General features: G+C 35.6%; 3 protein-coding genes and 1 pseudogene across 6 annotated transcripts; 1 reads left to right on the top strand and 3 right to left on the bottom strand.

Annotated features, from left to right (window-relative positions):
- Positions 1 to 9,967: 9,967 nt before the first annotated feature.
- Positions 9,968 to 13,424, bottom strand: LOC127802543 (transcription factor ABORTED MICROSPORES). 2 transcript variants are annotated; one of them, XM_052338393.1, is made up of 9 exons: positions 13,278 to 13,424; positions 12,964 to 13,066; positions 12,678 to 12,863; positions 12,471 to 12,546; positions 12,046 to 12,114; positions 11,277 to 11,909; positions 10,859 to 11,164; positions 10,577 to 10,753; positions 9,968 to 10,426 (listed from the first exon to the last, which is right to left on the bottom strand). In XM_052338393.1, exons 2-9 carry the CDS (start codon positions 13,059 to 13,061, stop codon positions 10,214 to 10,216), a joined length of 1,758 nt encoding a protein of 585 aa, XP_052194353.1. In that variant the 5' UTR covers positions 13,062 to 13,066; positions 13,278 to 13,424; the 3' UTR covers positions 9,968 to 10,213. The 2 variants fall into 2 exon arrangements, with proteins under 2 accessions (XP_052194353.1, XP_052194354.1); XM_052338394.1 differs by having other exon boundaries at positions 13,287 to 13,410.
- Positions 13,425 to 14,760: 1,336 nt separating this feature from the next.
- Positions 14,761 to 24,628, top strand: LOC127802492 (uncharacterized). Its single transcript, XM_052338326.1, has 5 exons — positions 14,761 to 14,922; positions 15,022 to 15,118; positions 21,455 to 21,533; positions 21,632 to 21,713; positions 24,275 to 24,628. Exons 1-5 carry the CDS (start codon positions 14,890 to 14,892, stop codon positions 24,413 to 24,415), a joined length of 432 nt encoding a protein of 143 aa, XP_052194286.1. The 5' UTR covers positions 14,761 to 14,889; the 3' UTR covers positions 24,416 to 24,628.
- An 881-nt stretch (positions 24,629 to 25,509) lies between these two features.
- LOC127802224 (U4/U6 small nuclear ribonucleoprotein PRP4-like protein) lies at positions 25,510 to 31,177 on the bottom strand (annotated as a pseudogene).
- Positions 31,178 to 36,218: 5,041 nt separating this feature from the next.
- LOC127802420 (probable 26S proteasome non-ATPase regulatory subunit 3) lies at positions 36,219 to 48,281 on the bottom strand. 3 transcript variants are annotated; one of them, XM_052338216.1, is made up of 10 exons: positions 48,263 to 48,281; positions 48,037 to 48,133; positions 47,805 to 47,896; positions 47,536 to 47,726; positions 39,491 to 39,628; positions 39,278 to 39,414; positions 38,944 to 38,998; positions 38,715 to 38,825; positions 37,742 to 37,981; positions 36,219 to 37,129 (listed from the first exon to the last, which is right to left on the bottom strand). In XM_052338216.1, the coding sequence occupies exons 3-10, from the start codon at positions 47,881 to 47,883 to the stop codon at positions 36,617 to 36,619; spliced, it is 1,464 nt and encodes a 487-aa protein (XP_052194176.1). In that variant the 5' UTR covers positions 47,884 to 47,896; positions 48,037 to 48,133; positions 48,263 to 48,281; the 3' UTR covers positions 36,219 to 36,616. The 3 variants fall into 3 exon arrangements, with proteins under 3 accessions (XP_052194176.1, XP_052194175.1, XP_052194174.1); XM_052338215.1 differs by lacking the exon at positions 48,263 to 48,281 and adding an exon at positions 48,228 to 48,246; XM_052338214.1 differs by lacking the exon at positions 48,263 to 48,281 and adding an exon at positions 48,207 to 48,226.
- Positions 48,282 to 59,637: the final 11,356 nt, after the last annotated feature.

Below are 59,637 nucleotides of genomic sequence, written 5' to 3'. Positions count from 1 at the left end.
AAAATACATAGAAATTGATTGTCACCTTATTCAAGAAAAAAGTTCAAACTGGGGTTGTTAAGACTTACCATATATCAACATCAAATCAACTAATTGACATTTTCACTAAATCATTGAGTGTGTCACAATTTTCAAATCTTGTTAGTAAGTTAGGTATGATTAACTTTTGTTGCGTCATAGGTTAGGCTAAAAAAAAGAAGAAGTCCAAAAGCCCAGAAATCTTTTTGGGCTAAAAGGGATAAATTTTCCATATGTGGGGGGTCCCACACAAAGCGCACAAACACGATAAGTCCGACATTTAAAAATTCTTTTGAATATTCCAAGAAAATGATAGATAATTATCCATAGTGAATTGTAATTCTAAAATGATTATGAAATATTTGAATAAACATCATCTCTAAGAAATTTTATCCCTAAAAAGGGTAAGATAAATATCATCTATAAAAGATACAAGTTATTTGTATCTTAATAGGTTTTAAAATACTAAGATAGATGTTATCTACAACTATCCTAGTACTAATCAGATTAGGATCAATCAAGATAAGCGTTATCTACAAGAATCCTAATTCTGTTACACTTTAAATCACTCCATATTTCTCTATAAATAAGGAGGCATTCATTCTTGAAAATGGACGATATCTCTGATACTAATTTCAATACAATTTCTTTCATCATATTTAGTGTCTAACTTAAGCGCTAGAGTGTTTGCACGGGGACCTCCCTGTGTCTTCTGACTGTTTTCTTATTTTTGCAAGATCAGATAGCTTGAAGACGACGTTTCTATCCTACAAATTTATTGTTGTATCCATGCAACAATAATTGACGCTGTCTGTGCGAAACGTCAAAAAAGCCTATAAATACTAGACGGCTCTCACACGATTTCAAGTCGCATGAAGTCAAATCAAATCAATTGAGAAAGAATGAATTATACGTTTGTGATAATTTCATTAATGGTATGCTCATTCATTTAATATTCTTGCGTTTCCCATAGTTTCATTTCTCAATTATTGTTTTATGTGAAAAAAAAATTGAAGAAAATGGTAGGAGACATTATATGTATCAATCATTAATTTATGTGTGCAATCACCAATTTATGTATATATAGCTTCTCATGGAAGCTGAAACAGCAGGCATTGTATAGATGATATATATATTATATCGTAAAGCTTCTCATGGAAGTTGGGGAGGGAAAAAAATTATTATTAAGCATATCTTATGCATATTGTATTATATCATATCATGAGGAGCTCCTGGAGAAGCTTCGATAAAAAGGGGGAAAGACCCAGGAGCCCAACAGCAGAGGCGCAACAGCGACCATGGATGAGCCAAACGATGGCCGCAACAAGCGGTGAATGCGACAGAGGATTGAGGCAAGACTGGCGGCAAAGCACGGCCATGGAAGGCCGACCATTGTGGAGCACGACCACAATAGAACCAAATGACGGAAGTCGCGGGTGACAACACATAGGCTGCGGGCAAGCAAGAGTAGCAATGGTGCACAGGCCGCGAGTCGGCAGGAGCAGTGACGATGTAAAGGCTGGTGAAGGTGGTCGTGCTTTGGCGAAGGTCGTGGGTCGTGAGCTGTAGGTCGGGCGAGTGGCTGACGTGGCTGACAGTGAATCCGTTGGAAGTAGAATCCGTCATACTTTGGCTTCATCTCCTCCCACTCTTGTTCCTTATAACAGTTTCAAGACTCTTTGGGTATGGCAAAATATATATATGTATTTTTTTTCTTGTTGTTGGGTTTATTTCGCAGATTGCAGAAGTTGAAAGCCTTGAAGAGGGGACTCGACACCTCGCAATTGAGTTTGTCATTACCCTTGCTAAGGCCAGAGAAAGAGCACCTGGTATGATGAGGAAGTTTCCCCAGTTTATCAGTCAGTTATTTTCCATATTGATGAATATGCTATTAGACATTGAGGACGATCTTGCTTAGCATAGTGCGGACACTGAGCACGAGGATGCAGGGGATACCAGTAACTATAGTGTTGGGCAGTAACGCTTGGATCGGCGTTGTCTATGGCATTGGGTTGACATACAATTGTGCATGTTGCATCAGCACAGTTACTGGTGTATTTGGCAGTTCTCGAGTGGCTGAAGCATCATGCTGCCCGATAGTAGTTGCCCAATTGTAGAGGGTTACCGGCTTCATGCTGGAATGCTTCCTCATTTTATATGGAAATCTTTGGCTCAACGGATATTAAGGACTGGGAAGCCCATAAATTTCCTCCGGGTATGCTGTGAGGATTGTGGTTGGGCTAACATTGCAACAAAAGCTACGACAGCTACATGAACCATAACAGGAGGGGGCCTTTGATATGGTGAAGCTGATGCGCTTGAATTCGTGGTCACTAAAAATATATAGGTATATGGATATTATTTAATTGCAGATGTAGGCTTCATGCTGAATCTTAAAAATAAAATATTGTTATTGTTTAATTGCAGACGTAAGCATTATGCCAAACTGTAAAAACAAAATTCATTTTGATTGTGGATGTAAGCATTACGTCGAACCCAAAAAATAAAATATTAATATTGTTACAAACAAACAGAGATAAAAAATCTCCACACACACACACAGTTAATAATCGGCACTGATGAAATTAAAGACATAAACGAAACAGGAGGCAAAAGATTTATAGTGGTTCACCCCAAACAGGGGCTACGTCCACTTGAGCTCTGGTGAGAAGAGCTCACTCCACTAAATATATTCAATCCGATTACAATGAAATCGAAACCCAAAACAACCCTGGTTTTCTATAAATAAGGCTCAGAATCACTAACAGATTAAGAGCTTACCTTCGATCAAAAACAAAACCAGAGAACACAAAAAGGGGAAGACGAACTGTACAACATTTACAGAGAGAGAGAGAGAGAGAGAGAGAGAGAGAGAGAGAGAGAGAGAGAAGAAACCCTAAAATGACAACTCTCTCGGCACCCATTTTTTCTTTCGTCTTCCACACCCCTGGAATCATCAATCTCGAGGTGCGATAAATAATGTGACTGAACGGCTGAGATTGCACACAATAAAGCAGCACAGATGACCTGGATGAGATCGTGCAAAAGGGGCGGCTGCAGGCTATGAGACAAAAGCCAAAAGCCATTTGGGTTGGGCTGGCCCAAAGGCGGCTGCAAAATTTGGCCCTCCAGTGGGCGCCCAAAAGGAACAGCCCACGGTTGCCGAAAATGGTCCCCCTGCCTTTAGGCCTCATTTGAAGTTTCACAAAAAATATAACAAACTCCACCTTGAAACATCAAATGACTAAGTAATCAGATATGAAATATAAGTACAGCATGCTACAATTCTCACCTTCACAGCTCTGGATGACTAAAATGATTTAGCCATCGTCAATATGCAACAAATTCAAGCAATGCTTGAATTTAGTTGCAGTTAATACCTTGGTGCCCATGTCAGCGGGATTGTTGGCTGAAGAAACTTTCTGGATGCCCATAGTTCCGTTAGCTATCATTTCCCTTACATAATGATACTTCATATCCACGTGTTTGGTCCGATCATGATACACTGGATTTTTGGACAGGTGGATGGCACTTTGGCTATCCGAGAAAACCATCACTTTGCTTTGAAGCAAGTGGATTTCCTTGAGAATACCTTGGAGCCATATGGCTTCCTTAAAGGCATCTGTTACAGCCACATACTCTGCCTCAGTAGAGGACAGAGCTACAAGTGGCTGTAACTGAGACTTCTAGCTGATACAGTTTCCACCCAAGGTAAAATAGTAGGCAGTGGTGGATTTTCTGGAGTCTCTATCCCCTGCAAAATCTGAGTCAACATACCCAACAAGATCAAGTGTATCAAATATTTTCTTAAAATTTAAACCAATGCATACAGTACTATTTATGTACCTAAGCAAATGTTTTAAGGCATCCCAATGAGTTTTCCCAGGGTTAGACATATATCGACTAAGTAATGAAATTGAATATGCAAGGTCTGGCCTAATACTTATCATTGAATACATAATTGTTTCAATTACATTTGCATAAGGGACATTTTCCATTTCTATTAATTCAGAATTGGATGTGGGACACTGTAATTTAGATAGAATAAAGTGTTTAGCCAATGGGACCATAACAATTTTACAGTTTTCCATTCCAAATTTATGAACAGCTTTTACCAAATAATCATGCTGATGTATCTTAAGGCTATTGTTGCTTCTATTTCTCTCAATTTTCATTCCTAATATTTTCTTAGCATGGCCCAAGTCTTTCATATCAAAGGCTGTATTTAACATAGATTTTAACTCCTTAATTTTTGACTTAGACTTGCTAATAAGTAGGATATCATCTACATACATCAGTAGATAAACAGGAATATCAGTGAGCATAAAATAGAAGCAATTTTCATATTGACTTTTAACAAAACCAGCCCTTAGAACAAAATTATCAAATTTTTTGTACCATTGTCTTGGGGCCTGTTTTAAGCCATACAAAGATTTTTTCAGCAAATAGACATGATTGGGTTTTTCAGACACAACATAACCATTGGGCTGAACCATGTAAATGTGTTCATCAAGGTCTCCATGTAAAAATGCAGTTTTAACATCTAACTGTTCAAGTTCTAAATCAAATTGAACTACAACTGCAAGCATCATGCGGATTGTCTTAAATTTAACCACATGAGAGAAAATTTCAGTATAATCTATCCCTTCCCTCTGTGTAAACCCCTTAACTACTAGTCTTGCTTTATATCTAATAGGGTCATTAGAAGACATATCTTCCTTCAATTTGAACAGCCACTTACATTGGAGCAGTTTCTGATTTTCTGGATGAGGGATAAGAACCCAAGTTTTGTTGGCCATCAGAGAGGCCATTTCTTTGTCCATGGCTTGCTGCCATTTTTTACTTTCCTTTGAGCTGACAGCCTCCTCATATGAGGAAGGCTCACTGCTCCTCATTTCAATACCTTCCACTAGGGCACAAAACACTAAATCTGAGAAAGCATACCTAGCAGGTGGTCTTATAGATCTCCTACTTCTATCTCGGGCAAGTTGATAGTTACCAAGATCTTGTTGAGGTGAGTCATGATGCTCCACCTCAATCTCACTTTCACCATTTTGTTCCTCATGATCAGATTCATGATCAGAGGTCTGGTCTAAGTTTGATATAGGTGATGGATCACTTTCAGGTTGAGGTTCTGGTATAACTGGAGCATTAGGAGGGTTATCGTCTATAACTTGGTGTTCCACCTCTATTTGGATTCCTCTTGAGTTGATAAAATTATCTGTGTCACTATGTTGATTGGATTCATCAATTTTAGATAATTTGCAAGGGAAGACTACTTTATTAAATATAACATCTTCGCTGATGATAATTTTTACACCCTTAGATTGTCTTTCCCATAGCCTATATCCCTTAGTTCCTTCCTGATACCCAATAAAAACACACTTTATGGATCTTGGTTCCAGTTTTCCTTCTGACTGGTGAGCACAGGCTTCACAGCCAAAAGTTCTTAAGTAGTTGAAGTTTAATTTCCTTCCAGTCCACTTTTCTTCAGGGCATTTAAAATTAAGGGCAATTGAAGGACTTCTATTTACTAGATGTGAAGCTGTTGCTAAGGCCTCTCCCCAAAAAGATTTAGGCAAACCAGATGTGAACAAAAGGCACCTCACTTTTTCAAGGAGGGTTCGGTTCATCCTTTCAGCCACCCCATTTTGTTGGGGTGTGTTCCTAACAGTCTTATGCCTATTTATTCATTGGGAGTTACAATATTCATCAAACTCTTTATTACAGAATTCTAACCCATTGTCTGTTCTAAGAGTTTTGATTTTCCTATTAGCTTGGTTTTCTATTAAGATTTTCCATGTTTTGAACTTCTCTAAAGTTTGATCTTTAGTTTTTAACAGAAAAACCCACACCTTCCTAGTAAAATCATCAATGATAGAGAGAAAATACCTGTTGCCACCATGGGTGGGAACCTGGGAAGGTCCCCAGAGATCTGCATGTAAGTACTCAAGGCATGCCTTCGCCAGGTGAGTTCCCTTATGAAAACTCATGCTGTGTTGCTTGCCTAGCACACATGGTTCACAGAAACCGAGGGTCTCAGCAAACACTGGACCAAGGTATCCTTGGTTTGACAGTGCCTGCAAACCTTTCAGGCTCATGTGACCAAGCCTCAAGTGCCATAGTTCTGTCTTATCAGTGTTAACATAGCATGCAGAGTTTGATACAACAGAGGAATGAAAGCAACCATTTAAAACATATAAGCCATTTCTCTTTAAACCAGTTAGGATTAACTCTTCTCCTTTAAAAACATTCATAGAACCATTTTCAGCTATGTATGAGAATCCTAATTCATCAAGAGTACCGAGAGAAATTAAATTTCTTTTAAGGTCTGGTACATATCGTACATCAGTGAGTGTTCTTACTTTGTTGTCATGCAACTTAAGAGTTATGTCACATTTACCCTGAACACTACATGAATGGTTGTTTCCCATATATACTATTCCACTTTCTCTATTATTAAAATTGTGAAACCAGTCAATATTAGGACACATATGAAAAGAACAGCCAGAGTCCATAATCCATTCATTTTTAACAGAATTAATAGATACATTAAACAACTCAGCTAAACAATTAGAACTACTAGCTGCTACTGTTACATTGCCCCCTTGCTTTTGTTTTTTCAAAAAATCATAACAGTATTTCTTTATATGTCTCTCTTTCCCACAGTGGTAACACTTCCATTTTTGTTTTTGCTTTCCCTTCTTATCTTTCTTTTTTCCCTTCTGCCCTGACCCATTAAGTTGTTCAGTATTCACAGTATAATTTCTTTTATCAGCATTTCTTTTTATAAACAAGTTATTGCTCGTTTTCTTAGATGTGCTAAGTTCTAGTTCTCTAGCCTTTATACCAGAAATAACAAGTTCCATACTAGGGACTATACCAGTATAACGTAAAGCATGCTTCACTACATCATAATCATCAGGTAGAGAGTTTAACAAAATCATGGCTTCACTAGTATCACCTAAAGCCTGATCAATACCTCTTAGTAACAAAGTAAGTTTAGTAAATTCATCTATGTTTTCATCCATAGATTTAAAGGTATTCATCTTAAAGTTAAACAGCATGCCTTTTAAATAAACCAAATTTGGAGCAGACATAATAGAATATAGAGATTCTAATCTATTCCAAAGATCAAGGGTTAGAGATATACCGTCAACCTTACGGATTACAAAATCACCAAGATGAAGAAATATCAGATTAAACACCTCTTATCTGATTTCATCAGTTCGAGCCAGCTGCTCAGGTGACCATTTTCGGTCATCTGGCTCGAGTGCTATAAGCACTTTGTGATGAGAGAGAAAAACTCTCATCTTCTTTTTTCAACTTCCGAAATCCCCATTTCCATCAAATCTACCGATTTCAAATCGGGTTGTTGTCATTTTCGTGATGCACGAAAAATGCCCAAAAAAATAAACCCTAGATTACTGACTGAGACATGTACAGCAAACTCCTGCTGACAGGGTCTCTTCAAAAAACCATAGGATTTTTTAAAAAATAACACCGACACAGAGAAAGGAAATGAAACCCTGGATTTCGAAGAAAAAGAATTGAACGTGATTTTGACCCAAAACTTTTGATACGTAAACCAGAGGCTCTGATACCACTGTTACAAACAAACAGAGATAGCAAATCTCCACACACACACAGTCAATAATTGACACTGATGAAATTAAAGACATAAACGAAACAGGAGGCAAAAGATTTATAGTGGTTCACCCCAAACAGGGGCTACGTCCACTTGAGCTCTAGTGAGAAGAGCTCACTTCACTAAATATATTCAATCCGATTACAATGAAATCGAAACCCAAAACAACCCTAGTTTTCTATATAATAAGGCTCAGAATCACTAACAGATTAAGAGCTTACCTTCGATCAAAAACAAAACCAGAGAACACAAAAAGGGGAAGACGAAATGTACAGCATTTACAGAGAGAGAGAGAGAGAAAGAAGAAACCCTAAAATGACAACTCTCTTGGCACCCCTATTTTCTTTCGTCTTCCACACCCTTGGAATCATTAATCTCGAGGTGCGATAAATAATGCGACTAAACGGTTGGGATTGCACACAATAAAGCAGCACAGACGGCCTGGATGAGATCGTGCAAAAGGGACGGCTGCAGGCTATGAGACAAAAGCCAAAAGCTATTTGGGTTGGGCTGGCCCAAAGGCAACTGCAAAATTTGGCCCTCAAGTGGGCGCCTAAAAGGGGTAGCCCACGGTTGCCGAAAATGGCCCCTGCCTTTGGGCCTCATTTGAAGTTTCACAAAAAATATAACAAATATTATTTCAAATTGTAGACGTAGTCGTTACGTCGAACCATGAAAATAAAATATGGATATACTCTTTGATTGGGGATGTAGGCGGTATGCCAAACTGCGAAAATAAAATATTGATATTTTTTCGAATTGTAGACGTCGCCCACAATTCTAGCAAGCATATACATACGAAACTAGGGAGTCGCGACATTATGGCAAAAAAAAATAAAAGACTCGTTGCCCTGCACATAGCTCGGCAACGAGGAAAAAACAAGTCCATTGTCCCACACATAGCCCAACAATGAAGGAAAACAAACATGTTATCTCGCTAGTAACCTGATAATGTGGTAGGAATAAAAGTCTCATTGCTTTGCTTGTAACCCGGCAATGAGGAAGATAACAAACCTGTTACCTCGCACATGGCCTAGTAACGAAGAGAAAACAAAGGCCATTGCCCCACATATAGTCTAGCAACAAGGGAAAAACAAATCCGTTAACCTGCTTATATATAGCTCGATAATGATGGAAAAACAAAAGACCTATTGTCCTACGCATAGCCCGGTAATGAGGAGAAAATAAAACTGTTGTTCCATAAGTAGTCTGACAACGTGAAGGTATAAGACCGCTGTCTCGCAAGTAGCCCAACAACTGCGAGGCATAATCAGTGTACTCTTCCCTTTGCCTTATAGCCAAAGGTAAGAATGGAGAGCAATTGTTGTGTCATAGGTAAAAGTCCATTAAAAAGCCACAAAAAAAAGCCCAAAAGTCTAGAATATCTTTTTGGGCTAAAGGGTGTAAATTTTTCATATGCGGAGGATCTCACACAAAGCGCACAAACATAATAAGTCTGACATTTAAAAATTCTTTTGAGTATTCCAAGAAAATGATAGATAACTACCCATAACAAATTCTAATTCTAAAATAATTATGAAATATTTGGATAAGCATATTCCCTAAGAAATTTCATCCCTAAAGGGGGCAAGATAAATATCATCTATAAAAGATACGAGTTATCTGTACCTCAATAGGTTTTAAAATACCAAGATAGATGTTATCTATAACTATCCTAGTACTAATCAGATTAGGATCAATCAAGATAAGCGTTATCTACAAGAACCCTAATTTTGTTATACTTTAAATCATTTCATATTTCTCTATAAATAAAGAGGCATTCATTCTTGAAAATGGACGACGTTTTTTTATAATAATTTCAATACAGTTTCTTTCATCATACTTAGTATTTAATTTAAGCGCCAGAGTGTTTGCGCCATGACTTCCCTGCACTCTCTGCTGTTTTCTTATTTTTGCAAGCACAAATGGCTTAAAGACGACATTTTCATCCTACAAATTTATTGTTATATCATGCAACAACAACTTCTATTCTAATTGAGGAGTGTTGAGAATCAAGATCTACCTAATGATTCTCTTTATATATTTTTGATTTTATTGCTTAGGTTATTTTCCCTAAGTCAGGCTATTAGATAAGTAGGTTGCTATCTTTTACCTTTTCCTTGTGTATAAATTTGCACTTGTACTTTCAAATCAAATACACAAATAATACTTCTCAAGAAGAAATTTTACACAAATGGAGCCTAAAAGAAAAAATATTGTAAAATGACTTATCATTCCGTCAAGATTTTACAACAACATATTTTATAAAAATATATATGGAATGATAAAGAAAGTTGCTTGCTGCAGATATTACAGCGTCCATTGGTTCTTTCTGTCAAGGAAACAAATCCTAGAAAATTTGATCAATTAAATCCACGGTTTTGCAATTCTTGTTCTGAAATGTTATACACTTAATTCCTAGCAACCAAACACTAGAACTAAAAATTAACAGATAGCAAACAGGAAGGAGAATGTTGAACTCTCTCCAAAAAAGATAAAAAAATTAGAGTATTCGTTCGTCCGTCTTTAAAGCCTGTCTTTGCTGAGTCACATATGAAAGTGAGGGGGGTGAGAACCGATTTGGTGGTTGTGGTGATGGTGGCGTCCTCCGCCGCCGTGCTCTTGGTAATTGTAGTTCATTCCAATATTTTCATTCTCGGATGCTTTAGCCATCTCCGGCCAATCTCTGGCTGGATTCCGCGTTATCTTCATCAATGAGTCTCTGACATGATCAGCTTGCACCATTTCACTATCCCTCTTCTGAAACATATAAGAGAGAAACCAGTTACACACAAAACAATAACATATCAAGATTTCATTCTACTATCGCTATATATATGAAATCTAATTTTTATCTATAATCTTGTGTTATGTAAGACCCATATAATTAACTTGGTGGATCTATCTTACCTCTACTTGAAAAATGTTTGAAACCAGGTATCTGAAGCTAGTCACATTCACACTTGTTACTTCCAAGCCAAGAGAGCTCAAAGCCTCCATCAACCTCACCAAGCCCCCAGCCTTATGCTCGCAGAACACCTTGACAAAGAACTTATTCCCATCCAGTTGAGCTACCTCTACTTGTGGCTACAATTGGCAAAAAGAACCTAGCTATAATCCCTAAGTAATAACAAGAGAAAGAAATTAAACAGACAGTGGAACTTATGGCTATGAAGTATTGGGTTAAGGTACCTCCATTTGCCTCAGCTTATTGTCATTAGTATTGGACTCCATATTCTGTTTGGAGGCTTCTGTTGCAGATCCTACATGAAACCCATTAAGACCTTTCTCATTATCATTTTCATCTCTCGATCCGAAATGAATGCCATTTTGGTTCAGAATCTCCGATCGATCGTTGTTTTGGTTGTAACTTGTACCAGTGTTCGTGGCACCTTCATCATGTTCTGATTGCTCCAATTCATGTTGGAGATCTTTCACTTGTTGCTGTAGCTCCATCACAAAATCAATTGCATCGCTAAGGACAGAAGCCCTATCCAACTGGAACAATGAACAATCAAACCATTATTCAGCACTTTTATGACTTGTGGGTTCACAGACTTTACCAAGTAAACCACTGATGTGAGATAGCTTGTGATAGTTACATACATACCTTGGTTATTTTAGGGACCAAAGATCGAAGAGAGTAGATCCGTTCATTTAGCTTTTTCCGTCTCCTCCTCTCAGCGGCGAGGTTTTTCGCTTGAGGGCCCTTCCCTGTCCTCCTACACTGGTCATCATCTTCTTGTTCGTTTAGATCGCAATCTGACATCGATTCAGACCGAGCAGTCTCCTGTCTGAAAGTATCCCTGTCATTCCCTTGCTCCTCCTTGGACAAAGGTTCCATAGCATCCGCATGCCTTTTGCCGGGTCTGCTCATCAAGGACTTTTGCAGTGCATCCATGTCTTGAAATCCATTGGATTGAAAAGGGTCATTTGATCCTTCAAAGCAGCTGCCATTCTGGACGGCTGAGTAATTGAACTGTTCCAGAAAGTTCATCGAAGAATTATTGCAGAGCCGGATTCTGTCGACCGAGATGTCATATGGCAGGCTCAGACTTTCCGGCGTTGAAGCTGGAGGAATCGGTGGCTCGAATGGGTTACGGTTGTTGAGATCTTTGTCGTGAATGTCATTTTCATCCGCTAGATTGTCCATGTTGCTAGAATTGATCATAGATTGTTGTTCTATTAACAACATATTAAACTGGGATGTGACAAAATCTATGGTTTGTTGATCTTCAGGCACCTATAACATTTTCAACAGCTAATTAACCAAGATTAGCATGAAGAATTAAACCAACTTGCACCACCAACATATATATTTCATCATCTTAGCTTTAGTTAAGACCAAGGAGGAAAGCAAGAATAGAAGCAGCATATACTTGTTCGGCAACAAACAGCTCAGCCAGTCCAATGGGTAGTGGAATCAAAACCCTAGTCCCAACTGTTTCCTGAGAGAAAGTAATTAGATGGGGATTCATCAGTCTAGCATATATATATGCATGGTGTTTGTTAATGGGCTATGATACTTTTAATGGTACCAAATTCATATCACTTGATATAGCTAGAATAAAATAAACAAAAATAATTCCGTAAAACTTGTATAAAATAATAAAATCAAAGACATGTTAACTTAGCGTGATTTGAAATTTAAAAAAGGAAAACTTGAATATAATTTCACTATGTTAATGGATTATTAAAAAGCAAAAAGCCCAACTATCTTACTCTAAATTCTAAAATTATATGATGTCAAAGATGATTATCTCATACATAAAAAAGAGCCCTAGATTTTGAACGGAGGGCTTACTTGTAGGGCATCTGGAATAATACCAGAGCAGTTCAACCATCTGGCTTGGTTTGACATCAAGGCCTCTGCATATATCCTGAAAAAGTTTAATTAAAAATTAATAATCAAAATCAAACTTGTTCATGTGCGTATATATGTTTAAGTATATATATGTATAGATGATGATTATATATAATAAAGATGAGAAATGAAGAGAAAGAGAATAACCCAGAATCGAGGGGCATAGAGGAAGGCAAATTGGCAAGAAGATCACAGGACTTGGTCCTTGGATGCTGAAACATAACATCTCTACAAGAAGAAGGAGCTGAAGCAACAGAAAAGAGAAGGTCCTCTCCACGATTTTCGATGCTCTCTGCAGACCCAACACAGCAGCAATCCATCCACTCCAGAAACCTGTTTATATATAATTACACACATCAAATAACATCAGAGAGAGAGAGAGAGAGGGAGGGAGGGAGGAAATTGGTTTAACTTCAATGTAATTCAGACAGACCTTTGATCATCATCTAGTTTCCAAATAACACAGTAGTCCCAGGCTTTCAAATTCAAAATAGGTCTCAGCCTCTCCACGAGACGTTGAATAAGGTTCATATTTTCTGCAACAATCAATCGACTCAGAGAGAGAGAGAGAGAGAGAGAGAGGGAGAGGAGGGGAGAGAGAGGATATTAAAGCATAAAGTGATTCTCAAACTATGCCCATGTGCAATCAACCTTCTTTCCCAGGACATTCAAGAAATCGACAATTATAGAAAGCATAACCAAATTAAGAAATAGCTGCAGAGGTAAGGCTCTTTAATTTGCTCATACTTGCTGAACCTGATTTGATTCTACTTCTTTCGACTGAACAAAGCAGCAAAAACAAAAGGGCAACTGGGCAACACACAAAACTGATCGAGGTCCACACAACCTCCAATTGATGATAGCAAGGCGTAACTGCCCAAAAAAAGCCTCTTGTCGATCTTATTATCCTCTTTAATTATTTGGAGCTTCCTAGTGAAGAAGAATAAGAAGAAGAAGATGATGATGATGATGGTGATGATGATGATGAAAAGAAACAACACAAAATTGACTGACTTATCTCACCATCTTTCCTTTTTATGCGGAGAGTTTGGCTATTTTATTGGTAGGTGAGTTGCATTGCATGGATGAGAGAGAGAGAGAGAGAGAGTTTAGTTAATGAACAATGTACTTGTGATGATCGAAGGAGCATATTGCATGACTTGTGATGGCGTATACAACCTTAACTACCCACTACATTAATATCTTATAAATTTGGTAAATATATTATTTTCCTATTCCCATATGTCTCTCACCTCACCTTACACCATCTTGAGTTCTCCAATAGTATTACCTACTCACATTATTATGTCTTTATTTAAAAAAAAAAAGATTTTGCTACTAGACTTGAGAGAGTGGGCCCCTTTTTGGGCTAAATTGTATTATCTTAAAAAAATTTAATTATATCCATAGAGTTTTTATTTCGAAATAACCACATTATTAATTTATCTTTGTATTTTTAAAAATTACGAATTTTTCTATTCTATTAATTAACATAGATAAATAAATTGACTATTTTACCCATATTTTTCATACATTCTCTCTTGCAGTGGCAGAGTCAAGAAAAAATTTTAGTCTGGGCTAAATTATAATTTTAGTTCTAGTCAAATTATAAAAATTATAATTATCTACAGTAATATATATAAAAAATTAAAAAGTCAGCTAGGGCCAAGGCCCAGTTGGCCAAAGCGTGGCTCCGCCACTGCTCTCTTGTCTCTTTCTCTCTCCTCTCATACATAAAATGTATAATAAACTAAAATCTATTTTTCTAAATTGCAAAAATAAACTAAAAATATATATGTATAAAATTTATTTTTAATTACATAAATTATATTTTCTATTATAAATTGTCAACTTCTAAATTTCTATTTAATTATTTTAAATACATAAATATTTTTTGATATGTATAAAATAAAATAATTCAATTAAGTATAATGTTTTATTTTATACTTATATTATTTTCCTTGGGTCTATTTATAAAATATTTGATACATAATACATGTTAATAATAACCTTACAAATACTGTTTTATGTTGAAGATAGTGTATTATTATCTTGACTCAATTATAAGTCATTTAAAAATATTTTTTTCTTTTAAATAAGTCGAATAAAGTGTCATATAATTAATATAGAAATCAGCCGGGGCCCAGAATCTCCCTGTCTGGGCCTTGTGTAGAAATGTTGTTGGGCCGACGTTGGACTCGAAGCCCAGAAAATTGTTTAATCATCAGAAAAACAGAGCCCTTTCTCGGCAAACTGAGTCGTACTGATTTGAAACTCGTTGGGGCAGACCTGAAGTACATATTAGATCTGTTCTGTGCCCTGTCAGTGGCAATCAGCCGATCACAGTAGGCCGGAGAAGATGATCGTCTGCGTCGCCGTAGTCGGCCACCAGGTGCGTAACGTTGAATCATGTATATTCATCATTATTCTTTAATAAATTGCTGTATCTGTGTACTACAATCTGAGAAATTCACCGATTCACGGCGAACAGAACAATCCGCTTTACATACAGAGCTTCACGGAGGCCGATGATGCGCTGAAGCTTCATCACATAGTTCATTGCTCCTTGGACGTCGTCGACGAAAGAGGTCCTAATTTTTCCTCTCTCTGTGCTGTAACTTTACACTTTTATATTTACGGTGTTCGTATTTGACTAATTCTTGCGATTTTCTTTCTATTAGAGTGGGAATGTTTATGTTGTGTTGCTTGCACTCTTGGCTTTATGGCAATTTCATTGGTGTGTAAATTGAAGATCCATCACATGGATAGAGCAATTTACGATGAAAAATGAGTGCTTTATCTGGTATATATTGTCAGTTAGCGAGAACATAAAGCTGGCACGGCCCTTAAGGCTTCTGTGAGATTGTTGCATTTTCACCAGTGAGTTTTATCGTAGATGTTGGATTTCTATAACGAAATGATAAATCTTCTGTTAATTAGAGCCATTTCAATCTTACTCATAGTTCTTAAAATCTCAATCCTACAATTTATAATCTGAGTATCTTCTATCCAAACTGTTTATAAAATCCCTTGTAGATCAGGTCTCCGTCTCTATTCTGATAGCTGAATATTGTTCTCTACCCTGCAATTCTGATCTACATTCCATTTCATATGATCCAATCTTCAATAACTGTTTTGTTTTATATGTGACATTTTGATAAAAATTATGGTTACATGGCCTTTATTAGGTTGAGGTGAAATACACTAAGCCACATTTGTCAAATAGGATAAGAAAAAACAAAAATTTAGGTTGAAGTTGTTTAAGACTTTGTCTATGTTTGTGATAATTGACAGAATTGCTGTTGTTTGTGATAACTAAAAGAATTGATGTTGTTAGTGAAACAAGGTCAAAAGCATATGAGAATCTATATAAACGACTTGATACAAAAGATGGAGAAAAGGATATATATAAATTAGCTAAAGCAAGAGAAAGAAAAATAAGAGATCTAAACCAAGTAAAATGTATAAAAGATGAAAACCAAAATGTATTAGTGTATGAGGGAGTGATTAAGGAGAGATGGAATGAGTATTTCACAAAATTATTCAATGATGGTGGGGACACAAGAGTTAGGTTGGGACATCTTAGTAACTCCAAAAGGAACGTGAGCTATACATTTTATCGACGCATAAGTTCAAAAGAAATAAGGCAAGAATTAAAAAAGATGAAAAATCATAATAAGGCAATGGGATCGGATAATATACTAATAGAAACATGGAAATGCATGGGAGAAGAGGGCATCTCCTGGCTAACGAAATTATTTTACGCAATCCTTAAATCGAAAAAGATGCTAAATGAGTGGAGGAAGAGTACTTCGGTTCCTATATACAAAAACAAAGGAGATGTTTAAAACTATGAAAATTACAGAGGAATTAAGTTAATGAGCCATACCATGAAACTTTGGGAGAGAGTAATAGAGCAGAGATTTAGAAAAGAAACAGATGTCTTGGAAAATCAGTTTGGTTTCATGTCTGGTAGGTCAACAATGGAAGCTATATTCCTACTGAGATGCCTCATGGAAAGGTATCGGGATCATCAGAAAGACCTGCATATGGTGTTTATAGATTTAGAAAATGTCTATGATAGGGTCCCTAAAGAAGTATTATGGAGGGTTTTAGAAAAGAAATGAGTTCGAATAGACTATATACAAACCTTAAAGGACATGTATCACGGTGCAGAGACAAGGGTCAGAACATGCGGAGGGGATACTGAACCGTTTAAAATTATAATGGAACTGCATCAAGGTTCTGCACTAAGTCCATATTTATTTGGTTTATTAATGGATGAACTCACTAAACACATTCAGATAGAGGTACCATGGTGTATGCTATTTGCAGATGACATAATGTTGGTGGATGAAACAAAAGAGGGAATGAATATTAAGCTTGAGTTGTGGAGAAACAATTTAGAATCTAAGGGATTTAAATTAAGTAGAAGGAAAACAAAATCTATGGAATGTAAATTTAGTAAGAATGCAAGAGTGGATGATGTTATAATAAAATTGGAAGACCAAATCATACAAATAAAAGACCATTTTCGATATTTGGGATCAATGATTCAAAAAGATGGAGAAATTCATGAGGATGTCATGCATAGAATTAAGGCAGGTTGGCTAAAATGGAGAAATGCATCGGGGATGTTATGTGATGGTAAAATCCCATTAAAATTGAAAGGAAAATTGTATAGGACAGCTATAAGACCAGTTTTGTTGTATGGCTCAAAATGTTGGACAGTCAAATACTAGTATGAGTAAAAGACGAGCGTAGTGGAGATGAGGATGCTAAGATGGATATGCGGCCATACAAGAAAAGATAAAATTAGAAATAAAGTTATTCGTAATAAGGTAGGAGTAGTGCCGATTGAGGAGAAGATAAGAGAGACTAGACTAAGATAGTTTGGTCATGTGAGAAGAAGATCAAGAGACGCTCCTGTGAAGAGAGTTGATGAAATGAAATAATTAGTCAAAAAAAGATGTAGAGGCAGACTCAAGAAGACTTTAGGAGAGACATTAAAGTTTGATATGAAGTGTATGGACCTAAATGAAGATATGACAAAAGATAGAAATATATGGAAGTCTAGAATTCATGTAACCAACCCCACATAGTAGGATAAAGGCTGGATATGTTGTTATTTTTTCCACTCCACATGCAACTATGTTTGGTCATACCTTTATAGTGTTGCTTCGTTGACCATTTCACTGCTCTTCATCCTTTTGCCTTTCGATAATGTGATAAGTCTAATATATATTTAGTTGTTTTATCATTTACTTTGTAGTCTCTTACTGAATGATGAATCCTTTTCTGGCAGGAAATTCTTGCTCTATTTGTCTTCTCTTTCTCTTTCTACTGTAAATGTACAAATATAAACCTATTAATAGCTTTCTTCGAGCCTCTTGGTATTTACATTTTTTTGTTCTTTTTTATTTCTGTATACATTTTCATTATTTTCTCTTCTTTTTTCTTATTTGTGTGACATCCAAATCTTTTATCTTTTGGTTGTATCTTTTTATATTTTTTACATTTGTCATTGCAAAATCCAACTCTGTTACTTTTTTTTCCTTTAAATTTGTGTTTATCATTCATGATCTGATTCCAAAACCCAACTTTGTTGAATGCTCTTTTCTTTTCTGTTGCATGCTACTGCTCTATCACTTTTTACATATTTTTGGTGTCATCTAGGCCAACCTTGTGTCTACTTTTAGAGATTTATTCGTATAAATGTTGTGTTCATAGGATCAAAAGATCCTAAAATCTGGTCTTAAAAAACCTCTTAGGATCCAATGTAGAATCCCAAACTTCAAATAAAAAATCTTCATTTATATAGTCTTTAATTAGACTCATAGTGCCATCAGATTAATTCATTATTTTCCCATACTGAAACAATTATTGATTAGTGTGGATGTTATATATTCAAACCTAGTCCTACATTTGGATGAAGATCATGTAGCCCTTTTATCTTGAACATTGGCATCCTGTCAAAGTTTAGCTGAGTAATAGAAAGTCTTGTGTGGATATTTACAGATATTGTGCAATAATTTGATCCCATCTCAGAAGGAATTTCTTGATAACTAGTAAAAATGGAAACATCTATATTAAATGAAAAATTATTCCCATAAGTACATCTATAAAACATTTGTAAAAAGTGCTAGGTGTAAATACACCATCGATTTGATCTCTTGGTTTACCCTAGCATTGTTGGCATGTGAAGATTTATATGGTTGAATTAGCTTGCTTAGTTCAAATCCATTTGCTTATCATAAAATATAAAGGAATTACCTCTCTTACAGTTTGGAAAATCATACTACCTTCTATTGTCTCCCTAACAGTTAGTTTAGTAATTCTAGGACCTGGATCTAAATCTGAACCTTAGAGCAGGAAAATATGCAATGCATTCACACTATCAAGCAAATGCATAAATTTTCATAATCTAAGTATGCAATTAAGTGTAGAACTTTCAACTATGCTTAAAAAGTTACATACTGTTTTTAATCACAATTCTATGTTAAATGAAAAATGTTCTTGAAAATTTTAAATTTGGTTTTATTCCATGTCCTTGGGCGTGGGAGTTAGATGAATCTGATGCTTGGAAATTCACATACCTTTTGGGAAGAAGTTTGAGCATTGAGGAGCATACTGAAGATTGAGAAGTAGCAAGTCAAGTATGAAAATAAAAACCCAAAATGAATACGCCCTTTTTGGTGTGTTCAAAATTTTGAATTTTTTTGAAAATAAATATAGGTAACCAAATGCCATTTTCTGTTTTAGTTTTTAAATTTTTTAAAATGGAAGCGGAAAACTAAATTTGAAGACTGCATGGTTGTGAAACAGTTATTGTTGACCACAAATTTATATATCCGCATAAGCTATTAGAGGGAGGACTTAGAGGAGTAAATTAATCTTATAATATTATTTTTTTCACTCTCAGCCTTATGTTAGTAGTTAGTAGCTTTTTGTCATATTCGGGTTAATGAGTTTTCAGGTTTAATTCAGTTTCTTCTGAGCTTGAAAAAAGGGGAGGGGGAGGGATTGACATAGGTAGTATACAATCAATATATGTGTGTGGATCTATGTACTGCATAAACAAGTTAATGGATGTCAGCAACAAGACAATCGAGCTTCAATTTCAGCAAGATTATAAACACCTATAAACCAATACCTGACAATGCACCCACAACCTCCGTTTAAATCTTCTACTGTAATGTAGACCATGAGTGAGCATCTCTTTGGAATACATTTATACTGCTTTTGAGGACAAAGATACTTTGGACTGAAAAAATTAAAACATGTTAAATGCATGCATTTCCTGTGCAGTTACTCGTATAAATTCTTCTGGATTAAACATGTGCAATGGTTCATCTTTGGTCCTTTTTCATTGTCAAATGACTGGAGGGTTTTATTCTTTTTGCTACCTAAACCCAGCTCTAGGTTATTAGCTACAATGAGTCATCAAATGGCTGTCCCAAGCATTTTTAAACTTCATTACAGATCTGTTCTTGATGGGGTTACAGCATTAAGTTCTTGAGTTGGTTAGGGTGAAACAACTCTCGTACTTCAAATCTAACTAATGTCATTAGTTCTTCAAATTCAAAAGTTAGAAGGAGACCATGGTGAACCAAAATCGAACTCAACCAAATTGAATTGGTAGCTTTGATTCAATTCTCAGGCCTTCCAAGTTGGATGTGTGCTCCACTAAATATACTCTTGTGAAATTCAAATTTGCCGTAGTTCCTCTTTCTATGGACTAACAAATTGGGGATGGGGAGTGTTGACAGTATTAGGTTTTTGGAGATTAATTTAAAACATTGTCTAGATTATTAAGTTAATAGGTACTTTAACATGCCTATTTATTGTGCTTCATGGTTCATTTTCTTTGATAACCATGCGTCATGGTTCATTGGTGTCAAATATTCTAAAGGGATATACTTTTTTTTTGTTGATTTTCATAAAGATCCCTATCGAGAGTTTACGCTTATGTTGTTTTCTTTTCTTTTATTTCTTTTTTTTTTTTTTTTTTGGTTCTGTATGTGGCAGGGGAGCTAACTATGTTTTATGTTGGTCACCACAATTCATGTTTGCATTTCATTTGTGGACTGTGGAAAGTGCTGCCATGATGGTTTTAACATAATTATTCCATATTCTTCTGATTGTTAATATTTGAAGAGAACTTTGTCATTCACTGGGATTCGAGGGGGCAATGAGTGTCCTCTTACATATGCACCCAGTACTTGGGCTTTTTGAAAGAAAAATGTCATCACAAATTATTGTAGATTAATGTGTATGGGTTGTGGAAATGGCTGCCAGAATGGCTTTAAACTAATTATTTCATTCTGTTCAAGTTGTTAGTGTTTAAAGAGAACTTTTGTGATTCACTTTGGTTTGAGAAGGCAATGACTTTTCCACCTCCTACTTGGCCTTTAGAATGAAAAAGTATGATCATAGGTAATTGCACATTCCAATGACTGGCCATATATTTGGAGCACCTTACTAAATAATATCTGAATAGATGGCCCAGGTACTCGGTGTTTCAGATTAGAACTTGGAGACTCCTTTTATGAAATGGAATTTTAATGTGACAATAATACCCTTATGCAGATTATTGCGTAAGTAGCGTTCCAGCTTTTGCTGTTTTCAGGGCTGAGATCTTGTAGAGGGTTGATCTCGTGGCTTGCTGCATAAAAGTTTCTTCTTCTTCTTAATGTCTTTGAGACACTATCTTAAGGCTTATTTAGTAGTCATTCCAGAATTTTGAACATAATGACGAAATAGTAATTACTGCATGTGATTTTTATTTTTACTTGAGCTCTGATGTCAGTTTGTTTACTGTTTCCTGAACTAGTTGCTTAAATCTGAAGATATAGTTGGAACTGTTAAGTTGGCTTATGAGAGCATTATCCATTCTGACATAAAACTGATTCGTCTTGTTCCAGTAAACAATCCAAAAAAATCTGGACCGACACTTAATGAAACTTTTCTTGGCTTGCTATATCCAACTGAAAACTACAAGGTGTAAGTATATTATAATATCAAGGCCACTTGGTGGCATCTTATTGATTGGTTGGGTTAGTATGATGAACTATTCATTTCTTACTTTATGCAATTTGCAGATATGGTTATTTGACTAACACAAAGGTGAAATTCATCTTGGTGACCACAGACCTTGATGTCCGAGATGCGGATGTGAGAAATGTAAGTATTCATTTTTTGTGTTGATTCTTCTTGTTTCTTGATATATATTTAATATTTTAAGTAGATTGCTATTATTGCTTGATATATTATATATTCTTCTCAATATATATTTTGTATTTTATAATGATTGCTTGGTCTTGGAGATAAATTTTAAAATTTCTGGACAACAAAGGAGTAAGAGCCTGTTTGGTATTGCTAAGCTTTTTAAGTACAATAGCTTCTTTTTTTTTTATCAACTTTTTATAAAAAAAAAACAGCGTTTGTTAAAGTATTGTTTTGCTTTTAAGCATAACTGCTTTTTCCAAAAATGTATATTGAACTTCTTTTAAGCAAAATCAGGGGGTTACCCGCTTTTTATAAAAAGTATAGGAGCTTTTTAATGGGACCCACAATCACTAATAGGCAGTTTCTTTTATAACCATTCTTTATGTTCATAACTATGCCTCTTTCAAAAATAATATTCTACAATTATAAATAATCTTTTAAGTTATGGGACTACACTTGCAGACCTACCCCTGTACTCTTCGTCTCCTTCTTTAACAAAAACCACCTTTACTCTCCATCTTTTAAATCAGCAAAGAAGTACATTTTTTTATAAAATATTAATTTTATAATTTGGTTATTTTATGTTTGTAATTCAAAAAAAAAAACAAAAGAAATCTGATACCCTAAACCCTTTTACCCAAATCAACCCTTAACCACCTCTTTGACCACACAAACGTTCACAAATAGAAATTAACCCTCATCTCAAACATAAAACCTGGTTTGTTCGTAGCATTGACACTCCACTATGAAGACCATCATGAACGCCAATAGTCTCTGTGTGCCCAACCAGAAACTTAAAACTATGAAATAAAAATACACACACATATCTTTTCTGGGTGTGAAAATGATCAAGTATGGGTACTGTATCCATTACCTAATGCAGAGAAGAACGAGGAGTTAAACAAAAATTTGAACAGTAGACAAATGCAAGGATGAGGAGGAGGATTATGGGAGAGGTGTCCTCAGTCTAAGCTCTCTCTATTGTCAATCTCACCATATTTAGCTAATTCTTTGTTTATAATAAATATGTTCGCTCATAATTACTTGTATATAATTAATAGTGGTTATTTCGTAATTTTATGACCTCAAAAACTTTTTCCAAGGTGAAGATATGTTTCCACAAAACAGGGTCATTTTGCTGATTTTATAGATGTTGCGTAGCACTCAAAATATTAAAAAAAAATCTCTTTAACTTATTCTCTTCAGAAGTTTATTAATAATAAATTATCCTTCTATAAAAAAATGCATTTATCTGCTGATTTAAGATGGAGGGTGTGTGATTTTGCGTTAGAGAAGAGAAAGGTGTAGATTTGTAAAAAGTATTCTTATGATGTAAAAGATTATTTATAATACAAATTTTCAAGTCTAGTTGCGTCTTTTAGCATTTGTTAAAATGAGTAAGATAAGGTTGTATTGAAATAAGGTCGGAATGTTTTCCAGACCAAGATATGGAATGGTCAAGATAAGGTTAGGAAACATTCTAAGATTTTTATCAAACCGTTTATTAAATTTTTTGGAATGCATTAGAGGACATATGCATCATTTTTTCTTATATGTAAGGTCCAAAATAAATTTATCTAGAGAGGAGGGAGAAATAAATTTATCTAAAAAATTCGAGATAAAAAGTCACGTGATTTCTTTTTCAGGGTCGTCAGATAAATTTAACAAACATAATGAAAAGTATTTTTGTCTGAAATGTTTTTCATATCCCACTTTTTTCGGTCTATATTTTCGTTAACAAACACTACCTAAATATATTGTGTTAAAATCATTATTGGGTGTGTCAATATTGCCTCTCTTAGGAAAAATGTTGTGTCCCGTGTCCATGTCTGTGCTTCATAGAGCCAGTTTCCAGATATGATGAACTTTACATTGGCTATGCTGCAGCTGTGCAGCAGAAGCTATCTGTGGTCTGTCTTTGGCACTTAAAGGGGAGGGGTGAAGGGGGTTTGAAGAAAGTCAAAGACAAGGAAGCAAACAACAAAGAAAATGTTTCATGCTTCTTATCAGACGAGATTTTCCATGTTCCTTCTTTAGCTATCCTAGAATTTGGTCTCTCTCTGGCTGGAGAACATGTTAAATCCATCTGAGAATAATTATGATTTACTGCAATCATGTGTCTTGGTTCAAGAAGAAATTTAGTTGTTCGAAATTGATGGCTATTTTCAAACTCAGCCACATTAAAGTCCAGCCTGAAAATCAATCCACCCAGGTTGGTATGTTTGGCATTTGCAGGCAATAAAGAAGAAGTAGAAATTTGCACTGTTATTAGTATGCTGGCTTTTGTTTTGTCAAATTAATCTTCAAGATTCTTACCATCATTTTCACCTTAGAGTGATATTCAGACAACATGTCTCCGTAAATACTACCATAAAAGAATTTGCATGCTTTCCTTTTCTTGCCAGGCTATTTGGTATTCCATGCCTGCCCCCTACATTTTATGTGCAATAAACTGTTTTTATGGGTGACATCTAACTTGTGCTTGTTTTCTGGTCAAACAAATCTCTATTGAATAGTTTTTCAGGAGGTTCCATTCAGCATATGTTGATGCAGTGTCGAACCCATTTCACGAGCCAGGGAAAAAGATAACTTCCAAAACTTTTGCTGAAAGGGTTAGTAATATTGTGAAGTCATTTGGGCTGAGTTCAGGTGCATGAATTTCTGCTGCTGCTTTGGGGCTGATACTTTCAAAACAATCCTTGCTGTGGGTGGAGGTACCAACGGTTTTCCTTTCCTTTTTGTTGTATCTTTATACTTTCACCTGCTTTTGACCTTGTAGTATTGTTGGGCTTAATTTTGCTTATCCAAGTCTACTTTGAGAAGATATTCAAACATAATTTAGCGTGGAGTGCAGTTTTAAGCGCTTGAAATGTCTGCTGTATCTATCTAATTCTAACCACAAAATGAGTAATTAATTTGTGATATATGTTTTCATATCCTCTATTTCCAATTAACAGGTAGTTCCCCTGAATTTAGATGATTCCTTTCAATCCTTTTGTACCAATCAAAAATTATGCATCATAATAACTTAAAAAATATCCATCCATTCCACCACAAACCAATAAAATTCCCATATCCATTGAAAAGAAGGGCAAACATTGTACCCAAAAAGAAAGAAAGAGCAAACATCTTATAACTAATTCTGATTCTGATAGGCTAGGCATAACACTCTTCCCCAACCCTAAAAGAAATGCAATTCATAAGTTGATAATTTTGCATGAGCCCGGTGAAATCCCATTAAGTTTGTAGATTTCTTTTGATTTTGGCCAGATATAACCAACTAAAATGCAAAACCTTAAATGTATCAGACAAGTGTATGCAAGACAAATGCTCCCCAATGCCGATCATCTGATTCCACCAATTTTCAAGATGCTTATGTGTTGAATCTAAGTTTGAATTGAAAATCTTTTTGAGAATAAAGAGCATTTCCCAGGACCAATATACATATTTAGATTACCTCTAAATGGGGGAGACTGGAGACGGCTGTTGTAGCAAACCACTTCCTTCTAAAAGAACCCAAAGAGGCAATGCATATCAACTCCTTTTGCACCACATCCATAATAAATTGGTTTGAGAATCACAAGAAACTGCTTCAAGCTACCATTTATTCACTTTAAAACCATGGACTTCCGATGTTTTTTTTTTTGTTTTTCTAGAATCTAAATATTCCATTGTTACCAACATGACTATATATGATATTAATTTGTTTCATGGACACAACAGTAGTCAAATCCTCAGCATTTGGGGGGACTGAGAGTGGAATCACAAATAGTAATACAAGAATAAAATAAATTATAAAATAAAATTACCAATTCCTATCGAGGCACTTAACTCTTACATATTTGACACTGGACAGGAACTTAGTATGTAGTTAACTAATGAATCCTAGGGTTGAGGACCAGCAGTACGAGATATCTTGTCTCTCCGATGATATGTAATTTTCTTGACAATTTAGTCTGTCGATCTCCATCATCTTTTCCTTACTGTTGTTTCTGTTTGACCATAGTTTGATCTTCTTATCATGTGAAACAGTTGCTACAAAGTACTGTCCATGATCTCCTGCCACATTCAATGACGTGATTTTTGCTTCATGTCCAGCTAGTGTCTTGACAGGTTTAAAATCTGATCTACACCACATGACCAACTTTAGCACTCCTACCGTAGGAAGAAGTTGCCAAAAAGTGACGCTCTTGGGGCTCAAATTTGCCTTGAGAGATAAGATTTGAGCACGCTGCTATTACGTGCAAGGATTTTCTTTTCCTCAAGTGGAATCCGGCAAGTATTGTCTTCACCACCTGTGGCTAAATGATAACCACTGGGAGAAAACTGATACCTAGAACCGACTTAACATGGCCTTCGGATGCAAGAATGCTGCCGCCCGTCCAGAGGTCCCATGCACGAGCAAGTGCATCCAGGCCACAAGATGCAACCAAAGATCTATCATGGTGAAAACACACACCATGTGCACTCCTGTTATTCTGACCTTGTTGAAGAAGCCATAATTCCTCACCGGTATAGATATCCCCAAAATCTCCATTCTCCAAGTCGTGTCAGAGCTAGTGGTTGCCAAATACTTGCCTGATGGATGGAAGGCAACGCTAGCAAGGCGATCCAAATGTCCCTCAAACGTCTTCAGCAGTGACCCTTCTCTGTTCCATAACCTTGGGTATATAAAGCTGTTGCTATTGTGCAATTGTCTGATGATGACGGAGAAAAAGCAACATCAGTTGCACGTTCTGTCTGTCCTTTTAGAGTAGACGCCTTCTTCACTTAGGCATGCTTAGGGAGGAGGTGGCAAGCATTTCTCCAGTTTGACTACGATCTAAGACCCATTCTAAGTATCAAATCTTCATCCGGGTCGTCCCTTGATCTCGTCCTTGCACGGTCAAGATGCTGCCATTGCGATAAGAGTACCTAGCAATCTGCACTTGCGCTTGCAAAAGTGCTGTTGACCCTTGCGTATAGAAAGGATACTCAATTTCTTCTCCTCTTCTTCACTTCTTCCCTTGCCACAGAAGCTGCAGCCAGCCTTATGAAAGGGGTAAAATTACTAAATACTCTTTGAATTTTAAAGTTATAATTATTTTATCACTGAATTTTAAATTGTAACTAACTACTCATTAAACTTTATTCAACGTAAGCCATTCATCACTCGTTATAACTCCGTCAGCTATTATAAACTGAAAATACTAACAGAATTTGACATGGTTAACAGAATCTAACATGGTAAAAATAAATTTAATATACATTCACTGAATTTTAAAAATATAATTATTTACTTACTGAGTTTTGCGGGTAAATTTAATAAACATTCAGTGAATTTTAAAGTTGTAATTATTTACTCACTGAACTTTAAATTATAATCATTTATCACTCGTTATAATTTCGTCAACTATTAAAAACGAAAAATGTTAACGGAATTTGACGTGGTTAACAGAATCTGACGTGATAAAAATTAATTTAACATACACTCACTGAACTTTAAAAATGTAACTATTTACTTATTGAATTTTATTCAACGTCAACTATCCATCACTTCGTTACATCACCGTCTAATCTTGAAACATATTAAAAGATTTTTGTATATATTTGAGATCACTTACTTCTCAAATCAAAAGCCAAAAATTAAACTAATTATTCAAATTAAAAAAACTACTGATACAAACCAAAGGTAAAAAAAAGTTTGCTTAATAATGAGCCCAAGAGCCAAAAACTATTACAAAAATCGTATTTATTCTATGCCAATAACCAACGATCTTTAAACTTATAGGGTAAATGTACATTTATTGTATCTTATTTTGAATTCGAAAATATTATTATTAGTCAATAAAAAATGTGTTGTGTTTTATTAACTAATAAAATTATTTTGAGACTAAAAATATGATAGAATAAATATGTATTGTCTAAAACAATTTTTGTAATCAGTTTTTGTTTCTTGGTCTCATAATTAAATATATTTTTTGTGAATTTCATTGTTCGTAATAGAGGTAAAAAAATCTAAACAAATATTTTTTTTTTTTTACTTTTGGTTTGCATCAGTAACTTTTTTAATTTGAATCATTAGTTTAGTTTTTGGCTTTTGATTTGAGAAGTAAGTGATCTCAAATGCATACAAAAATCTTTTAATATATTTCAAGATCAGAAGGTCATGTGACGAGTGTTTCAAGATCAGACGGTGATGTAACGGGGTGATGGATGATTGACGTTGGATAAAGTTCAGTGAGTAAATAGTTACATTTTTAAAATTCAGTGAGTATATGTTAAATTAATTTTTGGCACGTCAGATTCCGTTAGCATTTTTTGTTTGTAATAGTTGACGAAGTTATAATGAGTGATGGATGGTTGACGTTAAGGAAAGTTCAATGAATAACTGGTTATAATTTAAAGTTCAGTGAATAAATAATTACAAATTTAAAGTTCAGTGAGTGTTTATTAATTTTACTCGAACTTTGTTCAACGTCAACCATCCATCACCGTCTAATCTTGAAATATATTAAAAGATTTTTGTATGAATTTGAGATCACTTACTTTTCAGACATTTTTTTTGCTTTTGGTTTGCATTGGTAACTTTTTTAATTTGAATCATTAGTTTAATTTTTGACTTTTGGTTTGAGAAGTAAGTGATCTTAAATGCATATAAAAAACTTTTAATATGTTTTAAGATCGGTGATATAACGGAATGATGCATGATTGACGTTGAGAAAAGTTCAGTAAGTAAAGAGTTACATTTTTAAAGTTCAACGAGGATATGTTAAATTAATTTTTGTCATGTCAGATTCTGTTAGCCACATTAGATTCCGTTAGTATTTTCTATTTGTAATAGCTGACGGAGTTATAACGAGTGATGGATGGTTAACGTTGAATAAAGTTCAGTAAGTAACTAGTTATAATTTAAAGTTCAATGGGTAAATAATTATAACTTTAAAATTTAATGTGTGTTTATTAATTTTACCCTCTCAAAGAGTCGCCTTTTTACTTATTTACATATTTATTTTAACAAGTTTTCAAATAAATCTTTCAGATATATAGATATCTCAATTTTTATATTTTTATTTTAATTTTAAATAGATAATTAAAGACTACCATTCTTACTTGTAAAAACATATTGTTCGACTTGAGATGGTGTATAGAACCACAACTACCCACTAAACTTGAATACGCATCCGTTGGTATGTGTCTGCACGTAATATAAAATCTGTTATATTAAGAGAAAATAAATCTTAATTAATATAAAAAAAAAGCTTCTGTTACATTTATTTAATGAATGTATTACCCAAAAAAATTAGTGAATATAATCTTCCTTCTGGTTGATTTCTCAGTGACGAGGAATGAAGGTTCGGTAGATGTTATTTAGGTAAGTTATTTAGATTTTTTTTTCTCGCTGTATTGTCTCTTAATTCTGTTCCAACAGTTTTGTAAGAAAGATGTTACAATGTAATCAGGGGTGAAGTTAGAATTTTTTAATGGGGGGTGGGCTTCAAAAAAAATTTCCGAACCCTAGTGGCTTGCTATTATCGCATGGCTTGGTTTTCTTTAGGTCTTCTTAAAAATAAGGTCAAAATGTTAGGTTATTTAATAGAAAAGGGTTCACAATCGAGAGGGAGCAATAGATTTGGGGTTGAGGTCAGGCTGTGGCGCGGGGTGAGGGGTTAAAAAAATTGGGAGACTGAACCCATGGGCTAGATACACCTTTGAATGTCATTATATTATTTAGGATTGTAATCGAATTGAGCCAAGTTGAGCTTTGCTCAACTCGAGCTCAGCTCATTAAGATTCTGCTCGAACTCAAAAATGTGTGCAAGTTTGTTAAGGATTTATCGAGGTTGAGCTTGACTTGACAAAAGTTTGTTTGTTATGTTGAACAAGTTTGAGCTTGAGTCAGCTCGTTTAACATAATAAACAAGTTTTTGATGACTTTGAGCTTGAGCTCATTAGAAACTTTTTATTAGAGGAGAGAATCAATAGAAGGGGTGATGAACTATTGTGTAATAGAAGAAGTGAGATATTACAGTGGTGCAAACAGATGGTGGAGGTAGCGACGAATGTGGTGGAGGCGAGGACAATGGTGAGAAGGAGGTATCGATGACAAGGGTGACAAATGGTAGAAGATGTGAGAATAGCAAAGAAGGATGGCGTCGAAAGTGAGAATAGCAAGGAGGCATTGATAGCGAGAGAGACGGATGGTGGAGGCGGAGGTAGTGATGATGATATCAACAGTGAGGTGGACTAATGTTGAAGGCAATGTCGACAATAAGGGGGACGGATGGGGGAGGTGCTGAGACGACCTAGGGTTTGATTAACAAATAGACAAACGAAAAAGAAATGAGGAGATTTAAGATTAAACCCAACCCAACATTAGAGACAAGAAAATTGTCTCTAATTTTGTCTCTAAAATTTTTTCTCAGAGATGGAAAACTTTCGTCTTTAAATATGTCTCTGTCACATCTTTAATTAAGAAAAAATATTTTAAATAGAGATGAAAAAAATTTCTCTTCAAAATATTAATATTGAAATAATAACAATAAAAAATTATTTTATGAGTTCATTCACGAGTTTTGTTTGCAATATTGTTCATGAATTTGTTCACAAGTCGAATCAAATTGAGTTTTGCCTTGTTCAAACTCGATTTGTTTATGAGTTAAGTTTTAAATTGGAGCTGAAGCTTGGGTTGTCTATAATATGAGCCGAACACAAACGAGCTCTTATCAATTCGAACCTCGAGTCATTCATAAGTGGCTTGGCTCGTTTACAACTCTAATATTATTAATTTTGACATTTTTGTTTGTTGCTAGCACCAACTTCAGAACTGCCACATCATAATTCCAGGTCAGCATGTAACGAAACAATTTAACGAACTTCAGCCACTATGGAATTGAAAAGAAAGTGAAAGTTGGATATCCTAAGTGCAAGAGTTGGATAATTTTTTTTTTTTTTTTTGTGGTAATTATAGATTAATGCCACTATGGAAGCAAACATCAAGGTTCATTAAGCATTAGAAATTAGAATTATTGTGAATCTTGCAAAATATGAGCAGCAAGTCTTGAAACATAGGTTGAAATAAACCACTTTTGAGCATCTATCCCACCACAACAAGAATAAAATCAAATCGTCGCCAGGCATAAGTCAAGTGGTTGGATCGTAATATGTTAGATTCGCATTAATAGATCGTAGGTTCGATTCTTTACTCTGCATAGTGAGGCAAAACTTTCACTTACGATTTACTTCCTCTATAGAAATTGAGGGCACGAGCGGCGGGGAACTGCGCAAGTGCAGTAATCTCAAGAATAAAATCAAATCTCGCCCCTAGGGCACAGGTCAAGTGATTGAAGTATAATAAGCTGAGATTCGTACCAGTAGGTCGTGGGTTCGATTTTTTACTATGCACAGTGAGACAACGCCTCACTTGCGATTTACCTCATCTGTCGGAAATCGAGGACACAAGTAATGTGGCAAAGCGCAAGGGCGATAATTCCAATAATAAAATCAAATCCCCTTATTGTCTTTGAAGTCTAAGAACAAAATCCATGCTAAAATTTAAGTATCCGAAGTGCCTGCGATATATAAAAAAAAAAAAAAAAAGTGTCTGATTTAAGAGTTGGTGTGGTTCATAAAAATTATTTTTTTTAAATATAAAATCACAAATTAAATTTTTGTATTTATGTTTAGAAAGTAAATATTTTTTAATTGACATTATAGTCAAATTACTTAATATTTCTCGTGATATAGTTTTTTAATTTTAAAAAACTTACAAGAATGGTTAATAATATTGTATAAACTATCTATACATTTGGAAAAGAATTTTTTTTTTTATAAAATTTAGTATCGCAAGTGGTATTTTTATTTCTATGGATATAATTTAATTTAAAATTTTTAATTCTGAAAATAAATCTAAATCATCAATATGAACATATCATGTTTTAAAAAAAATTAAAATTTAAATAATTTTTCTTCAAATTATCATCATTAAACAATTTTAACTTTTCTACATTATAAAGAAAACTAAAATTATCTCCATATATTTTAAATTGTTCAAACTTATTTTGAAAAGAGGAAGTATCATGATCAATTAAATATGTAAAATAATTAATTTTAAAATATTTTTAGTAGTTAATTTCATCTTCTAATTTTTATTCTCATCAAATTGTTTATTTCCTTATTGTACGTTTTTCACGAACTTTGATTCTATATTTAAAATCATAGAAGATTTTAAACACATTTTCTCTATAGTTTTTTTTTTAAAAATAAGACCTCAAGTGATATATTGCAAAAGTAATGTCCATATCTTTATATTGTAAATATTGACTAATTGTATTAATAGAAAATAACATGTCGTACCAAATAATCATCTTTAATAAAAATTTAAAATTTCCAATCTCATATGTTGGTAAAAAAAACAATTTCACTTTTGTTTTAGGATTCTTACTAGTTTTTACTAATTGTGAAAACATAGCTAGATTTGATCTATTGTCTTAGTCAATGATCCATTTGAATGTTTATATCCTTAACACTTTAGTGGTTTGTTGGTCATAGAGGTATGGAGACATTGACATCATCATATGCTTTAAATAAAAACATCAATCAACTCTCATGAAATTCACCCTTCCAAGTTTACTTAGCCAGAGTACACCCAATTGAGTGACAATTTCATACGAGATGGAAGGCCACAATAAATCATATTTACTTCTTTAATCTAATATTATATTTGCACAATTTTAGAAAGATTTTCGGTCTTTATTGTATAGGTCTCACTTCGCACATGTATAAGTTTTCCATCATGTATCGCATACATCAAAACTAATGTATATAAATAACTAGATTATCATACATTCTTACTAATTAATTAAATCTAAGGTTCTGAATTTTATTAATAATATAGAGAGACATAAAAACACATCTCCATATACTTGATTTCAAACGGTCTTCTTGCTCCTTTGAGTCACCAACTCTTGATGCCTCCTTGTTCTATCACACCGACCCTTATGCTTCTTCATTTTACAAGAACTAATGTCCAATACAATTGATTCTAAAATGAAAAAGAAAATAGAGATTTATATCTCTCTTACAATCCAAATGAAAGAATAATTTACAAATTTAATCACATTTAATCCTTATAATCATTCATTCATCCATTCACACAGCCATTCAATCACATTGAATCAGATCCACGATCATCCTTTCAATCACATTGAACAATGGCACATCAATATAATAAATTTGGTTTTATGAAATGCATGTCACTTTTCAAACCATCAACATCTATGTCATTCCTCTTTTGATTTTGCCACTCAATACAATCTCGTTGCATTCGGACATGCACAAAAAATGCGATCAGTAAGCTGACAGTGTTCAAAAAATGTCAATTATTTTTCAACAGTTGCAGAGAACAGTCAACTAGTTTCACAAACTGGTCGACAGTTCTTCAACTGCAACAAACTGTCGACACTTCACACAAAAAACTGTTGATTGTTTTAATGGGTTTGTCAAGACTGGTCAACAATTTCTAGTACTGGTCGACACTTTTTCTGGATTTGCAAAAACTATCCACTTGCTTCAGAAAACGATTGACTGTTTTCAAGGCAAAAACCAGAAACGGTCGACCATCTGGATAAAATTATCGACCGTCTCTGTAACTCTATAAAAACATTAAACAACAACCACGTCTGAAACACGCAATACACTACACAAACACCCACATAGATTGAATATATTGAGCCAGGGCTCTGATACTACAGAAAGAATATACCAACACTTGAGAGATCATGCAAGGGATGGGAGCAGTTTTCCAAATTTTTTTTCAAAAGCACAACATCTAAGCAAGCAGCGGAAACATAAGGAAAGACCCTTGATCGAGTGATTATAAGACAAGGGGTTCCTCCAAGTGAAGAGTACTATATTGTTTGGAACAGGGCCGGCCCATGGGAGTTGGCGGCCTTAAGGCATTTAAAATTTGAAGGCTCTTTAAAAAATAATAAAAAATATGAAAATTTTATTGGGGCCATTTTTAATACTAAAATATTTATCATTAGAAATTTATTAGGGTCTTTTTTGGGTAAAAAATATTTTTACACCGGCCCCCCCCCCTCTCCCAGGGGCTCTAGGCATAGGCCTCACCCGAGCCTGGTTTGGAAAGGTTGTTCCAAAAAGAAGGATAGTTGGGAACCAAAAGGACGCACTTTGACCAATTTGAGGTAATCAAGGCATTGCACCAAGGAGCGATGAGGATTGAGGATCGATGTTTATGGCTTTGATGGAGGAGAATGTCACACGCTGATTTCTCTAAAAGGTCTTTTCCATGCAGATGACATGCAGTTTTGACTTGGCAACTACATGGTGGGAATCGCTCCAGATTATTCTAGAGAATCAGAAACTTATAGTATTTTCTTTTATGTTCTAATGGATATTTTATATTGTAATTTCCATTTCTATATGCTCTAGAATGTTCTTGGATATTCCTTGGATATTCTAAGATATTTGTAGTTGCCTTTTATATATATTTATAATATTTCCTGATATTCTTAGGACATTTTATTTCCATTTATATGTGTTTGTAGAGTGTATATACAGAGATGAGTTTTCAATAGAATAGTCACTTTTAGAACCCCTCTCCTCTCTCTCTCCCCTTCCCCTCTCTCCGCAGGCCCCGAAATAAACTAGTAGCTTTTTAAAGTTACAACAGGACCAAGGGAAGCACAAAGACGAGGTTTGTTTCCAACTAATTGTTGCCCATTAACTTGGGAGAACATTCAGGGTGTGATGCATTGTGGTTGAAGAGAGCCAAAACAACTCCCCCCACCCCATTCAAAAATGGTAAATTGCAGTCCCGGGCATAGTCCAATGCTCAAGAGACGATTCAGATATAAGTATTTTGCCATCACGTTAACGAGTGTGTTTGGGATCAAAATTTGACTATTGAGTTCCTGATTTATCTCTCATACTAATATCATAGAGCTGAATAATGGGAACACTTGTGATTGTGCGTAAATCAAAATAAAAATAATAAATTACAAAAATCACCCTTGTCATTGTAAATTGCAAAAATGGTAAATTTTACCATTAAAGTTATTTCAACTCCCCCCCCCCCCCCTCTCTCTATATATATACAAACTAATATATAAAAATATTAAAAATCTAGTTCTAAACTAAAATATATTAACATTTATTTTACTATAATTATAGAAAATATATGTCTAAATAGAAAAATATATTTAGAAAATGTTATTTTATTTTTTAAAAAATATATAAATATCAAAATAGTATATATTTTCATATATATATATAAGGGATGCTTTTCAAGGCATCTTGGCATGTTTTTTAACTAGTTGCTAAGATGAGTGTGAAATTAATTAAATATCCTCCATTATATATATACACACACTAATAAAACACACATAATGGAGGGCATTTAAATAATTTTACACCTCGTTCTCACAAAAAACATGTCAAAACATCTTCAAAAATATTTTTCCATATAATTTATATCAAAACTTAATAATAAAAAACAAACAAAAAGTTTTGGCGACTACAAAACCAAACTCCCATCCCATACCAATAGAGCCAAAATCAACAACAAATCAATCAATCTTTTCCTCTTATTTTGCGTCATTTGTTTTGAGGTAAAAACAAACTACGGCGTTACCAAGTTTCGCAATCGCAAAATGAGTTTTTTTTTTTCAACTAATTTGATGTCAGTCTCATCTTCTGGAGTGCGATTTTGTTCACCCCTTTAACAGGGGTGAACATCACCCTCACACTTTTTGTGAGGGTGATGTTCACCCCGTTAAAGGGGGTGAACAAAATCGCACTTCACCTTCTGACGGTCAAATCCAACACAAGATAGGCATTAAAAACAGGAGAACTTTTGACATCTTAGGCATGTTGTCGGTTACAAAATCAAATTCCATGCTTACTCGATATTCAATCACAAGGCTTCAATCTTCTTGTCGTTTTGCCTTCTCTAACTTGCTGTTTATAGGCACTTCGACCATTCCGAAGAAGTCAGTGTTGGAATAGCACAGCTCACTAAAGCAGCTCCCAATCGACACACATATGATGACGAAGGCAAAACCTTCCCCTTTTTGTCTTTGTCCACTAAGAAAAAGAAAAGAAAGAAAGTTGGGTGTGCTTGCAGGTTGTGCTTGGTAGAAATGAGAAAGAAAGCTAAGAGAGAGTTGGGTAGGCGTGCACCTTACACTTAAGAGAGAGAAGGGAGAAAGCTAAAAAATAGATTGGGAAGAGAAAGAGAGAGATTTTGGGTATTTAGAAAATTTTAACAGTTATGAATTAACTGTAAAGAAAAATTACAATATAATATTAAAGGGCGAGGGTAGCCATTGTATTTTTTCAAATGTCAAGGGTTAATACTGCAATTACTCAAAACGTCCTGGATACCATGAGTAATTTTCCAAGAAACTACAAAACGTCCAGACATTTTAGACACTGCTGGATACATGGACAATCATGTAGCTTTGTTGCCATCAGAAACAATTGGGTTCAATAAATCTGAGAAGGGGAAACCCCAGTAATATTTGACCACCACACAAAACAGAACAAAGCAATCCAAAGGGAGAACTTCTTTGGCAGAGAAAGAATCAAAAGGGGTAGACACAACTACTTAGTAAGAACATGATCCAGACTAATGAAACAGTATTTTCTGTCAACGCCAAAAGCATACGATATGAGCCGCTTTGTACGTCCTACAAATGAAAAGACAGAAGCTGCAATAGATCGTTGTTGTCCAGTCCATGATAATCATGGTCTACTCAATAGGAAAACAAACAGAAGCTACTGTGCCATAGCAGCAGCAGCAGCCACAAGAAGAAAGCTCAAAGAAACGGCATTGGAAATCAATCAGCTTTCCATCAAAACTCGTCGTCATCTTCCTCAGCTATGTGTTTTGCAAGCTCTTGCTCCTGCTGTTGCCTCTCTCTTCTCTTCTCAGCACTTTCCTTTTCCTTGTGCGAGTTGGGTGGGAATCGAAGAGCACGCACAGCCTCATTATGCATGTTGAGACAGAATGCAATCCTTGAGTTGAAAGCAACCTGTGGTTCATTTGTAGAGTATATATCCCCAGTCTCTTTCGACACCATCCACCCATTTGCATGATCCAGTGTGGCATCAATTGCACCATCCCGAATTGCCTTTGCCACGATACTCTCAGCATCGGCAACAGGATTTGGAGAGTCCAATCTCAACTTTTTGGCTACATCAGCCAGTGAAATACGGGAGTATGACATACTGATGTTGCGCAATCCAGTCCTTATGACATTATGACGGAGCCTAACAATTAAATTATGGGTTCGATCTGAGCTGAAAGTAGTTGAGAACTTCTCAGCAACAGTTCTAAATAGCTCTAGATCTCCAATACGAACAGCCTGAGATGACGACAATGTATTGTGTCAATAGGTGGCAGAAGATTGGTAGTTAACATGACACTTGACCTTCATAAACTACGGTGCAGATCTAACGAGATTAGCCAATTCTTCGTTCCTTGGGGAAAGAAGTGCTTGTGTGTGTGCATCTTCTTCTTTGTTTTCTCCTTCCTTCTTTGGGGATGGAGAACTCTGCCTACAGATTAACCCCTTAACACACTAGTGTTAAAAGGTATTACTCCTAATCACAGCTTGTTCCAAACCCAAATAAAGGAGGATTGCATTACAGCCAACAATTGGCAAAAAATGCTGGATCATTTTTATCCCGGATTCTAAGCAAAATATAATGTCATAGAGAGAAATGATTAACAAACTAGAATTCATGTAGCCCACCCCACTTAATCTTGGTGTGTTATTGTTTTAGGTGCTTGCAGGGAAAGGAAAGGAAAGGGTGCACAATGTAGACTAGCTTCTGGAATCAAACAGGTAACCATGGATGAATACTTTTAAAGCCTAATTCTTAGGGAACATATGTGAAAGAAATAACTCAAGTTTAGAAACAGGACCCACACTAGTTGCAAAGGAAATAACTATAGTTTGAGGAGCCAGACTCACATTTGTTAACTCAAAGTACGGCCTCAAAGCCTTCTCCATGCCCTTCTGCATAAAAACAGTCCTCTCAGGGATTTCTCCAAGCAGAAGACGGACTATGATAGCCCATTTATTGCATTGCACCCGGAAACCAAGAGCAGCAACAGGAGCCTTGCGAGCAGCTTGCAGGAGTGATTCTTTTGCATCTGTGTACTCTAACTGTATTGTCCTAATCTTTCCAAGATAAAAGAGGTAGCGACAAAACTGCAGGAAGAGATGGTCAAATGTCAGAATATTTAACAATTGAAAGCATTTTGATGCTCTGAAATTGGGGGCCTACAAAATAACAGTGAGAATCAAATCAAAACAGAGGTAACAGCCAAGGGAATGCAATCACATTCAGCCAGAACAGTTACAGAGGGCATAGTGGCATACAAACCATATTTCTTTTTCCAAGATAGGAAGGGGAAAAAAGATGAAAAATTCAAAATGTTTTGGGAGGGGCACAATTTCATCAAGAACCATTAATAAAAAAAAAGGAAAAGCCAATTATATATCCAACATTTAATAGATAAGGAATTCCACCCCCCCAAAAAAAGCTCACACTTAACCGAGCAGCCTAATCCACATCCAAGAGAACTTATGATTAGCAGCTCTTATTTACTAACTGCCCTCAACTTTTCTTTTTTTCCTTTGAACTATGCCAATTTTCACCATGCCTAGTGAGATTAAGGCTTAGTATGTTGTTTTATGCCAAATTTCAATTTTCCATGGCTATCACTTTGTGAAATCATTATTATTTTCCACTAAAGCCCTTAGTCTTCTGAACTATGTATTTTCTGTTCCACTGGAATTTGATGCCATATGCAGAAATGATATGTATTCATCTCAGTTGTTGCAAAGAGAAATGGATTTACATGTGTTCCCACTATATTATTGCTAGTAGAATTAATCAATGTCATAAATACAAATAACAGTGGATGATAATAGGACTTGCCTGCTGATTTGAATGAGCTTCAAAGCGGGGTGCCTTTGACCTGAGCTTCTCTGCTTGATCATACAAGTTATAATGGAGGTAATTTCGAAGAAGCAAGTTGAGAAGTGTTTCCTGCATTATTATATCATGATGAAACACCAGTACCACAACATCAACTAATTGCTAATTTGAATAAGCACCAAAGAGTTAATATATAAATAGCCAACCGTTAAGTTGGTTTAAAACAAACCTGACCCAACTCATCATGGCGTAATGTAGCTATCCGGTGCAAAGCAAGGAGACTCCTGTCAATCAAAGAGAATTGGATAGAACAAGGAATGAACAGATGTGTTTTCTTTTTCTTTTCTTTTTTTTTTTTTTGGGGGGGGGGGGGCGAGATGTGAAGGAAAGTGCGGTTCAAGAAATCAAATAACATGGTAACCAGCTCTAATTTTATGCTTCTCCTTATTTTTGCAAACGTCATATTTGGAAAGGTACATTACTCAAGGAAGCTAGGACATATATAAGACGGACACAGATAGTTTCCTAACAGAGTAAAGAAATGACATTGACATAGAGCTTACCCCCGAATTTCAGCTAGATCTCCAGTGAGCTCATAGCTGAGAGAGTAATAGAAGTAGAGCCTGGCGGCCAGGACATCAATGGTTCGCCTATTCAAGTTCTTCAGCCGAGCAATACTTGCTGATGAACATGCTTTAGCCTAGGGTGCCAGTCATAAACATTATCAATTGAGTAAAGATATGCAAGCATTTGGACAAGTAATACTATTTCTCTACCTCATCGTATCGCTTATGATCAATCAGAAATATTAGCACAAGCAAGTAACAATAAATCTCAAGCTCAGGCAAGAAGTGCTTCACAGGAACTTGAGTTGCAGAGGTTGCAGTATCAACTTCCATATCATGCTCATCCTCCTGATACAATATTCAAAATCTTCAATTTAGGATAAAGAATAAATTTTGAAGTGCATTATTAGGAAATATATGTACAAAAATTAACAAATATACTCCATAAAAGAACACATAAAGCATCTTTAAGCTGGCTATTACTATTGCTTTATGATCAATCTAGTTAAACTACGTAAGTCCCTACTCCAAAATTCTACTCAAGTGGTTACTTCCTTTAATGACTGGGATAAAAAACTGTCAACTATAGCTGAAAACATATATCATCATTAGTAAACTGATTAACAAACAGGAAAAAGGACTTCGCATTATAAGAAGGTTATGAGGCAAATAACCAGTGTATTTTGTCAAAGTTGGGTTGATCTTGGTACTGCCAACTGTTAAGTGATGATTTCTATGTCTGTAACACTTCTAGGAGCTCTTTTGGTGGGGGCAGCAGTTAAGGTAATCATCCTACAAATAAATCAACAATTAAATGACCTGCAGACAATGAGTTTCTAAGGCCTTTCTAACAAAAAGTAGAGAGCAGGTTAATGATTGGATATACTGAATGTATCCTAAAACAATAGTTTAGAATTACATTCCTGCTGCTGATTTTATAATATTTTATTAACCAAATAAAGGATTGCATTTCAGCTAAGGGCAATATATTGCTACCATTCTTACTTACTGGAGAAGAAGAATAAAGTTTTCATTCTTTGACCCAGATGCATGCATAGAAAAACAACAGCAGTATGCCACAAACTAAAACCAAGGACATAATATTAGGGGAAAGTAATATAGATCAGTCTTATACATGAAAACAGTTAGACATCGACACAATAGTTAGAAACACTACGGAAAGAATTCCATCTAGACCCATCCAGATTCCAATTTGTACCTCCAAAAGACAACAATCACATCTTTGTACCCTCAAGTCCCTATAAGCATAACTTGGATAAGTTACCATGTGCCCTTCTCCATGTGTTACATTTCTTCTCCCAACTTCCCATAAACCTCATTTTCATTAAAAATATGCAATCTGTGATGTTAGAAAATCAATTACCATATGATGAGAGAATTTGCCATAAATAAATCTTAAATTTAATGAAATCATCAGATTGAAAACCCGGGTCAATGGAAGAAGTGATTTGTCACATCAAATTCTCAACCATAGTTATATTTGACTGAAGCAAACACACTCTAGCATGAAGAACTAGCATGGACAGATATCCAACTAAAGGTAAATCAGGTGGAAATTATTAAGTGTTCATTTTTCAACAGTCATTTTACTCGAACAAAGCATAGCCTAACATTCTAAAGGTTTCATTTTCGTTTTATAGAAGTTTCTTATTAAGCTGTCTATTAGGATTTCCACTTGATTGTTTCCTTTTTGTATGTGTGGCCATAAAAGAAAAGATAGAATTTAAGACAAGGTTATTTAGAATAGGATTGGAATGACTCTTATTGAAGATATGATGTGTGAGACACGATTAAAGTCATGTGAGAAGATAACCAATAGAGACTTCTTTGACGAGTGTGAATGGAATGGAACAAGTAGCTAGGAGAAAAGGCGGAGGGAGACCAAAAAACCTTGGTGGGAGACCCTTGGGAATGATATTAGTTATAAGGGCTTTATAATGATAGAGCCATACATAGAATGGATTAACAAGCTAGAAATCATGTAGTTGATCCCACATGGTAGCATAAAGGCATGGTATGTTACTGTTTTATTTCCCTGTTTCCAGTTTTCCTTGATTTTTTTTTGGCAGCTTCCGGTTTCTATTCCCCTAATTTCCTCACTTCTATTCTGCAACAGTGGTGTTAGCTAGAAATATAATTAGGAATAATTTGTTGGAATAAAGGAAATAGAAGACTTACTCAGCTAATTGGCTCACCATTGAATGCAGAAGATTATGTTTCCTAATGTAGATATAGAATGTATAGTTAGCTATTTTTCTATATCAATTACCTGCTTAATTAGTTAGTTTCCTAATTGTTTATGTTTTCTTAATAGCGAGTTTCCTTAGAAGATAGATTCATAGTTTCCTTATGAAGCTGTCAACACTCACCTTGAATATGACTGCAAAACCATGCTATGAATATACAAGAATTCTGAGAATTCCTACATGGTATCAGAGTCATCTTTCTAGGGCATTTTTTCCCAGCCTTCATTGTTTTTCTCATTTCCAGCTTTCTTTGTCTCTCCGGCCTTCATTGCCACCATCACATACTTGTTGTTCTGCCATCATTGCAGCTTTTCCAAATCATTCTCCCTTCTTTTCGTCACAATATGCCAACCACTTCTCAGGATTCTATCTCAACTGCTATGGGTGAACTGTCAGCCTCACCTACGACTGTCACTGCACCAGGAACTGAAAGCGATATCCAGAATATAAATCCTCTATACCGGCTTGATGGAACTAACTACCTGCAGTGGAGTCGAGTAGTTCACACTTTTCTCAAAAGGAAGAAGGAAGATAGGACATCTTACCAACCCCAAACCAAAAGAAAAAGATCCAGGGCATGGGATGAAGAAGATTTGGTGATTATGTCTTGGTTATGGAATTCTATAAAACCAGAGATCAGTAAAACTTTGATGGTCCTTACAACTGCAAATATGGGGAAATTTGCAGCAGACTTACTCCAAGAAGAAAGATGCAGCAGTGATCAATGAGCTGAAGAATCAAGTAAGCTCTTCCAAAGAAGGGGGAATGTCTGTCACCAAGTATTACAACCAGATGACTGGATTTTGGCTTAAAATAGACCACAACCAGGATTTGAAACTGGAATATAGCCATAACATTCGAGTGGTTCAAGAATTACTTGAAAATGATCCAAGTATTTGAATTTCTTGCAGGATTGAATTCTGAGTATGATATATCAGAGTTCAAATCCTTGGTAAGATTCCTATACTAACTCTTCGTGAATGTTTTTCAATTGTTCATGACGAAGAGAATCAACAAGGTGTTTTTCAATGATATCTCGTAGACCAAAAGGAGGAAGGGAATAAAGGAAACAATAATTTGAGGCCAGAAGAATCAAGGAAACAGTCTAGCAAAGATGAACTATGGTGCACCTACCGCAACAAACCTTGATACACTCTTGAGAACTGTTTTAAACTACATGGTAAGGCCCAAGTTTTGGCACAGACAGGAGGATTCAAGGGCCAAGGAAACAGCCAAGCCAATGTGGCCACCAGAGAGCAGTCACTAATCGACATTGGAATGCTAGACAAGGCGGAGTCTACAGAATTCAACAAAGAAGACATAGGAAGATTGAGATGCCTTCTTGAATCCCTGGATAAATCTCCAAGTTCTTGTTCTCTTGCCAAAAGTGGTATGTAACTTATAACTGATTCTTTCAAAGCATCACATACTAAAACTGGTACATGGGTTGTAGATTCCAGGACAACTGACCATATGACCCATGATATCTCTTTCTTTGATTCATACAAACCAACCCAAGGAAACCAAAAAATTACTATAGTTGATGGCTCTCCCACTAACATTGATGGACAAGGGAGTCTTCATCTTACCCCGTCCATATCTCTTACAAATATCCTTCATATCCCTAACCTTTCAACTAATCTTATCTCTGTCCAAAAAAATTACTAAAGAACTCCATTGCAAACTAACATTCTTTGACTCTCATTATGTGTTTCAAGATCAAGTCTTGGGGAAGATGATTGGATTTGCTAGAGAGTGTGATGGGTTGTACTACCTTAAGGATCTTGACAATGGTCAAATAAAGGGAAACCAGTCTCCTTTCTCTCAACCTTGTAACCACATCTAATAAACAAATGATTTGGGCACATCATCTCTGTCTTGGTCATTGACCTTTTCCTCTCTTAAAACATATGTTTCCGTTGTTTAAAGATCTGGTTGTGTCAGATTTTCAATGTGAAGTGTGTCAATTTGCTAAACACTATCATACTTCATTCCCTATCAATTCAATGAAATGCAGTCAGCCTATTACTTTGATACATTCTGATATTTGGGGGCCAGCAAGGATTCCTAATATTCATGGGGTTAGGTGGTTTGTCACTTTTAATGATGACTGCACTAGGGCTACTTGGTTGTTTTTAATGAAAGATAAATATGAAGTTAATTCACTGCTTCCTCAATTTCAAAAAAGATTTTTACTCGATTTAGAACAAAAATAAAATGGTTTTGCTCAAATAATGCCAGGGATTATTTCAATCAGAATCTCTCTTCCTTTTTTTTATCAAGGAAGGTATTATTCATGAATCTTCCTATGTTGAAACCCCACAGCAAATTGGGGGGGGGTTGTTGGCGAAACGAGAAAACCGTCATCTCCTAAAAGTCACTCATGCACTTCTTTTCCAATCCAATGCACCAAAATTCCTAAGGGGGGAAAGCATTTCTAACAGCTACTTATCTCATAAATCATCTTCTTTCTAAAGTTATAGCCAATCATAGTCCTATTCATATTCTGTCCAACTATTTTCCAAACATTGTGTCTATTAGAAATCTGTCCCCAAAAGTAGTATTCACAAAACTCACAGATCTAAATTGGACTCCTGGACAAAGAAGTGCATCTTTGTTGGTTATTCTTCTACCCAAAAGGGTTACAAACATTATGATCCTTCTAGTTGACGCACCTATGTTTCTCTTGATGTCACATTTCATGAGTCTCAACCTCTCTATAGATCTCCTCGCGCCCATCTTCAAGGGGAGCAATCTAGAAACAAAGATGCGTGCTCAAGTTCCACCCCTTTCTCAAACTAAATGCAAATCTTCTTGATGTTTCATCATCATCTCAACCCTTTCCCAGTGTTATCATCCTAGAAACAATTAAACAGGTTGCAGATATGGTAGATATCACTACTATAAAGGACATTGCAACAACTGACACTGACAACATTGGAGCTACCAATGAGACTGCAAATGTCATTAAACCACCTACCAATGACACTGCAAATGTTTTTGAACCTACCCATGACACTAACAAAGTCCATGAACAAGTGCAAATCCATAACCCTTTAAAGACACTAAAGCAGTATTCAAGAAAAGTACAACCCTCATAGCTTCTCAAACAAGTCCAAGAATCAACTCCAAGCCTAGGTAATGCAAACACTTTGAACTTGTTCAATTTTGAAACTGACAGCACTATTATTTGTGATGCTAACTCAAATTGTGATTTCTATCTTCCTATTGCTTGGAGAAAAGGAACACAAAAGTGTACTCAACATCCTATAGCCCATTTCATCTCCTCACATAGACTATCCTCCCAGCACAAAAGCTTTCTCACTACCTTGAACTCAATTGAAATACCCAAAACAATACATGATGCCTTAAGGGATAGGGACCGGACATATGCCATGAAAGAGGAAATGAGAGCTCTGGAGAAGAATGAAACATGGGAAATGGTGGTGCATCCCAAGGAAAAGAAAATAGTTGGCTGCAAATGGGTCTACACTGTTAAATTTAAGGCAAATGGAACTATTGAACGATACAAGGCAAGGCTAGTTGCAAAAGGCTACACACAAACATATGAGGTGGAGACTTTTTGCATCGGTGGCAAAAATGAGCACGGTGAGAATCCTATTATCTTTAACAGTTCATTTTGGCTAGGAAATCCAACAATATAATGTAAAAAATACATTCCTTCATGAAGACTTAGAATAAGAGGTGTACATGGAGCCACCACTGGGCTTTGATGGTAAGTATCGTCTTAACAAAGTTTGCAGACTGGAGAAAGCCTTGTATGGGCTAAAACAATCTCCGCGAGCTTGGATTGAGAGATTCACTAAGGCTATAATGCAGTTTGGGTATAAGTAGAGTCACGGTGACCATACTTAATTTCTGAAACACTCAAGTAAGGGAAATGGACAAGTTGCCATCAAAGCCCAAGATCATCTTCATCCATACAACTTTAAATGGTTAAGGGCGGGCAACAAGATGGAATTACAAAGTGCTACCATGATTAATTTTCTACTAGAAAGAGGTACCAAGATGAAGCAAGATGTGTTCTTATTCCAAGTGATGCTTGTCATTATTACTTGGACACCCTTAACAATATGATCATCAATCAAGTTGAATCCCATAAGACTTGCATATTGTCCCAAAAGCTCAAAGGAGACCATTCAATCTGGCCTTTGCAAAGCCTTTACAAGATCAAGTATGGCGTATTGCTCATACCAAAAGGACATGAGACCTCTCTATTTGTACCCAAGGAAATCAATCCCCTCCTCAAGGAATTCAAAGATATTGTACCTAATGAAACTCATCCTTAACTGCCACCTTGAATGTTGCTTCTCTCTCCCCATTTTGTGAAGATGAAATGTTGTTTGCATCAAGTGTAAGCCCTAGAAGAAACCAGTGAAGTCCATAGTATCAAGCGGCAGATTATTCTAAGTATAGTTATGTACTTATGTATGAGGGGTATAGTAGAAAATGTGTATTCTTTTATTTCCCTTGTAATATCCGCTCATAATGTCTATAAATAGAAGACATAAGGCAGCCATTTGACAGAGATCATTCATTCTAAATGTGTGAGTGCAGTGTGTGAGAGGAAAGCTAGAAGAAAGATAGACTTTGTAATCTCCAAGATTAATTGTACTCGTGTGTGTGTGTGAGAGAGGGACTCTTGTGTACTGGTTTAATCACTTCTTTAGTGGATTTCTCTTGGATCTCCAAGGCTGGATGTAGGGCCATTTACGCGGTCTGAACTAGGATAAATTTGTGCGTCTTCTTGATTGGTTTGGTTGTTTCTTTCATTGATTTAAAACTGTTTTCAATTCAGTTTTTCATTTCTGTGTATTGGATTGATTTCAGGTCAGGGTGTGAATCATATTGGCATATGAATTGAGTGATCCTAAGAGCTCCTAATCCCAACATGAAATAAGTTGCTCAAGACTCAATGGCAAGTCATTTCAAACCAAAGGAGAATGATAAAACCAATTGAGTCATTACTTAGTTAACTGAGTATATCCAGCAATCCCACATAGAAAATATACAGAACAATCTAACTCCCTTGGAAGGCTATAGAAGAGGCCTTGGGGTTAATGTAAAATTCATCCTTTGATTGAGTGTTTAATATCATTAAATACAAGGTTTTCCCAATTCTCTAGTTGAGGATTCTTAGTGTAAATATTTAGTATCCTTAGGTTGACCTCTCAAAGTAATGATTTGGCCAATGTTTGTTGTAGTGGGGCTATTAAACTCGCCAAGATCAACACCCCTTAAGACATCCCTATGGCAAAATGTTTCATCAGGGTGAAATAGCCAATAAAAATATTCCCAACTAATTTATGCTATCATCACAATTTGATAGCATGCTGCAGCAGCAACCACCCAAGCAGGCCACTGATGGAGAGGAACAAGGCAAGAGAAGGCGCCAAAGACAGAATAGGATACCATGAGATTCTTGGATTAAGGGAAGGGAGGAATGGAAAAACGAAAAAGGCACTAGAATGTCATAGGAAGTATTTTGTAATAAAGGCCTGGGTGTTAGAAGCCATGTGCCAATTTGTAAGAATTACGTTCAAATTGCCATATTATCCAAGCTAGTTAGAAAAGGGTCTTTAAAAAGCCTATCTCGGTAGCAGATATCATAAATGAGAATTCAGATCCTTCTTCCTCTCCCCATTTCTTCTCCTATACTCATCTTCTCTCAAAATCTTTCCTGCATTCAACAAGTTCTCAAGGGTGTGATCACTTCCTCTAAGTGAGATCTTATCAAAAGTTCAAACGACCTAAGCTAATTTACCTCTGCACACAAAAATAAAAAAAAATAAAAAAAATCAATATTGAACAAATCAAATTGAAAGAAACACTGTCGAAATCAGTAGCAACTACTGCTACATCGTGAAAAACTAGGTAAGCTCAAATATTATAATCCTCAAATAGCTTCAAAACAGAAAGTACAAGACATAGCAACAAACTGCGAAACTCACAACACTAAAAAATTACCTTAGGAAGATACGAGGACAACCGTGTGTGCACCTCAGATCCCGGCACAAGGGAAAAATTCAAGAATGGAGACAGCAGAGAAGTGGTCAGCTTCCGCCTCAAAGCAATTGTTAGGCGAACCGCACGGACAATCCGGCGAACCTCCCGTGTATAAGCACCCGTCTCAATCAACGACGCTATGTCCTTCAAATCTGGACACCGGATACCCAAATCTCAAAATCCCCAAACTACAACTATTTCACATACGAAGCTTCGCGTTTGTTACTTACGCTGCAGAGTAGAAGGGGCAGTTGAAGTGACAGAATTAGAGGGAGCCGCTTGCTCTTTCATCTCCACATCTTGAGTCATCTTGCACGAACCTCTAGAAAAACCAACAAATGCACACGAACACACACCCACACACAAACCCAAACAACCGAAGATTTCGAAGTTTAGAGGGAAACGAACATGGATTATGATTTGTACACTTAGAAAGAAAGGCGAAACTACAGATCAACTCACCTCGAGTTATCAGGCAAAAGCAATCGAATTCAGGTTGATCTGAAGAAGAGATCGGCGACTCCGAATACAAGGGTTTCTTCACTCTCACTTTCTTTCTCTGCAAGACAGGAATTGAAATTTGAGAATATAGCATTTCGGATATTTATGTATAAATTGAAATAGTACGGAACTGGTTCAGAGCGAACCCGAACCCGAGATTCGTTGATTCAGATCACGGAAACCCTACCTTTCCCTTGGGGAAGGGTCCTATTTTGCCCCTTCTCCACATCGGCTGCAAAGTACATCACTAGCAACCAAAGACTTTCGAGATAGCCCATAGGAACCTGCCACGCTTCCTACAGGGGCTCTCTGGTCATTTCCAATTGATGGATTGTCTTACTGAGTTGTTGAGTGGCTTGCTGCTGCCGGCTATTGCACAAGGTCATACCAACACCAGCGCTCTACCGAATCTTTCCTTTCTGTTTTGAGTGTAAATAGTTACTAACTCCGTAAATTAAAAGTTTATTTCGAATTTTGTATTTTACAATAAATTAATTATTATAATTTAATTTTTATTTATGTAATTCTAACATTTTCTTTTTTATTGAATTTTTGTTTATTTTAATTTTGACTTTTTGTTAAATTTTATAAACAAAAATTGACATGACATACATTAATAAAAAATCTAATATAATTTAATTGTGAAATTTAAATTAATATCAAGTGATTTTACCATATATATTAATATATTTCACGTCAATTTCTACTAATAGAATTTGACAAAAAATGAAAAGAGATTAAATTTTAGCAAAATTAAAATTTAATGGTTGTAATAACAAAATTAAAATATAATAATAAATTTATTACAAAATGTAAAATTTAAAAAAAAAAATACTATTATTTACTCATCGGGTAACCCCACTTAGTACATAGTAAAATAATAAAATTATTATTTAAGTTTATTATAATTTGAAGGTTATAGGTTGAATTCAAAAATAATTTTATGTTGTTATTTCTTTTGATTTTTTAAGTAAAATGTACAAAAATATTTTTAAAAAATATTTTATTAAATTTCATGAACCATCGTTGAGGTTTAGGGTAATTACAAGAATTACCCATAATATTTTTAAAATATATATATAATAATTACAATTGAGACTTAATGTTATGTTCAATTTTCTTTGTTGTTAGTTAATTTCAATTAAATATTATAAAATAATTAAAATAACATTACATTGAAAGACTTTATCCTTATTTTTTATTTTTCTTTCTTTCTCCCTTTAAACCTCTTATTTATTTATTTTTATCTTTCTTAGCCGACAACGACTCTTTTTCTCTATAATGAACTTAGATCTAATTTGGGTAATCGAATCCTAAATTTGAAATGAGTTCTCGATCTTTAAAGATGAGCAAAAATATTTATTCATCTTTGAGCTTAGAAAATTTGAATAGATCTTTATTTATTTTCTAACCAAATTGAATAGTTGAATCTATTATTTTTTTCATTTTTTTAAAATCATAAGATATTAAAGGAAAAAAAAGGAAAATAGGATAAAGAATTAAGGGTAAAATGGTCATTTATCTTTTTATTTATTAAAGGTGAGGTTATTGCTATTTCTTAAGAACAATGGATTATTTTTGCAATTTCGTCAAACCTTAAGGGTAAGTATTATAATTTTTCTTGTTTATGTGATAATTAAGTTGTATTACTATATTGAATTAGCATGGAAAAAGTTTTAAACCCTATCATGTACATATAATCTTTTTGTTTTGATAGTTGAAAACAACTATGACACACAAAATCTTTTTGAGAGTGTCGTTTTAATATTTTCGAAATGTTTCTATTTTTGAAACACCAAGAAACATTTTTGAACTATTTTTGCAATTTCATAAGCATTTCATCGCCATTTCATAATATTAAAAAAAATATCAAAACCACGTTTTCAATTTAGAAATGCATTTCCATTCACAGATAAAAATGTAATTTTTTCCTTTCTAACTCAAAATTGTTTTTTTTTTTTCTAGAATTTATTTGAATATATTATACAATTTATGTTTACTTTTAGATTGAATAACTATTTTTTATAATTTTTTTATATTAAAAATTATATTTACAAAAAGACTCTTATATTTTTTTATTTACATGTTTTCCCCGCATTTTCGTTTCTTACTTTTTTTTGAAAAATAAAATTTTTCTATTTTCATTTTGTATTGTATCTGTTTTTGCTGGGATACAACAATTAACATTTATTTGTCTGAGAACCTCATCAAACAATCGATAGGGCCCTAGCAAGAAGCATGAGGCTAGAAGCCACTAGAAGAAATCGACAATCGAGGGTTAACTCGCTAGTCGAGGGAGCAGAATGGTGGAGCACCGAATGAATAGGTAGAATTGGCATCAAAGAAAGGCAGATGTGCCTCGCATAGGTTTTCAGAGAGTACCTGTAAGGTCTGCAAGTAAGTTTCCCGAAGGGTTTTTAAGACAGAAAGCAATTAGAAGCATGCAATGATTTCTCCCGCGTGATCCTTCCAATGCCTAAATTCAAGTTTATTAAAATCTAGATTTTAAGTGGAATCGTAAGAGAGTCCATAAAATTGGATCATAAAATCGTAAGATTTCAAGAATAATTAAAAATATATTTTAATTTATGTAAATATATGTTTATAATAGCATAATCCTTATTATAAATTATATACATGTACTGATTTTAAAATTATTTTATCTATCAATTTTTAAAATATTAAATAATATGAAATTTTCAAATATTAAGTCCATCATTTATCATCAATTCATCATTCATCAATCCATAATCAAAATTTCAAATAATCAATATTATCAATATTATCATCATCATCAACAAATATTATTCTTAAATATTAAATATAAATAAAAATACTAAGTCATAAATTAGCATTAAAAAAAACTTGTTTGTTTCACCTTTTTAATCACACTAGAAATGATAATCTATTCTTGCTTCCAAGTTTGCCCTTCATCTCATTCTTAAATTAACATCAAAGGGAGACTTAGCAAAACTTCTCACAAAATTAATTTTGAGCGCTCCCCCAAGGGAGTGAAATCAAGACCTGTTGCCCAAGACCCTCACTTCGTTAATGCAACCACCAAGCTACAAGCCTCTTTGTTTAAATATACGCAAAGATTGGTTTTATACGAAGCACAAGACTAACTCGGTAAACTAGGACCAAGTTTATCGATTTTACATATTTGATTCGCGAGTCGGGTCCAATTCTACCAAAACTCAATTCTACAAGTGAGTAGGGGTGTGCACAAAAACCGGCACACCACAAAAATCGGCCAGACCGAACCGAACTGCACCGAACCGGTTAGTTTTTTCATCAGAGCGGACGGAAACGATTTGCCATATGCCCAAACCGCGGTTTACATGGTTTGGGCCCTTGGCAGTTCGGTTTCAAACCAAACCGCTCGATTTTTTTCAAATTTTTATGTACAATAAAAATTATAATTATATAAATTATTATTAAATTAATAAAAAATCGTCCTTTAACATTAATTAAAGATACTTGCGCGGATGCTAATGCCATTCATCTCCTTTGCATTAATTAAAGTTGCGCAAGTGCCACTGCCAATGCCATCAAGACTTGTCATTTGCATTAATTAAATGCTAATGCCAATGCCATTTTGAATTGACAGACTCAACCCTTCTCTCTCTCCTGTAGCACAAGTGAAACACTGACGCCCCGATCTCTCTCTCTCTCTCTCACACACACATTCTCTCTCTCTCTCTCTGCTCCCACCATTCTCTCTCGCACTCTCTTTGCCCAGCACAACTGATACCTCCATTTCTCACTTCTCTTTCTCTCACATTATCTCTCTTTCGCTTTCTACTCCCATAGCCTCTCTTCCATCGTTGCAACTACCTCTCATCGCTGCTAGCTCCACCGCCGATATCTCCACCGCCCCCTATTGTCGCCATCCACAAGGTTGTAGCCGATAGTCGCTAACTCGTTGCATCTCGCTCAGTGGTCAGCGGTCGCTATTGTGCGGGTTGCCCAGCACCCCTGCCTCTCTCTCGCGCTCGCTCTTGCTCACTTCCATTGTAAGTTATCTCTTTTAGAGCTCTATTAGGTTTTGAGTTTCAAGCTTTAGGACTATTCTATGGATTTGGTTTAAATATGTGGTTGTTGCTTGCTTTTGATTAATATTGCATCAGATCGCAAAAATTGCACCAGACCGCACCGCTGCAGTGCAGTCTAGTGCGGTTTTTGTGAACCAAACCAAACCGTGCGATTTGGTTTAATGCCAAACCGCATGTGCGGTTTGGCATGTTGAAAATACCCTAAATCGCCCAAATCGCACCGTGAACACCCCTACAAGCAAGTTAACTCGTAAAATCGCGCAAGTTAACTCGCGATTTTAACAACAATGCCTCAATTAGTACAAGTCATGAAGAAGTAAAGATATAGTATGATGCAATATGTTTGGGTGTATCACACAGATAAGATCTGCGGGTACACTGCAAGGAGATGCAAGGGCAAGTGATATGAGAGTACCATGTAAATGGACTCCTTGTGTAAATGATATAGAAAGATAGAGAAAGATAATATACAACCAGGATGGCTTGCCTAGAGCCAAAGAGGTAATAGATATTCATATAAGTTAGTTGTGACTAAGACACGCAGATGTAGGGAATGCGTGATTTGTTCGCTGCACCCGATGGTCCCAGGGTTAAGCATGCATGGAGGGCTTAGGTGAGAAACCCCCCTAGAAAAGGTCTCAAAATGAATGAGAGTCTTACAAAGATGGCCTTATCGCCATGAGGCAACGAGGGGTGAGATCTTGGGGCTTTTTGAGTGACTCAGGAGGTCACCAGAGACTTAACCTAACGCTTATGCAGATGCCTGAAGCGTTGGGCGCTGGGTTTGTTAAGAAACACTAGACATCAGCCCTTTTTGGAGCTAGGGATTTTGCCAATACTACCTATAATTTCCCTTAGTTGCTAACCAAGCTACCGCGAAAGAGGGATAGAGGTGTGGCTATCTCTAGCTTGACCATCTCGATGGATTTTGAATGCGATGGACCCTTAAAGCCAAATTGTTGCAATGAACAAGTGCTTAGGTCAAGTTCGCCTCAGTTTTAACCATGGAGTAGGTCCAAGGTGAAACTTCTCATGCTAGGTCACCCGAGGGTGAAATCATAGGCTACGGTAAGTTCGTCATAGGGTTAAAGCGCGACTTGGCTCTAGGTTGACAATGATAGATGTACTTCTAACATGGTTCAACCCCCTATGCCTATGTCCATGAAAGTACAACAACAGATGATTTTGTTCACGTGATTTTGGCTCCAAGTTGACAATGATAAATGTACTTTTGACATGGTTTGGCCCCCCATGCCTACATCCATGAAAGTACAACAATGGATGATTTTGTTCACGTGATTCCAAACCTTAATGGTTTTATCCCTACATTTGTGGGTGGATAACTTAGAAATCATTTTGTTGACAAGTTCGATCGTTACCTATATTCACAATGAAAATAAGAAAGCCAGAATTTTGTTGACATGGTTCGACGTATCATGCCTACTTCCGTAGTAAGAATATCAAAATTTTGTTAATGCAATTTAGCGTATCATGCCTACTTCTGTAATTAAATTATCAAAATTTGTTAACGCGGTTCAATGTATCATGCTTACTTCCACAACTAAATAACCTAGAAGTGGTCTTTATACAGGTGTTTGAAAAGATAACCATAGATAAGAGCTTTGCGGGAGAATATCTCATACATACTTTTGATGACGCAGTTTGGTCTACCTCTCATATGTTTATGGTTTGCAATTCTTGTCGGGATATTTTGTTTGCACGGTTAAGCATAACTCACATATGTCTACGATTTATAGTTCTTTTGAAGATGTTTTGTTTGCGCGGTTCAGTACAACCCTTCTACATCCGTGATAATATGTGGACACACACACACACCCTCGTTCCACTATTTTTGGTTTTTACATGAGTATTTTTTTTTTTTTTTGGCATGGTTTAGTGCATTTCACCTACGTTCATGATTACATGCAAGTTATTACATTTTTAGAAAATACCTCGAGCTTACCAAATGCCTCTTTCCTCTAACAATTGGTGCTTTCATTTTACTCCTCCCAATTGTTGTGATTGAGTGAGGAAGTTTATCTTTATTGATCCATCTGCAACCTTTTTGCCAAAAATTGCCATAGGCGATCGAGGAAAAACTAATCAAGCTTGCATTCACGAACCAAATATCCTAGCAGCTGGTTCTTTAGGTCACAACATTCCTTAGTTGAGTGTTCCAAGAATCCATGGAATTCATAGAAAGCTTGTGAGTTTCTTCTTCAAGTTTTATTAGAAGGAGAAAGGAAACAAATTAGTCTCGTAGGCCCCACAACAAAGGGTATTGTGGTGATGAACTCCAAGAGAGGCGTAAAGGTTTGGAACCTTACTTTGGTGAAGTCGTCGACTTTTTTAACTTTTAGTTCTTGTTGATCAAGACCCTTATCGATAAACCTCTCTCTTTTATTTCTTTCATTCCCGCTTGAAGTGCTGAAGCTATCATGTATTTTAATCAGTACCACAACTTTGTTAACGTGAATGAGCAGATCGACTAGTGACATAGGCTGATCAATGCCAAAGATTCCCTTAAAAGGATGGAGGTAGTCCCTATAGGAGTGTTGTAACCTCCATGTCAGCTTACAATTCATGAACTTTCGAGAATAGCATTTCAAAAACGGTCGAGGTATCATTTCAATGTCTCGTGGGGCCGTTGAGAATGCTGAGTAAGAATGTCAAGTCCTTCTTCCTTGGGACATTAAAAGAAAATGCCGTGATGAATTCCTTATGTAATTGGTTAAAGGAATGAATACTTCCATTTGCTAGCTCACTGAACCACGTATGTGCTTGGTTGATCAGGATTAGGGGAATTGCGAGGCACATGGTTGCGTTTTCCCACCCATGTAGGAGGGTGAAAAACTTATATTGCTAAATATGGTAGATAGGATTCTCTTTGTGTGTATATGGGCAACTGTGGAAGCTTGAAGTCTTAAGGGGGTGGCTATTTGAGCAATTTAACTGAAAATGGGGTTCTTCTTCTGTCCATTTACTCATATAAAGTTATAACTTTTCTATATTCCAGAATTTCTTTTATGATCCTTTTCACCTCTAAGGTTCCCAAGGGGTTCAACATTGTGGTTCCGATAGCGGATGGTCGTAGATAGAAGGCTCGAGCTATGTTTTCGCCCTTTCTTGGGGTTGTGTTCTCAATGGATTCTTCTCAAGCGATTGCCTTTCCTGTTTATCTATTTCTTTCAACCATCGTATCCTCAAGTCCTCACAACTGTGTTGCTCCCATACAGTCACATCGAGACCTAACATCAATTCCCAGTAGCATGGCTCATGTCTGTTATTGATTGCACCGCACTCGTAGTATGATTGAGGGCCTTCGGGTCCCATAATCACTACAACAAGCTATCATGGTTACACCACCACCCTTGTAACAGTCTTCTAGTCAAGTTTACCAACCTAGTTTCAATCCCATTCGAACACTTCTAAATTCCATGATTCTTAAAGAAAAATGGTAGGATCACTCACTCGTTGTAGGGTTTGACAACTGAAGTAAGGCCTAGAATGGGACATGATCATGGAAAAACTAAGGTATGGGTACATAACATTTAAGAGGGGTTGCTCAATGAGGGTTCCCAAATGTGGGTAAGTGACCCTTTTTGGCGAGTAGTATTGGCCAATAAGAAAAGCTTCAATATCGCTGTTGAATATGGAAATAATCCCTAGTTGGGAGAATGTTATGGCACATGCATCATTAAGCTCGAGGTGTGAACTTGGGTAGTACACATTATTTGCTGAAATGATGAAGTTACCCACTACGAGGTATGGGTATGTGGGTGATGCTTAAGTCACAGCGATAAGTGAAGGTCGGCTGGGTAAGGTTATTTACAGTGAGTCTCTGAGTGGAGTGTGCATGTAATGCATATGCATATCATAGCCTGTGTAGGCATGACGTAAGTAGCTTTTGGAAGGACTTCGAGGGAAGTTGTATGCGATGTATGCATGTTAGATGTATATGGTACGATGTGATCATATCGTTATGACGATCCCGGAAGGGGTGTACCTAGGGTACGAGTAGAGCCTAACTGGTTCCAAGATGAAACAAGGTCTATCCTAATGAAGGATAAGTGTGTGGCAAATAGGCCCTAGCGGGCATTTGTATGAGATGGAAAATTCCTAGTGAGTCAAGTTGAGATTTAAAGGAATCCAAATCAGGAATGAATGAGTTGGGCATGTATTGATATGTGTAAGCCATAGGATTAGCAATCCATGTTGTGAAGGACCAAGAAACCGTTCTATGTGTTGATGATAAGGGGCCAATCAAACTTTCATTGTGACGCTTAGGGTCAAGTGAGACGCCTAAGGTCACGAGAGATGAAGGATGAATAGACTCTTATTGTGATGCTTGGGGTCGGGAAAGACGCCTAAGGTCACGAGAATCTTGTTAAGGTGATGAGGAGATCACCCAATGAAGGGTATGAACGGGTTATGTGGGCCAAGGGTCGTGAGATTGTGGCAATAGGACATCCATGGGTTGTGCACATGAAAGAAATGCCAGCTACAGATGCCCAAGTGGGTGGGGGCGTGGCGAGTGATATTGAGGCCCCAGGTCGTAATTCCAAAGTCTATGGAACCCCGAGTAAGGTGTGTTGGAAAGTCAAGCTGGGCGTAGTGACTAAATGCATGCGTGGTTATGCAAGGAGAGACGTGAGGTCTTGACTTACCTAGATTGTGACAATATATGCTCCGGACGGTGGGTGCCGGAACCTGAGATAGTCAAGCTTTGGGAAGAGCTTAGTGGCAAAGTGATTAATGATGGACTTGGATCCATTGTTATGGAAATATAGGTCTTTTAGATTTTGTTTGAAAAGCTGTGAAGTATGATCTCATTGGTTAAGATCATGAGACTTTAAGAGTTGGTATTAGAGCATGGCTAGCAATATGAGTAGGGAAAGCTAGCGCATTGGTGGTGTTAGATATAGTTAGTTGGCTTGTAATCTTGAGGTTTTACCTCATGTTGTAGATGTTGCAAGTCCAGATGCAAGCAGTGGTGATGTCGGGAAGATGAAGTGGCGACTAGCATTGTTGCCAAGTTTTGTATGTTGTATTTATTCCTGTATGTATTCATGTGTATTGAATGTATATGTTGTTAGGCGCTAGATGGTATCTAGTTGGTTGTAATCAGCGTGGTGTATGTGTGATTATGTCGATTTCTTGTCGTATGTGGCTTTAGTTTGTTTAAGCCAAAATTGAGATGGTGTAAGGATCAAAAAGGTATTTCCCATAAATTCCCAATACTGAGCGAATTTTTAATGTGTTGTTTTGTGCTCGGGTCACATTTGGCTTGTTGTGAGACAAGTTGAAGAAAGGTGAAGCTCACTCAAGTTTCAGGTCCCGTTCCGCTATGCTTCCTTTCATGTTTGGGGATCGATTCTTCGAGTGGAACAAAGAAAAAGACGAAACCTAGTCCTCACCTAGGGTGTTTCTTATTAAAAGATAGTCCACCTCTTTAATTGTGGTTTGATGTGTGAGTAATCTAGTTGATTATTCACTTGTGGCACCCGTAGGTGGGAGCGGGTCGTTACAGGCAAGCACATGAGAAGGCTCTTAAGGATTCTTGACTCACGCCTTTTAGTGATCCTCCATAGGCTGTTTAGAATAATAAGGATTTTCTGGGCGTGGAAAAGACCTAGCTATTGACGACAGACGTCTGTTTCCTTCTGACTGCGCTTAACTCTGTGCAATTAAGTAAACAAACACACAAACAAATAAATAAATCAATCAAACATGCAAGCATAGAGCATTTATACTTGCCAGTGTACGTATGTGTGTTGCAGCACAAATTTATTTACTGGATGAGAGTTCAAGTCCACTCACTGGGAGATTATTATTAAAACGAAAAAAAAAGTTACGATACGAATTGAGTTGTTAGACCAATTAGCTTATTTATGCAAGTAAAATAAAATGTATAAATTAAATCAAAGTGTCTGGACAATCAAACCGATTAATTAATTTCAAAAAATGACTAAATTGGTACTGAAAACAAAACGTCTTGGGTCAAATTAATTAATTTCAGTACCAATCCAAATATTTCCCAAGACTCATAAAAGACAGTGTCATTGGGTTAAATTAATTTTATGATTTTTGTTATTGATTACGTTCCGGAATGATGATGGTTCTAATTCTAGTAACCGACATACATGACATGATGACTCTAACTTAAGCAATCATCATAAACCAAAATATATATAAAGTATACTTAAGCTTGGAGATGAATGATGATATTTTCAGATTGGACAACCCACATACATAGCATGAGGGTTCCAGATCACGCATATATCTCAATCCAAATTCAAGTGTTTGGCAAAAATCTAAAAATCAATTTAAACACCTCAATTTACAATAAAATTCGGCTAACTCGAGAAATTTTGGGTATCGAGCACTGTCCTTGCTTTGGCCCGAGAATTATTAGCTAGCCACACATCTTCATTTGCAAAAATTAATTGACAAGAATTTAAATGATAGAAATGTAAATTACTGAATTAAAATTGTTGAAATTAAAATTACTGAAATTAAATTATGGAAATTAAAAGATAGTATTTAAATGACAAAAATTAAATGTTAAAATTAAAAATACAAAATATAAATTACATCAATGTAAAAGCAAAATTAAAATTATTGAAAATTAAAGTTGCTAAAATTAAGAGAACCAGTAATCCTGAAATAGAAATTAATCAACAGGAAATGGAATAAGTATAATTTAATGAACATAATAGAAAGAAACAATGTGCGTGAAATTAAAACCACATTGTTGTGTGTGAATTAATCCTTGTTGCTATGCGCTTGATTAAATTTAAGCATAGAGACTTAACCAGATTTAATCCAACCTTTACTCTACTTATATATATATATATATACTCGATTGACAAAAATACTTTAGTTGATTAAGAGAAAGATACACTCAACTAAGGAGATGTTTAAAATTTTGATACCCAAAAAGATACTCGATTAAAAATAATCTTTACTCAATTGATTTTAGAAAAATAGAAAGTTTACATAAAATACTCAAGTAGGAAACTTTAATAGCCGATTGAAATCTATTTTGCTGGAGCATATAATCGACTGATTTGAAAGATATGCAAAGATTACTCAATTAAAAATATGCTTAGATTTTAATAGCTATAAATGTACTGAATTATACAAAGTACCATACTCGATTATACTTTTAAGAAAAATAGCTTTATAAGTGTAACGCCCTGTTTTTTCAAGCGTAACTTAGAACAATTCTGGGATAATAATTTTTTTATATAAAATTAAGACTAAACCATATCATTGCTCTTATCCATCCAAAAATTTCAATTCATTTATCTCCAAGGAGAATCAACATAACTATCAAATGCGGAAACTAGAATTAAACCTAACATCATAATATTAATCATAAATCAGTTCTTACATCACGGGAACATAAATTTCTTAACATGACTTAATACATAACATAAGTTCTCAACTAACATTAACCCTAAATAAGGTTTTACATCATCATTCTTCAAAACGTTCAGAATTC

Source organism: Diospyros lotus, chromosome 5 (genome assembly GCF_014633365.1).
Source record: "Diospyros lotus cultivar Yz01 chromosome 5, ASM1463336v1, whole genome shotgun sequence".
NCBI classification, from domain to species: domain Eukaryota; kingdom Viridiplantae; phylum Streptophyta; class Magnoliopsida; order Ericales; family Ebenaceae; genus Diospyros; species Diospyros lotus.
Note: the sequence above shows the minus strand (reverse complement) of the source record. Positions and strands in the feature narration are given on the sequence as shown.

What these genes read in the sequence shown, in the direction of transcription:
- LOC127802543 (XM_052338393.1), bottom strand. Translation starts at nt 13,061, where the DNA reads ATGAACCTTATTCAACGTCTCGTGGAGAGGCTGAGACCTATTTTGAAT. An exon ending in TCTATGCCCCTCGATTCTGG is followed by an intron (nt 12,547 to 12,677) that starts GTTATTCTCTTT and finishes AAACTTTTTCAG; the next exon opens with GATATATGCAGAGGCCTTGA. An exon ending in TTATTCCAGATGCCCTACAA is followed by an intron (nt 12,115 to 12,470) that starts GTAAGCCCTCCG and finishes ACTTTCTCTCAG; the next exon opens with GAAACAGTTGGGACTAGGGT.
- LOC127802492 (XM_052338326.1), top strand. Translation starts at nt 14,890, where the DNA reads ATGATCGTCTGCGTCGCCGTAGTCGGCCACCAG. An exon ending in GGACGTCGTCGACGAAAGAG is followed by an intron (nt 15,119 to 21,454) that starts GTCCTAATTTTT and finishes GTCTTGTTCCAG; the next exon opens with TAAACAATCCAAAAAAATCT. An exon ending in GAGATGCGGATGTGAGAAAT is followed by an intron (nt 21,714 to 24,274) that starts GTAAGTATTCAT and finishes TCTATTGAATAG; the next exon opens with TTTTTCAGGAGGTTCCATTC.
- LOC127802420 (XM_052338216.1), bottom strand. Translation starts at nt 47,883, where the DNA reads ATGACTCAAGATGTGGAGATGAAAGAGCAAGCGGCTCCCTCTAATTCT. An exon ending in TGCCCCTTCTACTCTGCAGC is followed by an intron (nt 47,727 to 47,804) that starts GTAAGTAACAAA and finishes TCCGGTGTCCAG; the next exon opens with ATTTGAAGGACATAGCGTCG. An exon ending in ATCATAAGCGATACGATGAG is followed by an intron (nt 39,415 to 39,490) that starts GTAGAGAAATAG and finishes CTGGCACCCTAG; the next exon opens with GCTAAAGCATGTTCATCAGC.